At 31.0% G+C, this 72089-nt stretch overlaps 1 protein-coding gene and 1 long non-coding RNA gene across 2 annotated transcripts; one reads left to right on the forward strand and one right to left on the reverse strand.

The window, feature by feature from the left end:
- The first annotated feature begins 17433 nt into the window (after nt 1-17433).
- Nucleotides 17434-24617, forward strand: LOC143047300 (uncharacterized). Its single transcript, XR_012969487.1, has 3 exons — nt 17434-17496; nt 21062-21217; nt 21843-24617. It is a non-coding gene; the product is annotated as an uncharacterized LOC143047300 (long non-coding RNA).
- Nucleotides 24618-26779: 2162 nt separating this feature from the next.
- On the reverse strand, nt 26780-38327 carry LOC143047302 (uncharacterized). The gene is made up of 9 exons (XM_076220339.1): nt 38275-38327; nt 38019-38086; nt 36997-37122; nt 34030-34161; nt 32868-32993; nt 31604-31729; nt 29711-29836; nt 28314-28442; nt 26780-26974 (listed from the first exon to the last, which is right to left on the reverse strand). The coding sequence occupies exons 2-9, from the start codon at nt 38077-38079 to the stop codon at nt 26937-26939; spliced, it is 864 nt and encodes a 287-aa protein (XP_076076454.1). The 5' UTR covers nt 38080-38086; nt 38275-38327; the 3' UTR covers nt 26780-26936.
- Nucleotides 38328-72089: the final 33762 nt, after the last annotated feature.

A 72089-nucleotide genomic window follows, 5' to 3' on the forward strand; every position in this document is an offset into this window, starting at 1 on the left:
TTTAACCGTACATGTTTTACCAAATTCATGCAATTGATAAAACTAAATGCTGAAACCCAATTTAATCAAATTATGTGTAATAATAATTCTATTGATTAATACTGTATGAGCTAATTCAACATGGTTTACTTGTTTGAAAACACTAATAGAAAAAAGGGAAGGCTCTTCAATTCTAATAACTAGTTTGTGTAACATATTTAGGCATCCAGTGAACATATATATATATATATATTTGGTCTATTTTCTACTGTCACAATGTTGATTGTACTATGAGTTAAAATAAATTAAAGTCCTCTAAAGTTTATAGGCTGATAGTATAGTTAAATACACTCATATATCTGAAAGCGAGACGTGTATCTGTTATAATATATATAAGAAAAAGATGTGGTATGATTGCCAAAGAGACAACTCTCAACAAGACACTTAAATGACACAGACATTAACAACTATAGGCCAACGTACGTCCTTCAACAATGACCAAAGCCCATAACGCATAGTCATCTATAAATGTCCCCGAAATGACAATGTAAAACAATTTAAACGAAAAAACTAACGGCCTGATTTATGTACAAAAAATGAACGAAAAAAAAAAAGGTAAAACATAATCACACGAGAACCACTCAATTACATGCTCCTGACTTGGAACAGGCACATACATACAGAATGTGGCGGGGTTTAACATCTCAGCAAGATCCCCCCTTATCTGGGACAGTTTAACATTAGAACGAACTATAAACATCAGTTGAAAAAGGCTTAACTCATCAGATGGATAAAATTATAAGTCGACGTGGATAGGTACTTGTACAACAAAATGACACCAAAAAAACCAGATCTGAGGTACTAATTTTACCTTAAAGTCAAAATGCGATCATTTTTTACTCTTAAGAGAGGTACAAAAAAATCAATATTAAATTAAATATGCATGTTTTCTAAAATGAAACAAAATAAACAATGTAAAAACAAATACGAAAAAAAAACAATGTGATGTCAACACCTCTGACGCAAGAAAAAAAGCAAGTTACCATTACAGATACCACAAACAAGATCTAAATATTCAGATATGAAAATACCAAAACATTTAAAACGCGATTTACTAAATCATTATTCAAACTAGATGTGCCGAAACCACACGAATGGCCCCGTCTCAAAAAGTAGAAAAATCTGAACTTCTAACAACACACGTGGACACAAACATGAAGGTAGTCTCACAAATCAAAATCGTACTAGAAAAAATGTCAGTATAATTGTGATTGTCAACAATTTTCAAAGTTTTAAACCATTTTGTCAAACATCAGCGGAGCGGAACGAAACTTAAATTGTATCCATAACTCATCATGGTTAACTCACAAACCAAAGATAAGCCCAATATCTCAAGGTGTTTAGAAAAAGAAACTCCGTATAACTGTGATTTTCAACAATTCATCAAAGTGCAAAGCCCGTAATTTCGGCAAAAATTAGCGAAGCAGAGAGGAAATTTAACTTGATCTTTAACTCATAATGCTGAACTCACACACCAAAAATCCTACCATTATTTCAAGGCGTTTAATGATTTGTTGCGGGATGACGGAATGACAGAAATATAGATTCCACAACTGCAACTGCAACAAGTGTTTTACGTTATTTCTCCACTCGAGACAGTCAATTTAATATTTAAAGTCTGAGGCTTGCCAAGCTTTTTAAATAATTAAAATTTAACTGTTGAGAGTGGAGATATATCGTAATACACTAGTTACAGTGGTGGAATCTGTTTCTCTTATGATTTTATCCTTCCTTTTCAAAGATTTGAGGAAAGTTGTGTACTTTCGATGTGATGTCATCATGCATGGTCGTCACAATAAGAAAATTCAGAAGAAACCAAGAAAATTTAACGTCACAATTATATTTCAACCAATCATTTGCCGAGAACAGATTATCACTAGTAAGGAGAAATATTTTTCTCACACCGGTCAGGAAATGTGAAAATACCGCAAAAATTAGAGAAGTACAGATCTCTGACAAGGGTAAAACTATTTTGTCCCGACAACTTAGCGGGGCCATAAAAAGTATTAACAATACAGTACTTGTATAATAAAGCATATTGTCGAAAAACACTTAAACAATTGCCTTTAATTACATTCCAATCAGTTCCCAAAACATCTGATTCAAACAATTTAATCTTGCTGTTTCCAGTAAATCAAAATGGTTATAATGATATATCCTTGAATAAATACCCCAGAAAATTTTTAGGGGTGTTACTTGCGCACAAGGAAGAAGGAAGCAATAGACAATGAATTTTGATTGGCTTGCTACGAAACCTTTTTTCAAACAAGGAAGAACGTTCTGCGCAGTTAGACACGTTTTAAACAAACACCAAGATGAAAAAAGAAATATTTAAGCAACAGATGTCAATTTTATTTACTAGATAAAAAAAATCGTGTATGTATTATTCATCTATTTATAATCAATGATGAACATGAGTATATGTACTTTTAATGTATTAAAAGTTAAGCATTCGCAAAACAAGAATTGCTTCTATCAAAGTAACAAAATCACAACATATTAACGATAAAACTGCGACATAAAAAAATGGTAAGGCATGGACTTATTGGATACATGTTATCTGTTGGAAGTTTATACAAGAAAATTTCGGAATTAATTGTTATGCTATAAAAATTTGAGTGTACGGGGAAGACTTTCGTATGTTTTTGATTAAAAGACCTCAAAGGAAAAGAAAACTAAAAGAATGACTTGGTAAAACCATTGAGAACAGGAAAAAAATGATTCAATTGAAGATATTGTTTGGAAAGCTTGTAAAGTTGTATATGTTTTACAGTTGATAATACAAATCTGGATATCATACCATGATCCCATGGAGTGGCTATTTTGTGTATGTCTGTTCGCCAGTCTGTTCAATACCTTTTACGCTTATCAACTTGATCATGTTAATATTTGCTAAATACCTGAAAATATACTACTAAAAAAAGACCATTATTGAATTGTCTTCGCATTATTCTGAGAAACTACGTAAAGGTTTTGTAAAATTTTTCCTCATGTATGTATGCTAATTTGAAAATCCAGAAAAGTGGGCTACATTTGTGCCTCAACTTCTGGTCTATCGAAGTCTACGAACCGTTTATTCGGTTATCTGAATATTGATCTTGTTAAATATCAGCTGAGAGTGCTAATATGAAGCTTTTTATATAGTGAATAAACTCATCATTGATACCAGAATCAAAATTTCATATTTACGTCAGACGGGCGTTTCGTATAAAAAAAATCTCATCAGTGAAGCTCGAATCAAAAAATGTTTAAAATACCAAATAGAGTACAAAGTTGAAGAGCATTGAGAACCAAATATTCCTAAACCTTTGCCAAATACAGCTAACGTAATCTATTCCTGAGGTAAAAAAGCTTTAGTATTTCAAAATTCAAAGTTTTGTTAACAGTTAATTTATAATTATGAACATATCAATGATAACTCAAGTCAACACAGAAGTGCTGACTACTGGGCTGGTGATACACTCGGGGAAATAAATCTCCATCAGCACATCGAATGAGTTCATAAAGACTTTATATTGTGTCCGGCATCTGATATTTTACAATAAAAATATGCTGACAACCAGGTAATTGATTTATTGGGTTATATAAACGGATTTTACAGCATAGAAACAAGTGTTTTCTTTGTTTCGCCAGAAAACCGAAAGATGATCTGATAATTTTTGGTTAACTTACAAATGTCAGTTTATATACTAGTAGTATGCCGTCGCCGATATATCCGGATCAAAGTTATGAAGACCGGATGACATATTTGACGTCACAAAAAGCTGTGATATGGATATTTTTAAAAGCAGTCTTAGACCGCAAACAATGAATATCATCAAATCAAAATGACTTTATATATTGAATATGACGGCGAACAATGCGACTAAACATGAGAGCTTTTGTCAAATGGTGTAGAAGCAGATTCGATTTTTAAAAAAGGCAATGTTGTACAATAGTAGAAAAAACACACAGTCATTTCCTGGAATTCCGGTAAAAATCATAAAATTTAGAAAGAAAAAAACTGTATGATATGATCAACTGCACGTGATAAATAAAAACCAATTTTGAGAGATTTCTATTAAAGTGTCCTACGAATTGCATTTCAAGAAAAAAGTAAAAACACAAAAATACTGAACTCCGAGGAAAATTCAAAAAGGAAAATCAAAAATCAAAAGGCAAAATCAAAAGTCCAAGCACATCAAACGAATGGATAACAACTGTCATATTCCTGACTTGGTACAGGCATTTTCTAATGTAGAAAATGGTGGATTGAACCTGGTTTTATAGCTAGCTAAACCTCTCACTTGTATGACAGTCGCATCAAATTCCATTACATTGTCAACGATGCATGAACAAAACAAACATACTCAAAGAGTAAAAATGTCTAAAATAGGGGTACAACAGTCAATATTGTGTTATCATCTTAATATCACTACATAAACAACAAATGTAACAAAGTAGCACAAAAAGGCATACATCAAATTCAACATTCTCATTTTGCTTTTCCTATACGGCTGAATTTATCTATGTAAAGTCTACCCATAAATGAAAGAAGGTTTTCATTACTGGTGTAAAATTGCGCGTTTGAAATTCGCACAGGTAGACATAAAAATAATTTTGTCGTATGACGGCATACATAAATGCAGACTCACGTAAAGTAGATATAACAAAAAACAGACTTACAGTAAAAATAATAAATAAAATAATGGTGTGGTTCAAAGTATGACGGGATACATAAGTACAGTTTCACGTCAAATACGGCTGAATTAATCTATGTAAAGTCTACCCACGTCAAGGTGTCATTGTAGTTTGATAATCACATAACTTCCATTAATGACCAACAGAATGACAATATCACTTGGTTTATCATACATAATGGCAAACAACATGAACTATCTGATTGAATGGGAGCTATATGAGTTATTACATTTTTTTTCCTTGAATGTCCGGTACCAACTCAGTAATAAGGCAGTTGTAATCAAATATTCAGTTTATTTGTTTGTTTTCGTTTGTTTTCGTTGCACTTTACGTTTCTGCTGTTCCATTGTTTTCCTCATATAGTTGATGTGATTTTAGTTTGTTACCCAGTTTTATTTGCTCTCAATCGATTTATGACCTTTGAACAGCAACTTCTTCATCAGGTTGATAATTATGTTATATTCAAGGGACAACTGAATGCTGCCGTGGCCTTTTTTTATAATCTTTTTAAAGAATGGTAAAAATCCTATTAGCTCAATAATATAACATAATGAACCTGATAAAGTACTATGATCATGTTCCAAGCAAATAATCCAGACATGTATGTAGGCTTTCTGTCGTGCGGTTTGTGATAATTGATATTTTCGGAAGGACGGCTTTAAAGAGATACATACGGTATAGCATCCCCAGATGTTGAAAAGCGACGGGGGTTGTCGCAGAAGATTTTTTAAATACCTCAATATATCAGCAACAAAACGACATTAATAGTCAACAGACATATAAAGGTCCCCTATCAGGTAAATTGTGTACAAAATAGTATCCCGTTGATGGTCTAACAGTTAAAGTTGATATTATTATTTTTCCTACCTAGTCCATGGTTCTCTTTTGATTATCCTGTTTACTCTGCAAATAATTCAAGGTCGCAACCAAATAGCCTTTTAATGATTAAAAGGGGTTGATACCTAAAGGGCATTCACAACATACATGACGACTAGAAACGGACAATGTTAAAACCAAACAAAAACAAAACAATCAGCAAGTGTACTAAAACGCTATCAAAAACCCCGAAGACTGATCAATCCATACCCAGCAAAGAACCAGAGGTTTACCAAAAGTAAATATACGATTAATCAAAGGTCACTGGCGTCAACGTGATGATCGTAACTGCAATTACGATCATCCCCATATGGCGGACACAAATATAGGGATATTTTATAAGGCTGATTTCTCCACTTTAACAGCGTATTTTCAGATTTGTTTTATATCAAGAAACATCTTTATAAGCATTGCCATTGACTGTGTTCTTCATAAATTATAGAAAAACAACCAGAAGAACGAAAATCGAGATTCAAACATCACGATGATGATCGTAACTTCGTCTATAGATGATCGTAACTTTGACTTGTTATTATATAAAGATGATCGTAACCCAAAATTTATAAACGTTTTTTCCCTAATGGGGATCCTATTTAGCAGTCACGATAAAAAAAATATTATGATTTTTAAATTAAACAAAAAATAATTGAAAACCGTTATTCTAAAATGAAATGACAGAAGGGGATTAGCAGGCTTATATGCAAATGTCCTCAATATTATTTTCTAATGAGTAATTTAGTTAACATTCAAAATGGATTTACGTTGATATGAAGTTGATATAAATATCATTCTCATGATGCACTTTAAGAATACAGGCCAAAACTTTCACTGAATAAAGTAAAGGAAGACATGAAGTGTCATTATTTTTATGACTTTCTATCGGTTTTAAATTGTTGCCTGGCCTTTTTATTTCTTAATAAAACTATGACTATTAAACATTGGTAGACTCCAGAGGCTGACTTAGAGGGAGGGTCAAGGTGCTCGCATCACCTTTTTGTGAGGGAAATTTGGTTGATTGTATAGGGAACCAATGAAGCATGACTGTAGCGGGCCTACTCTTAGGCAACCAGTCCCCCATCCCTTCATGAAAATATCTGGATACGCCCCTGGACTACTGTTACCTATATTTACCATGGTTTGTATTTATGTAAAGAAGGAAAAGTTAAAATAGATGGTATACACGTTCATATTAGATTTTTCAAGCTACAAATCCTTACATTTCTACAGTATATGACATGTATTATTGAAGTTAGTCGAAGAAGTTGTTTTAAGCCAAACATATCGAAAAGAGATCTACCATTTGATTTTTATAAGGGGGATGAAATTTGAAACAAGGCAGGACAGGAGATTTGAGTAGAAAAAGGCCGGATTAACATCTTGGTCAATCAAAAAGGCAGGATGACAATTTATGTAATAATTACACGGCTTATGTAAGAATCCTGGGTTTTGATTGGTTGATAGCCAGTGTATTGTTCATCAATTTACTGTTATAAAATGAATATCGTCCATTTTTTAAAACCGCCGAGGTATTTGCCAAAAGGCTATGCCTTTTTTATCCTCTCTGTCGTGGTATTTGCCAAAAAATACTCTATCCGACTGGTCGCTTGTAACGTCACGATCATCAATGCGTTTTTTAACATTAACATTCGGTGTAATTAAACAGATATAGCATGTTCTTGAGGGGTATTTGCGAAAAATACCAGTCTTGAGAATGAATTTCCCTCGCCTTACGGCTCGCGAAATTTAACATTCTCTCGACTGGTATTTTTCGCAAATACCCCTCCTTAACATGATATATCTGTTTAAAAAATCAGGATGAAAAAAAGCAGGACCGAATAGAGTAAAAAAAAACACAAGATAGAGATTTCAACATAAAAAATGCAGGACAAACTTATTCATCCTAGCCCCTCCCCCAAATAAAAATCAAATAGTAGCTCCCTTTATTGACGGTTTCATTAATGTTTTTTCATTCAACAGATATGATTACACTTCTTAATGCTTTATTTTTTCAACCTCTCCTTTAAAAATCGTAAATCTGTTAATAAAAGAAACTATAAAGTCTGAATTCCCCAAAAATACCAGATCCTCGAAAGGTACTATTGTCCCTATAAAGTGTAGAGGGGGGAGGGGAATTAAAAAAAATGTCCAATTTTAACAAACTGGTCATTAATATAAACTGTCCAATACTTTATTTATATAAAACATATGAAATTAGTATAAAGTTGTTAACCGCCAATGCATTTTAATATTGAACTAGAAAAAACAATAAATACGAAATCTCGCGAAGTCATAACTATTTGTGCACTTACCAATAGGACGTTAGTGATCGTTCCTCATTATTATCACAATATCAGCTGATAACGTACACTTTTTCGCATACTAGACAGCTTTATTTGTCCTTATTTATCAGAAAATGCTTCGTTGGAACAGACAGTTACGATCATCTCAAGTAAAAGTTACGATCATCGTTGATAAAAATAAATAAAAGTTACGATCATCATCGTGATATGTTGTAGCTCGATTTTCATTCTTCTTGTTGCTTTTCCATCCGGTCCGAAAAAATATTTTAATGGCAATGCTTATAAAGATGTTTCTTGATATAATACAAATCTGAAAATAAGCTGTTAAAGTGGAGAAATCAGCCTTATAAAATATCCCTATATTTGTGTACGCCATATTGGGATGATCGTAATTGCAGTTACGATCATCACGTTGACGCCAGTGAAAGATGTGCCATTCGCACAAGTCAACAAAAATATCATAACATTAAAATGTGGCAAAAGACGGCCTGGACCAGGTATAAGAACATAAAGAAGTTTTTATGTGAGTCTAAACAGTATATTTTTACTTTCGATCAGGTAATTTTGAATAAGATACGAAGTCTTCATAATAATGCCACTGCTGGTGGACGCTTCGTCCCTGAGGGTATCACCAGCCAAGTAGTCAACATTTTGGTGTTGACATGAATATCAATCATGTATAAAAAAAAAAAAGAAGATGTGGTATGATTGCCAATGAGACAACTGTCCACAAGAGACCAAAATGACACAGACATTGACAACTATAGGTCACCGTACGGCCTTCAACAATGAGCAAAGCCCATACCGCATAGTCAGCTATAAAAGTCCCTGATAAGACAATGTAAAACAATTCAAACGGGAAAAACTAACGGCCTTTTTTATAACCAAAAAGAACGATGAAAAACAAATATGTAAAACATAAACAAACGACAACCACTGAATTATAGGTCATTTTTATAAATTTTCTGTTTGCAAAACTTTGAATTTTTCGAAAAAACAAAGGATTTTCTTATTCTAGGCATAGATTACCTTAGCCGTATTTGGCACAACTTTTTTGAATTTTGAATCATCAATACTCTTCAACTTTGTACTTGTTTTGCATTATAAATATTTCGATTTGAGCTTCACTGATGAGTCTTGTGTAGACGAAACGCGCGTCTGGCGTATTAAATTATAATCCTGGTACTTTTTATAACTATCACGAATGTAACAAATAAAAGCAATGAAAAAAAATAACTTTAAGGGATTGAAAATATCAAAGTTCGTGGCATTATTTTAAAGTCATCAAATTAGTGTTAGCTATTTAAAAGGTTTAAGATTGTTTCTAATTTCACATTACTGTTAAAGCTCTCATAATATTAATAAATACTGGTACAACAATTCAGTTTAAACATTTATTTTAGAAATGTTATGATAGATATATAGTTTATTTTCATAAAACCATGCAGCTACAAAGGTTAGAGAGAAGTTAAAAAATAATATTACATAAAATAAAAAAATAAAAAATGCATGAAGTTTAAAATTGTGTATGTATGTTTGTCTTTTACTAATACATCTTTACTTTTTCTTTACAAAAATTCCCCCAACCTTCCCACTTAAAAAAACAATTATATTGTTTGCATGGTGTGTCCCTACTTCTCGAAAACCATCAGGACGTAATAAGGTGTAGCATTTTTTTCAGTTTCAAATTTCAAGATTGATATTTTTGTTTGTGGTATAGGAGTCTTCCGCTTTCTTGGATTGTAAAAACATAAAAATCTAAAGTCCAGATTTTTTATCAAGTTAGCAAAATTTTATGCAGGAATGCAGATATCTAATGTGAATTTTCATTAAAAAGAACCAGTTTTGACGAATAGAATTTATAAATATTAATATATATTTACATGTGAAGATTATTTTTGGATGTTTCGGTGACCCTGTTTTTTCTTTTGATATTCTGAAAACATTGTCGAGAAGCTATCTTTTCTTATTTATTTTACTATTCTATCATTTTGTTTATTTTCTTATCACAAAATGGTGTTTTTTTTCTGTATAACCCATACAAATTAATTCATTTCGTCTCAATCTGTAGCTTGAGAAAATGCGCTGTTACTTATTATTTTTTTTATTTTTTGGAACATATTAATAGATACTACGGTTTGGCAAAAAATGAACAAATTCTATCATTTTTATTTAAGACTCCCATATCACTTTAATATATAAAAGAATTATATTCGAAGCTTTGCGTTGTTTTCAGCATGTTAAGGTTGCCAAATTTTGAATTCAATACAGCAATGTTTTCTTAAGCTAAATGAACGAAACAGTTCATTTGAGTAATTATTTCGTTAATTAATTCAATTCTATAAGACAAATATGGTGGCACTGTCTTCATCAACAAGGTGACGTCATGTATATACTGCCGGCGTCAAATGTAAACACATTGTGTTTTCAGACTTTTTGTGCTCCTCAGGATGTAATAAAATTAAACAAAAGAATTAATTAAGGTTCCATAAGTTAGTTTGCCTATTTATCATATGGCAGAAATAACATATTAATTCATTTGAGAATTCAAAAATATATACAGCCAGTTAGATAGGGGATGTTTACCAAATAGAACCGTTGATACAATTTATGGCTTTATAAAAGTGTACTAATCTGTGTACTAATTTGTACTGTTAAAAAATTGTCATACTCAAATTCTCTCTCCTTCCATCTGAAAAGCATCAGAATATCATGAAATAATTAGTCATACAGCACGGAAAATTCTCATGTTATGTTAACGTATAATTTCGCCATTGCGAATTATTTTGTCTGTCGTTTTTATTTCATTGTATTTTAATTGGGTTAGTTTTTTTGTTTCAATTTAGTATTAATATTGATACATATTGCGTTTCCCACACTATCAGCATATAAATGTGCACAAACTATGCTTTTCTTTTAACGGCTTCAAATTAGAATTGAAGGAAGCTTGTATTAACCTTAAACAAATATGTATTTAATTCATTAACTAATTCATGGCTAATATGTTAGCGTATATATACCTTTTGAAACCTCAAATATATGGTATCACACATGACAATCTCCTCCAATTACAATTCATTACATTAATGCAATGACGAACAATTTTAAACTTGAACTTTAAGACAAGGACAAAATCAAAGTCCTTATAGTGCACTCTCCCGCATTTGTAGTTCCATTCCAACATTAATTTCTAAAGGTATAAATATCTATAAGTCGTTATAAGAATGCAAACATTACATGTTATGCCATGATTTTTTCTTGATAGAAGACTCTGTTATAAAAATGATAAATGACGAGGTGTTCCAAAAGTAGAGTTAATCAACCCATTCGACTTTTATAGATCGAAATAACGATAACGATTGTGATATTACCGAATGAGACTGATAACGCATTTCCAAGTCAGAAAAACGGCAGTTATGTTGCATTATCGTGTTTTTTGTTGTTGTTGCACTCAGTGTTTCTGTTGTTTTCCTCTTATAAATAATGTTTTTCCCTCGGTTTTAGTTTTTAACTAGGATTAGTTTTCTCTCTATCGAGTTATGACTTTTGGCAAAGGTATACTATCATGACTATTGTTTCTTTTATTTTATTGATCATCAACAACTTTACCAATGGAGGAAGAACTGCTATCCTTACTCGTCACATTCGGTCGTGCTGTATTTAAGATTCATATAAATTTGTATTGTACATTCGGTTTTATCCTCTGCATACAATTTATTCTTAAAAAATCATTGGATAAATTATGTTTTACTTGTTCGTATTTCAAATTCCTCTTAAGTAGCTAATGCAACAGATAAAGGAGTAATGTTTGTACCATCATTAAATTACTATGGTGAAATTGCAACTTAAAGCGTCTATGATTCACATTGCTATTTGCGTAAATTCGTTATGCTAAACAATTATCTCATATTACATACCTTTGCATAAAACCTTGTCTTTGATTTGTCATAACAGCCATTATGTCTAACACACAAGGGTAAAGGATAATCGCTGATGCACTGTCCATTTTTACATTGTATGTGCCCTGCCTCACATTCTATGAATATTAAAATCAAGGTACTATTTCTTCTTCATTTATGTATATGTCATTACAGAAAAGAAGTATCCTAAGGCTTTCGGTTTAATGTTCTCTTGAACAATTTTCGTATTTCATGCGTTTTTTCGCAGCTGTTTATTTCATTGGTTTAAAGTTTTTTTAAGGGGTAAGTCTTTTTTTTTTTAAATTCTGACTGTATTGGATGAAAATAAGTTACTCTAAATGACTCAATATCTTTATTGAGCTTCATCATATGCGGTCCTCGATATCTAATTAGTTGTCTGGGTACCTCAACTACTATACTGCAAGCCGGCTGTAATCACTGAGGTTTTGAGTCCCTCTTGGTGAAGGTGCGTTCGACTCCAATCTTACTTGACTAGTATAGTAAGTCTTCATAACGATTTTCAGTGTTTTTCACCGGGTACTCCCGAATTCTGAATCAATTGAAAATGGCTATCTCATTTTCAAAAAGGCAAACAGTGTAAAACACTAATTAATTGAATCAATTAGTATTGTATATCATGGAAATTCTGTCACTGCCATGCTCATTATTTCTAAATCAAATGACTGCACTGCATATTCATATGTTTTAGTGGCTTTATTTTAATATGACATTATTCGATAAAAAGCAAATCATAGCAGTATGATGAATACACCCTTGAAAATATTCGTTCTATCATAGAGTGAAATAACGTTTACACCGGCTGTATTTTGCATTTGTCCTTAGTTATCAGTAATCTGTTCTACATCATTTGTTGATGTTGTTCATAAGTGTTTCTCGTTTTTCATTCTTTGATATAGATAAGACTGATGGTTTTCCTTTTTAAATTATTTCACACTAATCACTAGAGGATCTTTGTATCTTGTTCAGTGTGAGCGAATCCTCCGTGTTAAGGGCGTGTTTCGACCTACACTTCATATGCACTTGTATACTTGGATACTCTGCCCTCATTTTCCTAATTACATTCATTTTTTTTTTCATCACATAGTTAAAATAAACAATTGTCTTCACCTTTTCAAAATTCTGTGTTCTCCTCCGACCAGACATTAATATGTATTTTTTCATCACACAAGTTGATCTTTCTTATTACTTGTTCTCCGTTACCACACTTCATCAAGACACTCAAAATCTAAAATCAAAAATAAGAGAGTTTGTAAAATTAAAAGATTGATCTTCACCAATGCCTAATCGACATATTGGTAAAAACCCAACATTCCAACAAGTAGTACCATAAAGATATTAATAAATTTTATATTTTTAGTATGACACCATGTTGTCATATTTTCATCGACTTATTATTATTCAAATTAACAAATATTGGATTCCCAGACAAAAAAATACTTCATTAGTTAATGTCGAGGTATTTGTAACATAGGATCGTGTCACTTAAATTTATATTGCGTTAAAAAGATAATGTTTTTTTAAAGATACATTCGCCTGTTGTCTGCTCTATGGTCGGGTTGTTGCTTTGACACATTCCCCATTTCCTTTCTCAATTTTATTAGGAGTATATTTTTGTTTTGTCTTTGAAAGTTCAAAAAGTAAACACAATTAGTATGTATACACAATCAAATGTGTATCATTTTCATTTAATAAAATTAGAATGTGTTTATATCTCAACACATGCTTTGTTTTAAATTTATGATTCAACAGTTATTCAAACAATCAATTAAGTCTTTTACTTAAAAGCCAAATGTGTTGTATTGTTATTGTAATTTTTTTTACCCAAATGATATCCTCTATGCTCTTCACTTTTTACTTGTTTGGCTTAATAAATATTTTATGAGCGTCACTGATGAGTCTTATAATAGACGAAGTAGACGAAATGCGCGTCTGGAGTACTGCATTATAATTCTGGTACCTTTGATAACTATTTACACCACTAGGTCGATGCCACTGCTGTTGGACGTTTCGTCCCCGAGGGTATCACCAGCCCAGTAGTCAACACTTCGGTATTGACATGAATATCAATAATGTGGTAATTTTTACAAATTTCCTGTTTACAAAACTTTGAATTTTTCGAAAAACTAAGGAGTTTCTTATCCAAGGCATCCTTAATGCTCTTCACCTTTTTACTTGTTTGGTCTAATAAATATTTTGATATGAGCGTCACTGATGAGTCTTATGTAGACGAACTGCGCGTCTGGCGTACTAAATTATAATCCTGGTACCTTTTATAACTATTTACACCACTGGCATGGGTCTATGTCACTGCTGGTGGACGTTTCGTCCCCGAGGGTATCACAAGCCCAGTAGTCAACACTTCGGTATTGACATGAATATCAATAATGTGGTCATTTTTACAAATTCTCGAATTTTGGTAAATACAATTTTATGAGCTTATGAAGTCGTTTGTGAAAAGCAAAATGGGTGTTATTGGACAATATATTTTAACTTCTATCGTAGGAAAAAAACCAAGAAATCCGGACATTTGATAAAAATTACAAACCCTATCTTAGAACATCCTTACAAGGCCAAATCAAATACAAAATGTAAGACTATTGAGAACCCAAAAAATTGAAAGGGTTTGTTAAATAAATATGTATGTTTTTTTCTTTCTAAAATGATACCTTGGAAAGGGAGTACTAGTTTTTTTTTAGAATTATCTTTAATTTTAGATACACAACTTCACACTTTTTTTACTTCAGTTGAACGTACAGCAAAACAGTTCATAATAATAGTACTAGATTACTGAGGTATACCACTCGTACTTCAAATCCTTAATACAAACCTGGTACATGTGCTGTAACATAATACCTTTTTACTGCCTTTTATATGTTTATTTTCACTACTGATTATTTTACTTTGATTTATTTATAATACTTATCAGAAGCGCATAACGTAGATGTGTAACGTGCTACTGTCTTCAACAAGATAATAGAAAAATACCGAGTTCAATGTTCTTAATGATAATGTGTTAAAGTTACACGAAATAAAATTTCGTTTCTTAACGTAGATTTTTTTGTAATTATGAAATAGAAGATGTGGTATGATTGCCATTTTCACCAAATGAAGACCAAATGGCACAGAATAAACAACTAAAGGTCACAATACGGCCTTTAACAATGAGCAAAGCTCATACCGCACATTCAGCTAGAAAATGCCGCGAATTGACAAACATAAAACAATTCAAACGAAAAAATTGACGGCTAAATAAGATTAGTTAGATAAGTTACTGCTTTGTACAGTGATTGTGAAATTTTATATATGTATAACAAATGGTAAAAAAAATCCCAACTCCAAAGAAAATTCAAGGCGGAAAGCCCTTATTAAAAGACCAAATCAAACACCATACGAATATTATACAACTGTCTTATTCTTTACTTGGTTCAGGTATTTTCATGTATAGAAAACGGTGGATTAATCATAGAGTAATTCATCGAAGAACTCAATAAGAGAAAAATAGTCAACGTGTGACCTAACAACACATTAATTCGCGAATACGCGAAGCGCATGTGTTGATTATCCTTGTTTTTCGGTCAAGAATTTTTCAATATTTGATATTTTGAATACTTATTCTTATTATAACATTGCCAATACGATTTTAGTGGAAATAAAGTATAAAAAACAAGGAATTATTCGTATCACAATTGTTTTGATTTGACGTCACCGACAACGTTTTCACAACACCTATTGTTTTATGAGGTTAGAGGTAAAACAACTGAATTTATTTCACATAAAATCGGTTTAAATTTCACAGGAAAATCACGAAAGTTCATTGAAAGCAATGTAATAAACCAGTTTAGTCTTGCTTCGTTTTACCAAAATACTTAAATCATATTTCGTTTTGCTTTTTTCCCCTCCTAGTAAACGCTATACTCCATAGTTATAAGTTTGTTGGTACAACGTAGCAATGAAATATATACATCAATGGGAAACTTTGAGAAAATATTTTATAATTAAGTTTTGATCCTGAGCATGGTATATTTTCGTCTGATTATCGATGAGTTCATTTAGGCTCTATTAAATATAGATTAAGAAGATGCTTGTCCACATGTTGACCAACAGTGCAAACGATATGATTCTAGATATCTACAACAATTATCAAAGGTACCAGGATTATAATTTAGTACGCCAGACGCGCGTTTCGTCTACATAAGACTCATCAGTGACGCTCATATCGAAATATTTATAAAGCCAAACAAGTACAAAGTTGATGAGCATTGAAGATCCAAAATTCCAAACAAGTTGTGCAAAATACGGCTAAGGAAATCTATGCCTGGAATAAGAAAATCCTTTGTTTTTCAAAAAATTCAAATTTTTGTAAACAGGAAATTAAAAAAAATAATGACCACATTATTGATATTTATGTCAGCACCGAAATGTTGACTACTTGGCCGGTGATACCCTCGGGGACGAAACGTCCACTAGCAGTGACATCGACCCAGTGGTGTAAATAGTTATCAAAGGTACCAGGATTATAATTTAGTACGCCAGACGCGCGTTTCGTCTACATAAGACTCATTAGTGACGCTCATATCGAAATATATATAAAGCCAAACAAGTACGAAGTTGAAGAGCATTGAAGATCCAAAATTCCAAAAAGTTGTGCCAAATACGGCTAAGGTCATCTATTCCTGGGATAAGAAAATCCTTAGTATTTCGAAAATTCAAAGTTTTATATTCAGGAAATTTATAAAAATGACCACATAATTGATATTCATGTCAACACCGAAGTGCTGACTACTGGGCTGGTGATACCCTCGGGGACGAAACGTCCACCAGCAGTGGCATCGACCCAGTGGTTCAAACAGTTATCAAAGGTACCAGGATTATAATTTAGTACGCCAGACGCGCGTTTCGTCTACATAAGACTCATTAGTGACGCTCATATCGAAATATGTATAAAGCCAAACAAGTACAAAGTTGAAGAGCATTGAGGATCCAAATTCCAAAAAGTTGTGCCAAATACGGCTAAGGTGCAATACCCAGCAAATATTGTTTTTCTATTTTTTCACAGTATGAGAATTTTAATATTTGTATTCAAACAACTGGTATTGTATATCTATCGTTTATTGACACACTGACGTCTGGCAGATATAATGTGGCATAATCAAATCAAAAGACAAACATTAAATTTGATTCATGTCCCTTTGTGCAATTATATGAATAATGATAAAAGATATGTGTTAATGATAATATATGTCAAGATCTCGACATGTTTAACCTTATATCGCTGTACTTTGAATTAATTAAGTTATCTTTTTGTCATGTGAATTTCACATGAGTATTTTGAGCAACATGAAAAACGCACGAATAGTTTTCAATACTCTCTATTTTGCGGTCTATAGGTGAGATTCAGATTATAGAAATCATGACTACGTTAACTTCTAAAACTTTTGCTTTATAATCATATGTGTATGGTCAAGTAAATCTTTTTTTTTTATATTTCAATCTTTTCATTACAATGAAATTATTCATTTTCCTCATCAGTATATTTCATTATCTGTCTATAGAAGTCTATAAAATGAACCAACCAGAAAATTTAATATAGTGATAATCATATTTATAGTGGAAGGATCACATGAATAACAAACACATTTGATAGTACTATCATCTGCATCGTAAGTAAACAATGTTTTATTTTAGAAAGACAAGTGAGTATGTCATCTCTTTGGTAACTTAGTGCACTACAATTCAATGGAACCAAAGTACAACATAAATTTTTAAATGAAGACTAAGTGTTTGGTGTTTTGAAAAGAAAAAGCAGAATTTGCTTAAAATTTGCAAACCGAATTAACTTTCTTTTTTATTAATTTATTTCATTTGAATGAAGTTTATTTAATTTAATAATTTTCAGTTTAAAGTTATTATATGAGGAGGGTGGTTTTGTTTATATACCGTTTTGATTATAAGAATACCGAACATGACTTGAAAAATACAAACTATAACTCGGAGTTCAGTATTTTTGTGATTTTACTTTTAACATCATTGTACACAGAGTTCACTTTAATATTCTAGTCATTGTTTGAAAATACACAAAATAATACTTTTTCAAACATAAGCATAATGTCATTATACGTAAGCCGATTAGGGCCATTCGACAAAAAAGTTATTTCGACATAACATGTCGTAATAATGACATCCTTATGTCGTAATAACGAAATCGCTATATATAAAAAAAAAAAAACAAAAAATGTAGTATTATTGCCAAGGAACTAAATTGACACATAAATTAACAACTATAGGTCATTAGAATGCATTCAACAATGCTAAAGCCCCCGTGTAGTCAGCTATAAAAGGCTCGAACTGACAAATGTTAAACAATTTTTTTTTCAAACGAGAAAACTAACGGCTTTATTAATGTACAAAAAAAGAACGAAAAACATATATGTAACACAGCAACAAACAACAACCACTTTATTGCACGACGCCCAATAGATCGGGATCCTCTGACCTACGCCTATCTGGAAGTTTTGTCTTGTACCCGCAGTGGTATGCGAGTGAATGCTATGATCGCTCGTCGTCCGATGTCGTCTGTCGTAAGATTGTTTTCTCCTTTAAAACGAATGTGCAAAGTTCTTTGAAAGTTACTTTGATTTTACCTTCACAAAATAGAACATATTGGGTACACATTAGTTTTTTGATAATATTTTGAAAACTGTTACATTCATTATGACAAAATGGATACGCCGAACATTTCAAAATGATCAGTTTTAACCATATATGAGTTGTGTCCTCTAAAACAAAACATTTTTAGGGGATATCTACATGTATTGAAATCACTTGGTGTCCGTCGATTATGACCTGCAACCAACTACATAGACCCTAATATTAAATAAAAACAACAGTAGTATACCGGTGTTCAATGGTCATAAATCGATTGAGAGAAAACAAACCAGTGTAAAACTAAAACACGGGAAACACAACAACAGTTAGAGGAAAATACACGAACAACAGGAACACTGAAGTGAAAAAAATAAGCCTTTAATATACATAGAACGGACTGTCCTGTGATATAGCGATGTCGTTCTTTCCACATAATATGTCGCTTTTATGACATATCGATTATCGTTATTTTCACATAATATGTCATTATTACGAAATAGCGATGTAGTTACATGTATTTCTACATAACATGTCGTTATTACGACATAGCGATGTCGTTTTTTCAACATAATATGTCATTATTACGAAATAGCGATGTAGTCACATGTATTTCTACATAACATGTCGTTATTACGACATAGCGATGTCGTTTTTTAACATAATATGTCTTTATTACGACATAGCAATTTTGTTATTACGAATTACGTCTGGCGTATTAAATTATGATACCGGTACCTTTGATAACTATTACGACATAAATTATTTTTTTCGAATGACCCTTGTTGGCTTCCGTATCATTATGTACTGTCATGAATTCATAGGAGGTGTCATTTGATAGTCTGTGGTTTATATGTCGCAATGTACTAACTTATCATTTATTAATGTATTTCTTTGTCCTGAGTGTTATTGCATAATTTTTATTGTTAATCTTGTTATATAAGCAAGAGGTTTGAAATTGATAATTTTTTTTATTGATTTAGCGTTTAACTTCGATAACTTAATCATGGTGTCATTGTGTACTGTCGTTAATTCGTAGGAGGTGTCCGCTGTTATTCTGTGGTTTACGTGTAGTAATGTACTTTACTATCATGTATTTATGTATTTCTTTGTCCTGAGTGTAATTGCGTTATTTGTACAAAAATTGAGAAAGGAAATAGAGAATGTGTCAAAGCGACAACAACCCGACCATAGAGCAGACATCAAAGGTCACAAATGGGTCTTCAATGTAGCGAGAAACTCCCGCACCCGGAGGCGTCTTTCAGCTGGCCCCTTAAAAAATGTGTATACTAGTACAGTGATTATGGATGTCATACTAAACTCCGTCACGACGTGTTGTCAATTTAGCTGTATTTTGAACCTTGTCATATAAACAGAAGGTTTGGTTAGCCATAGAACCATATTCAACCTATCATCTTTGTTTTTGATTTAGCGTTTAACTTCGATAACGTGACTCTGTACTTTAAAAGATCAGTATGATATTGTTCTATTATATGTTATTTTGATATATTTCTATTATGAATTAGAAAATACGTTGAACCACAAACGTCAAAATTATTTAATCGCGTAGTAGAATGAACTACTTGTGGATTCATACAAATTATATACAACTTTTGGACTATTTTAAGTTTAGGTCTATTTCTGAAATAAGTTCTTACATACTTTTGATTTTTTTAACCCTGTATGCTAACATTGCCCATATGAATTTTTTGAAATTGTTGCATACCATGTATACCTTAAACGACAAATATCTGTGACGTATAAAATTTCCTGACGTCAGACACGCGTATCAATGAATGTGTTTGTAGATAGATGTTTTTGTGTTCTGTTAAACTGTTCCTTTTAAAAATTTTAAACGATGATGACTGCTGTACCCATATGTTGACTATTTTATTTGTTATGTCTGTTTAGTTTACGCATCATTGTAAATATAACGGAATTTGACGAGACTGTAATCAAAGTGAGAGGGTTAGCGCTATAAAACTAGGTTTAATCCAAAATTTTCTACATTTAAGAATGTCTGTACCACGTCAGGAATATGACAGTTCTTGTCCATTCGTTTTTACGTGTTTTGTCATTTGATTTTTCCATCTGTTTATGGACTTTCCGATTGGATTTTCCTCTGAGATCAGTATTTTTGTGATTTTTTTTTTACATGTAGCAATGAACTATCTTATAATTTATTTATGTATTTCTTTGTCCGGAGTGTTCTTGCGTTATTTGTACTGTATTTCTGTCAATTTGGGTATGTCTAACCTCATCATATAAACAGGAAGGTTGGTTAGCCATATAACCATATCTAACCTATCATTTTCCTTTATTGATTTAGTTTTTAACTTAGACAATTGTCTTGTATAATGCCTAAAAGGACGCTTTAGTTGACGCAAATAGATGTTTACTGTCTCGACAAACGGTTACTGATTAGATCTTAAAGGTATCAATTATCAAAAGAAAACAGAATGTGTTGATTGGAATATAAACACTTCAAATCTAAGGAACTCCACTAGTCACTTTTTAAAAACATATTCATAATTTATTGATTAGTATTTAAAATACGGTTTTTATGTCTTAATCGTTTACTAGATAATCTGTAAAAAGAAAATGGCAGAATGTTCGACAGCTATCAATGTACCTCAAACAAATTATGGCAGCATTACAACATCGTTATCAGACGAGAGTGTCACACAAGAAGATATAAATGCACCGACACAAGACGGTAGGGTTACAACACAAGATCGAGTAAGTAAAATTGGAATGTTTGATATGTTATGTTTGATTTACCTATAACGTATTGCTGCAATATTTTCTTTCTGTTTAACATGCTTAAAGACCTGTTAGTTGTGTTTTAATTTATTTCTGTCTCTCAAGTATCATGAAAGAAGAATTTGTAATCTCACCTGGCCTGAAAAATTCCTAAAGATATACAATGAAATATATTAATACCTAATCACTGAACACCGTGCTGATGATTTCTTTATGCACTTAAAGCCCAAGAAATAATACGGAAATCCTCAGTTTTGGTATGAGATGAAACATCAATGAATCAGGAAGACTCTTTTCTTTTACTAAAATTGAAGCAAAATGATAAAGAAACAAACAAATATCTAATGTGCATTGGAAAAAGAGATAATTATTTAGGTTACTCATGTACATGTGATAGTAGTTAGTTATCAAAGGTACCAGGATTATAATTTAATACGCCAGACGAGCGTTTCGTCTACATAAGACTCATCAGTGACGCTCAGATCAAAACTATCAATGTTATATTATTTGATTCAGTAATTATTTTTAGTTATGCCAAACAAGGCTCCATTTGTTGTGACATAATAAATAATTATGATAATACAAAACTTATATTCAACAGAACCAAGCCATAGAAAGTTTTTCTGCATTTTTGAAGTTTATAAAAGATCCGAAAAGACCAGTTTTCGTACATTTTAAAGTTAAAAGAAAAAAGTGTTCATCATGCTGCAGCTACTATCATCACTTTTTACTTATTGAAGTCGTACAACAAGAAGACATTCAAATTGAAGTCATTGTTGCTCATTACACATCATCGAGAGAAATATTCACAAATAACAGCCGATTTGGAATTGGAAAATTCATTTGTGAAACAATTGTCATCACAAGGGATGAAAACAATAATCTGTTTGATTTCAATTCAGGTGTTTATAGTGTCGTGCACAGCCAATCGTCAGATACACCTGAAGTACGACAAAGATTTTATAAGCGATTAGGAGAGAAAATTTACGATTTCGGAGCCAACAATTGTGAACACGCAATTAATCACATATTAACTGGGATTTCCTTTAGTGATGAAACAAAATCAAAGCAAAAGTGTGCAGATTTATGTTCTGTTGTAATTGGAGAATTCAAAGAAGTTGGACTAAAAGTAGCATTGATAATAGCACTTGTCAGTTCGGTAGCAGGTTCTCTAACACGGTTTTCTTACGTAAGCTTAATGATTGCAGGTGTAGCCGCCCGCATTTCAAATATCGGAAGCAATGACACATGTGCGAGTTCTAATCGTCTCGGCAAAAATATCATAAGTGAAGCTATTGACGTATTAGACAGGCACAATAAAATTGAAGATTTTGCGGAAATTCCTGCAGGAGAACAAATTATAAATGAAATAAAAGACTCATTTAATAATCCATTGATATGCAAAATTTCTGAAAAGCTTGCTCGGAGCGCTATCGATAAGACACTTAAATTTTCATTGTGTACATCAATGTCAGTTGAAACAATATTTGTCATAACAAAAATGGTCTTTGTATATGTACCACTGTCTAAAATAACCTCTAAACAGAACCTTGTGAGAATGATTTTTGTAAGGTTAGTAGCAGGGTATCTCTCAATTCCTATTGGTGTTTTTTGTGGATCAGCAGGCCAAGCCGTCTGGTCTCCCCCAGCTTTATATTTTTGTCTTATAACTTTTTTCGTAAGCATTTTCACAAGGTATCTACTTACATTAGTTGCAAGTGTAATTTTTGATTGTTTTTACTGTTGTTTTTGCGAATGTTGCTGCAAGAGTTGTTACAATAGTTGTTATAAAAGTTGTCAAAACAACTGTTGTAAATGTTTTAAGGATAACTGCTGTTTACATACTGATCAATATAAAACAAACGACGTAGAAAGTAATTGCTGTAGTTGCAAAGAATGTATATGCTTCTTTATTGTTACTTTTTTTTACTTAGCATCTCTTGTAGGAATAATTTTACCACTTGTATTTTACTTAGACTGAGTTTTCATGCGTATGCAATTGAATTATTCCCTGAACAGGCATCTACACATACATTTTTGTTCATTGTGTGAAATGTTGATAAAAAACATCATAACATCAGTAAATGGAATTTTGAATTTACTTTAGCAAGTTCGTTTTTCTGTTTTCTATATGATGTGATTTATTTCCATAGATAAATTATCCGAGGCAAATAAAATGCAGAATATATGAATCCTAGTAGTTATGATATGTGACGTAAAAATATGAGAATCAATAGAAAGTTTTTATGAATGAAAATTTGCAAATCATTTAAATCGATGGATGCAGACAAAACGATGGTAAAAACGCTTTTTGACTATTGAATGAAACAAAGAGATAGAAGGTTAAATTCATGACTAATAGATATAAAAAAAAAATTATACCATCTTACATGTAGATGTTCATGTACTAGATTTATTTATCTGAACGAAATCGTTCTTTGTCTGTTAACATGAAATAGTTTTTATATTAAGAATGAAAGTAATTTTTTTTTCTATTAGTATTGATTGAAATGTTCAGAATATACCCGTAAATTATGTATGCGCAGTAGAAATGGTACATCATGATTCAAATATAGGTGTAGTTTCCTTTGAACTAGCTTTCATTAAAAGCTGATGTGCGTATTCTGTGATGCGTATTAGGTGTCCCACGTCTTAATTTGATTGTATGTGATTTGTGTCATGTGATTGGATTTAACCTTTTTCAGGACATTCTTATTTATTTTTTCTGTGTTCTGCTGTTACACAACTCTCAAAGGATAATAAATGGTTAAAAAGAGGCAATTATATATTATCCCCTTTATTCTGTGTGTGGCACTGCCGGGTAATTATCTCTTCCTTTAGTTGTTGTGGTTTGTTACTGTGTGTTGTTTTGGGTTGTTTTTTTCGGACATTGTTTTATTCATTAATCAGGGCTAAAGTTTTTTCTTTTGAATTATTCTAAATTTGTCAAGTTTATGTATTATATAGCTTCCTATCCGGTATAAGAACTGCGCCTTGTAGAAGGCCATTTGGTGACGTTTATTTGATATTTTTTGGCGTCATTGACTTTTGCAGGGAACTTTTATTTATTTATAGCTTAATCTATTTTGCATATCTGTTTCAATCAATTTTTTAATCTCTCTTCGTTATTGCCAGCGTATAAGGACTACAAATGTGTCAAAAGTTCGGGCAATATCATTTTATACAAAGGAAAATGGTAAAAATGACGTAAACTACATGTTCTCACTGTGTTATAGGAATATTAAGACAATATCTCTTTTTAAAACAAAATGCCGGTTAATAAATCTCAAGATATTGTTATTTCGTATTATTGAATAGCATTTTATATTGTATCTGTGATTTATTAAAAAAAATAATAAATGCTTAAAAGTAATAATTTTCATAAAACATACTTTGATAATCACAATGAATGTGATTGTTACGTTATTGTTGATATTTATTTCTTTACGTTTGATATCTGATACGGTTTACAGTCAAACCTTTCTAAGTTCGTACTTTACGTTTCTGGTCCAAACATCTAGAAGGAATTGTATACAAGCTTGATATTTCATGTTTTCTTGTTTATAAAAAGATGGGGTACATGTTGTAAGCGATTTTAAAGAGAATGGTTACTTAAGTACTGTTAGAGGGATGTTTTAGACTAAAGGTCGTCAATCTTCTGAATTGTTCGAGCCTTCCTTACTTTGAAATTGGATTAGTCCCATTCGGCAATCCTCGAAAGAATCCGCTACTCTCCTTTAATCTATTAGATGAAGATACAGAATCAGTCGAGTTGTGATGAATGGTGACAGTCCATGCTTCTGAATATTGTTTTGAAAACATTTTTCTTGTTGGACCGAGATTAAACGAAAAAAATAATTTAATGCGATGCTGTTTTTGTCTAGAATGACTCTGGACCCATGTGCATGGAATAATGAGGTAAATGGTCTAGCCTAACAAAGTCGATGGATACTAGTGGGTACATTCAATTGATCTCGAAAGGTGGGACGCCACAAACTTGATGGTAGTTGGTTTTTATTAAGGACTAAGGTAAAGTTCTTTATATTTTGAGTCATCAATCATGTTTAACTTTTAGAGAGTGAATCTATTTTTTTAATCGATTGAATAGCACATAGGCCAAATACTTTCCTTATAATTGGTTAAATAGGTAAGGCAATTTTTTTCACTGCAAATGTACCCCCCCCCCCCCCGTAGTCTCCTAAGAAAGAGGGGCGAAAGATACAAGAGTGTACAAGAGTAGCATTCAAAGTCATAAATTAAAAATAAACTGACAACGCAATGGCTAAAGAAGAAGAAAAGGGACACAAAAAAAGGTGTGAACTAACAGGGTTTAAAAAGCAGATGATTTGTTAAATACCTTAATAAATCATCAACAAAACGACATTAATAGTCAACAGACATATAAAGGTCACAAAACACTTTTCCTATATGGACAAGTTTTGTACAAAATATTATGATATTGGTGGTCTCGTTTAGATCGTTAGTTTTCCTGCCGAGGACATGGTTCTCTCATGATAATCCAGTTTTCTCTGCAAATAACAACAAGTCGCTACCAAATAGCATTTTAATGATTAAAATGACTGATACCTAACTGGCATTCACAACATACATGTTGGATAAAAACGGAAAGTGCAAAACCGAAAAAAAAACGAGCAAGTGTACAAAAACACTATAAAAAAGTCGAAGACTGATTAACCCTTACCCACCAAAGAACCAGGGGTAAAAAAATCTTTTAACTTTCAATTATGCAATTTTAAATAAGATACGAAGTCTACATAATAATTACAAAATGTAACAAATCAAAGCAAATTAAATAACAAACTAGCATCTTAACAACTAAAAGGAATTGAAAAACAAAATCGTACCATTTAATTTAAAGTCAGCAAATTATCAGCAGCTATTTAAAAGGCATAAGAATTTTCTAATTTCACAGTGTAAGCTCTCAAAATATTAATATATACTGGTACACCAATTCAGTTCCAACCTTTATGTTATAATTGCTATGTATGTTTGTCTTTTACTTATGTACATTATATTTTTTTTTTACAAAAATACCTCCAATCATACAACTTAAAAACCATAATATATTGTTTGCATTTTGTGTCCTTACTTCTCGAAAACCATCAGGACTTACCAAGGTATAGCAATTTTTCAAGATTTTGAATTGGTTTTTTTTTCGGGTTTTTGTTCTTTACTTACTACTCTCATTAGGGAATTAAGGATAAAATAATTATATTCAAAGCTTTGCTTTGTTTTAAGCATGTTTATGTAGCCAAATCTTAAATACAATACTGTATATTTTTGTTCTAATGCTAAATAAACGGAACAGTCCATTTGAGTCATTATTGTGTTGTTTAATTTTATTAGAAGAATATTCCGCAAACTGGTGTCATTGTCTTTATCAACTTAACAAAGGTGACGTCATGTGCATACTTCCTGAGTCAAATGTAAATACAGGCCGTTTTCAGACTTTTTGTAATCCTCGGGATGTAATAAAATTAAACGAAAGAAACAATTAATGTAACAAAAGTTAGTTTTCTTATTTATTATGGCAGAAATAACATATTAATACATTCTTGAATTCAAAAATATATGCAGCCAGTTAGATAGAGGATTTTTACGCTTGTCGCATCCAATCAGAACCATTGATAAAAATTAGTGAATTATAATAGTGTATTATAATTGATTTGTACTGTTACAAAATTGTCATACTCAAATTCCCTCTCCTTCCATCTGAAAAGAATAAGAATGTCATGAAATACTAAGTCATACAGTATGGACAATTCTCATGTTATGTTAACGTATGATTTTTCCATTGTAAAATGGTTTGACTGTCGTTTTTATTTCATTGTACTTTAATTGGGTTAGTTTTTTGTTTCAATTTAGTGTATATCGTGATACATGTATATGCTGCGTTTCACACACAATTAGCATATCTATGAGCACAATATACGCTTTTCTCTTAACGACTTCAAATTAAAATTGAAGGAAGCTTGTATTAACCCTAAACAATTACAGTATTTCATTCATTAATTAATTTATAGTATGGCTAAATATTTAGCGCATTTACCTTTGCAAACCTCAAATATATGGTACTTCACATGAGAATCATATTACTACTTACAACTCATTACATTAATGCATTGATGGACAATCTAAAATTTGAACTTTTAGACAAGGAAAAATCAAATTCAACATTCTCGCATTTGTAGCTCCATTCCAAAATTGCTTTCTAATAGAATAAATATATATAAGTCGTGATAAGAATAATGACCTTACATTTCCTGTCATGATTTTCTTGACAGAAGGCTACTTCTTATAAATCGGTTATGCCACGAGGTGTTCCAAAGGTTAAGTTTAATCACACCTTCGGATTTTATAGACATTATCAAAAATGATGATAACGATACTCAATTCTTAGTGAGATTTCATGAATATTTTACAATTATCAAAACGAGGTCAAAGTCGTATTCCTAGCAACATGACCGATGAAGTATTGTGACATTACCGAAAGCGACTTATCACGAGTGTTTATTTGCAATCGGTTACACGGGTTGCACTAATAGAGCATGAACAGCATACCCTCATTTGGCAGAAAATAGCATCCCATTTTTTAGGATTTCATGACAGAAAATGCAGTATAGACTTTTCTCATTGTTGAAGGCTGTTCGGTTACCTATAGTTTTTAATGTCACAGTCATGTTGTCTCTTGTGAAGAGTTGTCTCATTGACAATCATACCACTTCTTATATTTTAGAAAAAAGTCAAATCACAAAAATACTAAACTCCGAGGAAAATTTAAAACGGAAAGTCCATTAGAAGTAATCTTTATTGTACGTTTGTTTATATACTCTGCATACAATTATTTTTTTATTACCAAAAAATCATTTGCTAACTTATTTCTTACAAGTTCATGTTTCAAATTTCTCTTCAGTTGTTAATGCTACATATAAACTAATAATGTTTTTACCGTCATCACATTCCTATGGTGAAATTGCAACTTATAGCATCTATTATTCACATTGTTATTTGCGTAAATTCGTTATTCAAACAATTACCTCATATAACTAACCTTTGCATAAAAACTTGTCTTCGTCTGATTTGTCATAGCAGTCATTATGTCTGTCACACAGGGGCAAAGGATAATCATTGATACACTGTCCATTTTTACATTTTATTTGGTCTGCCTCACATTCTATGGCTATTAAAATCAATGCACTATTTATGCGACATTTATGAATATGTTAGGTGAGAATCGAAGTTTAGTTTTGGTTTAATGACTTCTAGAGTTATTCTCATTATTCAGTGGTTTTTTTTTTTTTTGTCATAGTTGTTAATCTTCTAAGTTAAAAAGATTGTATAAGGAACAAATCTCTTCTCATGTCATTACTAAGGTTGTGAGTTCGAGTCCCGAACGATAAAGGTGCGTCCGACTTCTTACTTGACCATGATAGTTAGTTTTCCTACCGATTTTCTGTATTTCTTTCCGGGTAATCCGAATTTCTTAACAATTGAAACCGGCCATCTCACCTAATTTTAGGCACATCACTATCTACTCGCCTCGGAATTTGCAAATAAACATTTGTTGGTAGACCGTTATGGAATAACCGTTTCACAGATGATATCGGATATGTTTCTTATGTCGTAACTACAATTTCCTTCCCTTTCATGAATGTTACCTTCCGAATTAGACTATTTACCAGATTTGTTATAACATGAACAAACGAAGAGTGTCATATGTGGAGCAAGATCTGCCTACTCTTCCAGACCATCTGAGATCACCCCTATTTTTTGTAGGGTTTGTGTTGCTTATTCTTTAGTTTTCTTTGTTGTGTCATGTGTACTATTATTAGTCCGTTCGTCTTTTTCATTTTTAGCCATGGCGTTGTCAGTTTATGTTCGATTGATGAGTTTGACTGTCCCTCTGGTATCTTTCGTCTCTCTTTTGTAAAATTATGTACTTAAACAGATGAATCATACTACATTATAAAAAAGTGGAAACATACTTTGTAGGTGCATTTCAGAGACAGATTAAAGAAGCCTTGATTTCATAAAGAAAAGAATCCAAGGTTAATTAATAGGCTGACGTCACGACAATGGTTTAATAAAATTTTAAGGTCGGCACCTGTTAAAACGTTTACAACCGCTTTTTGCAATTGTCGTAAGTTATCAGGAGCCTGTACTACAGTGGTTGTCGATTGTTGGTGTGGTTCTAAGATTTTGTTCGTTTTTGATCTTTTTATATAGAATAAACCGTTCGTTTTCCGGTTTGATTTGTTTAACACTATTAATTTTGGTGCCCTTTGCAGCTTGTTGATCATTTTGAGTAAAAGCTCCGTGTTGAAGACCTAGAATTATAAACTGTTTTGATTTGGATAGATATTTTTCGCATTGGTATTCATACCACATCATATTATTCATATATTCTCTTTGTTCTTTAGCACAGAGTCGAAAAAAATATGTTTCTACCTTTACAGAATTCTGTGTTCTCCTCCGACATGTCATTGCAATGCATATATCCATCACATATATCGATCTTTCGTATACATTGTACTCCGTTACCACACTTTGTCCATCCATCAAGACATCCAAAATCTAAAATAAATTCCAAGATAGTATATCATAAAAATTAAAAGAGTAAACTTCACCAATGCTGAATTGTCAGAATGGTAGGACCCGAACAATAATACAAGTAGTACGATAAATATATCGATACAGTTGTTAATCACATTATATTATGATGTAATTTTTTCAACGACATATTACTATTTCAATTTACATTGCACAATATTAGACTACTAGACCAAAAAATGTATTCATAATCAAATGTATATCATTTTTATGTATTATACTTCAAAATTTGTTTATATCTCAGCATACTCAACACGTGTTTAGATTTTTTTTTTAAATTATGCAACTGCCAAATAAACAAACATTTAGGGTTCTTTTTCTCTAAAGTGATTTGCATTGTATATCATTTGTATATTATTTTTAAATCTTAATTGAGAGAACATTTAAATTTGTGCATTGATACCTTTGAAGTACATTAAGTGTTAACCCTTTTTGGAAATATCTCCTTAACATTAATAATACCAGGTTAATACTTTTGTACGTCAGACGAGTGTTCTTAGAACAAAAGTTGAAAGCAGAGCGAAACAATCTTATAATCTGATACCTTCATAATTCTACACTATCGAGATATCGAGATATAAAACTGATACTTCAAATTTATGGTACACACATAGTACATGTGCTGTATTATAATGGTGCTAAAATAGTACATCGGTATACCCAACTACTGCATTATATACCTCTGTATGTAAATGTTCATTACTGTATATTTTATTTTTTTATATTAATTTTTTTGTTTATTGATAATATTGAAGTGCAAATCAAAGGTAGCTGCGTATCATGCTACTGTCTCATAACGAAAATATACCGGGTTCAATGTTCCGAATGTAATGGGTTGAAATAACACGCAACAAATTTTGATTTTGTGTGGTATACATTTTTTGTAAGATTACTATCTTCTATGTACAACGTGTACAATGATTGACTATTGAAAATTGTTTTGTATCTTCACATACATTTTCTAATTAGCAAGTATAACACATCTTTTTTATACTGGTATAAGTATTTCCCTTTTAGGTCTAGTTATTTGCCCTAATCTGCTATTTTTGAGACAGATTTGCAACTTAATGGTTAGACTGTTTGTTTATATTTGGAAAACTTGGTGATCTATTGTATTAACCAAAATATTTGAACAAATATCATTTTCTTTTGTTTTTTTTCAAATGAGCCATTTAAGGGGAGATAACTCTTTTAGTAAAAAAATTATACTGGACTAATAGGGAAAATGTTTATTTTTACTTGTTGTAAAAAAACAAGTTCGGTGACCCCCTTTTTTCTTTTTATTTTCTTAAAACATGTAATAAAACCTCTCTTCTCACAATTTATTCCAAAATTCTATCTCATAGAATTTTTTTTAGGCATACAAATGTGTTTTTTCATGTACAATCTAACCAAACAATTTTCAACGACTCATAGCTTGAAAAATAGCACGGTGACCCATACTTTTTATTATATTTTTGAAAAAAGCATAGTAAAATCTTCATTTTGGCAGATTATAAGAAAATTCTGTCTCAAAAAGTATATACTTATGATCTACCTTAAAAAAAACGGTGGGTTAAAAGATAAAATATTATTTTGTTTTATATGTCCCTGTAATATTTGTTTTGATTGCACGAAATTTTAATTCACCATAATTTGACCTAAACTTTGGTGTAGAGTTGCCTCGTTGGTATTCAAACCACATCTGCTTATATCTATGAAAATCAATGAAAATAATGTAGATTCCTTTACCTTTACAAAAGTCAATATCTTCATCTGAATCGTCATTGCAATCTCTATTACGGTCACACTGAACGCGAGCAGGAATACACTGTAGTCCATCGGCACATTTTATGTCATTTTCTTTACATTTATAATCTGTATATTAAAAATGTATTCTTATAATATTTAGTAAATATAACGGATAGTACAAAAAATATCGTTAAAATGAAAGGCTTGCACTTATGCATTTTTTGAGTTAGTATCTATCGTCGTCTTGATACGACTGTATCATGTAGAACAGAATATGCTTACACTTCCGTAACACTTGAAATCATACTTGTTTTTTGGATACGCGTTGCTCAGTCTTTATGTCATTATCAGAGGAAAGATGACACTCTCCACACGGCACGCAAACTTGTTATTATCAACCAATCGCGGTGATAACGTGTCATTTATAACAAGCCGTTCGTGGCGCGTTAACAGCACTTGGAGAGTCTACTGACATTAAATATAGACAGTTATATACAAGCGGTTTTTGTGCAATTACTAAGACACGTTTTTATCGTGTTAAGTGTCGTTCTATACAGCAACATATGGAGACTTAATAAAACATTTTAACTGTTAGGATATAAGATAAATATTCTTTAATTCCTATAAATTGTAATAATTGCTACTAGCGAAATAACGAAATAATAATAAAAACTCGTGCCTTGTTTTTATAGGCATCAAATAAAGTTCCCGCCATAACGGAATATACTCTTCCAATATACATTTTATCAAAAAGTATACAAAATATGTAAAAGTTTTTTTCGATCATCAAGAAATATTTCTATGTGAAAACTTGCTATATTTCCCATAAATGCAGTAGGGTGCGTTTGATTTTAAAACACGTACAACCAATCTTTTGCAATATTTGAAATTGTGAAACGGAACCACGTGACATGAACAGTTTTGCACACGGCACCTAGGCTGTCGTCTATATGATCTTTTTTTTTATGTTGCTGGCTTTTTTGTGTTTGGTTTTTATTTTCTTATTTTGCTATGGCATTGTCAATTCGATTTTGACTGAATTTGAATATCCGTTTTCGTATCCCCTGTCTCTTTTAAATGAAAATGCGTAATCTCAATATTCAATTAGATTGAGCCAATTAGAACGTTCTTCGGATGCAAGAAAATTATGAAATGGGAGCGTTAATCTTTAAACTATATGTTATACGAATAATTATCATTTGTGTAATAATGATACATATCAAAATTCTCAAATCAAAAGTATCTAAAATAATGCATTCCGTACCAAGGCCCATTTCCAGTGACTCGTCCGATCCATCCTCACAATGCTGATGACCATCACACATATACTTTTCATCTATACACTGTAATCCATCTTGACATTTTCGCATGTCTACTCCACAGTCATAATCTGTGCATTGTAATAATTGTCAATTATAACCTATTGTAAAAACACATAAATATTCATAAATATACAATACAGGCATGCCAGAACGTGAAACATATCATATGGTTTATCAGCGTGAACAACAAAAATGTAACTGTCATCGTTAATGATTAAACTACTGACAAAGAGTAAAATTGAGAATGAAAATGGGGAATGCGTCAAAGAGACAACAACCCGACCAATTAAAAAACAACAGCAGAAGGTCACCAACAGGTCTTCAATGTAGCGAGAAATTCAGTGTTTACATCGCATCTAAATTGCGACATGTTTTTGCAGTCTGATACCTTCATGACTGTAAAACCGATGTTATATCTTACTGAATACTATAATATAATACTTATGTTATGTTCATGTTTTTGAAGTATTTCATATCAACTATAACCAAGGAATAGTAGTTTAAAATGTAAAAATTTTACAGTTCAAATATATGAAAAGATGTTGAAATGAAACTAAAAAAAAAGATAAGCACAAAACAGCAAAAGTAGAATTGTCTAAATTGACAAAACAAGTAGAAGTACGAAAATACAAAATGCACTACATTGAAAAAAATAGGTATTATCATAACGAATAGCCAACCCCTCTTAAAAAAACAAACACTGAATTTGAGCTCGTGTGCATCTTAAATTAATAGAACCTGCTCCACATGTGGCACTTGTCATGTGAATGATGGTAAGAACAAATTAAATTTGACATTTGGTGCTATTTAGTTGAAATTAACAAAAAAGGCGAAGAAATGTTTAAAGCAATATAAACAATCATTAGTCATCACATAAATTCCACACGATCAATTAACTCATGATTTCGTCCGTAAAACTTCTCTCCAAACGTTATCATCTTTAGTTCCTTTCCTGTGAATAGCAACATTTCTATCAATGATAATATGACCGAAGCCCTAGAATATTGTATTAGCCGTAAGATGTTTTAGCCCTATCAGTATTTTTTTAAAGATGTGTGACATATCTTCAAAATGAAAATAAAACTCTAAACTTATGCATTATACTTAGACACATTTCCAATGGCATTGACTCGTCCGATTCATCTTTACAATCGTGTTGTCCATCACACATATGCCTTACATCTATACACTGTAAACCATCTTTACATTTTCTCATGTCCAACTCGCAGTTATAATCTGCGGATTTTAATGATTGGTAGGGATTATTGTTAAACGGAGGAATATTCATCAACGTACAATAAAGACATGCCAAAAAGAAACGTGAACCCTATCAGCAGGTTGGTAATAAAAAAAAACTCGAATAAGAAGGTTGGAGAGTCGCTACTTATCAATGAATGAAATTGTATATATGTTACAGTGAATTTGTATAATCAGTGATTATGTAGAATCCCTGAAAATTTCAGGGATTATGTAGAATCACTGACCAGTTTAGGGATTATATATACTGTAAATTCAGAAATTATTGCGTTCATATATTACTGCGATTTTGTCATTTTAAATTAAATGCGATTTTAATTATTACGATTTTGAGAAAAGCCATCCATAATTCAGTTTAGATATTACAAAATGCGAGTTTTAATTAGTGCGTTTACAACTCTGTCGCATTATTCGCAATAATAAAAACCTCGCAATAATTTCTGAATTTACAGTAATCACTAAAATTTTCAGGGATTATGTATAATCACTAGAAAAAACGTCAGGAATTATACATAATAACTAAAATGAAGAAATAGTTTTATTTATAAAGAAAATGAATAAAAGTCAAATAATGTATGCTATAAAATCATATTAAAACAGCATTACACTGTCTAAACATAAATTGTAAAATGTTAAGCACAAAATATCAAAATTATAACTATTTATTTTTTAAATGTTAGGCACAATATATATCAAAATGTTAAAAACAATATATTAAAATAATATGCTTTACATCTGTTTTTACCACAATATCCACATATTTTAGAAAACATTTACCTTCACATATCGAATCAGATTTTATGACCCGCCTAAGAGAAATAAAGTTTTCAGTAAAAACATCTGTAGGTACTCCCCAAAAAAGAGAATTAGCAACCTCGAAATGGTTCTTGCAAGACCCAATGTTTTTTTGGCCAGGCGATATCCTTTTTTTTGGGTGAACAATTACAATTATGTTTTTTGGGATTCCCATTCCTTTTTTACCGTGTGGAATTGCTATGAGAATATTACACCAAATTCCAGCTTCCTCTGCAATTTTGTTCTAATTGTCAATCCTTAGTTTTTCTATACATTTAGATGCGTAAGTTCTCTCTGTTTGAATTTCTTGTTCATTTGAGAAAAACAACCCAAAAAAACACCAAAATACAGATGTTCCATGATCTTCTTCACCATTTGTTTTACATGTACCACAAATAACATGATCTGTAGATTTACAAATAGAACATGAATATCCATTTGACGCTGGCTTTTAAAAACAAACAATATATGTAAAGCTATCGCTATAAAGGGAATCTTGATATTATTATTTTTGAAGTCCAACTTTATCTCGAAACCCTGTATGGTTATATCTTTAAGACCATCCTCTGTGTTTAAAAGCAAAATTATTTCATCTGGCAAGGTATATGAAAGTAAAAAAAAATGATAATTTGATAGATATAGGAAGATGTGGTATGAGTGCCAATGAGACAACTCTCAATTCAAATAACAATTTATAAAAGTAAACCATTATCGGTCAATGTACGGCCTTCAACACGGAGCCTTCCTTGGCTCACACCGAACAACAAGCTATAAAGGGCTCCAAAATTACTAGACGTGTAAAACCATTCAGACGGGAAAACCAACGGTCTAATCTAAATAAAAAAACGAGAAACATGTATAAATTACATAAACAAATGACAACTACTGTACATCAGATTCCTGACTTAGGACAGGTGCAAACATTTGCAGCGGGATTAAACGTTTTAATGGTACCAAACCTTCTCCCTTTTTCTGAAACAATAGTATAACATCACAACATAGAAAAACACACGATAATATATCAATTGGAAGGCTTAACTCAATAAAAAAAAAAACGTAAATTAACACACTATGAACGAATTAATTTGTTCTGTCTATATTTAAAAAAAAAAATTTTATCAAACAAAGAATCCTTACATTATTCATAATCCCTGAAATTATATTAGGGAATTTGTAGAATAATTATTCAAATGTTCAGTGATTATGTAAAATCACTGGTCATTTTCAGGGATTATATATAATTACTAATGATTTTAGTGAATCTACATATTCCCTGAAAAATCAGGGATTCTACATAATACCTGATTATACAAATTCACTGTAACATATACACCGACAGAAATCTGAATGTTATTTATTTTGGCTGTCACTGGTTTTAACTTAATAACGATTTTTATAGGGACTTTCATTATTGTACGATTAAAACAAGAAATTTCACCAGAGTTTTACTTTCTAATCTTTATTGGCACAACATTCAATTGGCACTTTTATCTATCTATATATATGTATGTATATATCATTTTATTTATAGAGCAACCTGATATAACATTTTTACATACATTGATACAAAGTCAATCAGCCAGCCTTTAAAGGTTGACGAAGCACTGTCAATTTATATCTATAATTAGCGCTAATATATATATAACAGGTATGTATCTATCTATTCCAAGTGGTAAAATGTCTTATTCATTATTTATGGAGTTTACCATTCAGTAAGTCTTCAGAGGTTCCTAAATAAATTCGTCAAGATAGATTGATTTTTTTTGTTTTTACACCAGACGTGCGTTTCGTCTACCAAAGTCTCATCAGTGACGCTCGGTTAAAAAAAAATAAAAAGGCAAAATAAAGTACGTAGTTAAAGAGCACTAAGGACCAAAAATTCCTTAAAGGTTACCAAATACAGCTAAGGTTACCTTATCCTGAGGTAGAAAAGACTTATTATTTAAAAAAAAGAAAATGTTGTTAACACATTATTCATAATTATGACCATATAAATGCTAATGATAAAGCCTTACATACCAAGACACATTTCCGGTGATTCATCAGATCCATCTTCACAATCCGGAATACCATCACAAATATACGTAGGTTCTATGCACAGTGACATTCCTGGACATTTTTTCATATCCCTTACACATCCATAATCTGCACGTACATGTTTGTTATTGATTATTAATTTTTAAACATTTCAATATTCATAAACTTGAAATATAGAATATCGCGAACTCTATGCTCGGGGTTGGCAAGAAAAAAAGGAATAAAGATAAAGCCAGCTGATGAAGACTTGTCAATACATTAAATTGCGTTTACACCAACTTTTGCACCAACAAAATTGAATCATGTGTTTTTAATGAAATTGTTTATTAAACTATATAGCTATGTAACAAGTGATCATAAGGACTACACATCTTCAGACAGACATAGCATAATTAACACCAAGTTTGTACACTCATAAATTGATATATAGAAGAGGTATATATCATCTTGAAGTGATAACATACCCTCTACATTATTGTTCGACATTTACCAGTTAGTATCTCATTTACTCTCTTGCATATCAAAATTATTCAGACTTGCAGAATAGGGGAAAGCTTCTTAAAGAAACATTATCAATTAGTATGTATCTCTGTAATGAAAACTTTGATTCAGTTTGGACTCACATTACTTCTAATTCTTCTTTTTTTTTTGTATACTCAAAATAAATTCACGAATTCGAACATAAATACACTTATGTTGCCTTAATTGATTTTCATAAAAATTTTGACAATAGAACTGTAGATTGTTGTTTACTACAATTTACAATATCTAAGTCTGTCTTTTCATCATTATTCCGTCGTCTTTAACATTGTGTGTCCTGATGCGGTTTTCGTCTTTTTTTATTTCCTGTTAGTTTCTTTTACAATATTAACTTCTCATTAGGCATGTAAGGTACCATTATAAACCTCATCGTATCTTACATTTGTACAATTTAAGCTTTGCTGACATAGTATATATGTCTTATATTACACAGATATGAAATAAAATTGATAGTTATGCCATACCTGCTTTAGTAAACCTTCTGAGGAAAATGAAGACTATAATTCTCAGAGAAAAAAGATTCATTCTTAATCTGAAACAATGGAAAAATGTTTAAAAAATATCTGTTACTTAGCATGATTAATAAATGTAAGAATTCTTAAAATGTTAACAATGAGTTTGATCTTTTTGTGAAATATTCTTATTTTAAATTAAATCACTTAAAATGGACAACAGAGTGGTTTTCTTTTTTCCAAAGTGATAATGAAGCAAAAGACTTACCGTCGTTAACTGTGTGTTTACTATGGACTTTTCAGAGAAAATTCAACTTAATTTTTTTAATGTTGAATTTAAAATATGACATATAAAGATCATGATTCAAATTAACGCAGCTTTAATCATATTTTGTATTGATTATTCCTATGACATTTTAAACGTCTGCATTTAATTGGTAAATTCGTCAAATTAAAATAATTATCGTCACGATAATTTTACATTAGAAAAAGCATTTTTCATGTTTATCAAGCATTAAGCAGGCCTCAAGATTTTTCTTATGTAAGTGTTCACCCTAAGAACCGGTTTGGCCACAACATAACAATTTCAAGTATTTTGTATTTGAGATTATGGGGGGAAAATGGATAATTAATGCTTTAAACTGTACATTTCATTTGTTGGTATTATCACAACTTGAAGTTACAGATTTCTTGTATCATACTTTGTCAATTTTGACGCAGTGTATATTATTTGATATAATGTCACCGTATGAGACTCGAATTAAAGTTATATCATTGATTAACCCTTCCTTGTTTTTGTGTACAATACTTCATAGTATCTTTTTGTAATTACAAATCTTACATGTTGAAATAATAAGTGCAAAAAGTTATTTAACTTCTACAGCACTATTTGCATGCAACATGTTTTGTGTTGTTTTTATTTTACCAAAAAACGTACTTAAACAACCAGATATATTTTAACCTAATCTGCAATGTATACCAGTCAACAAAAGAAACGATACAAGGCAATGTTTTCCCATATATAATGAAATTAGATACTGTACCAAGGTCAATAATTGCTTAATTGGTCTAATATTTACAGAGTGTTATTTGTTATCAAAACCATTGATTTAAGGCGAATACGCGATTTTTATTTTATTTTTTTATTTCAAAAGTCGTATTTTACCCTCAAAAATTAAAGAAAAGATATCAGAAATTGAAAACCTGAACTTTAAAATCGTCTGCTTACAATTATAAATGCTTTTAAAAATATTTCATATTAAAATGTCATATCCGAAATAAAGTTCCGGCTTTTGTCATCATTTTCTGTAAAACAAATTTGAAACATGTGTTCAATAACACGGTTTTGCTTTTAACTTTCCGATTTTGTCAGCTTCTTTTAAACATATGCATTTGCATCTGAGATCACCTCTAGTTTTTGGTGGGGTTCGTGTTGTTTATTCTTTAGTTTTCTATGTTGTGTCGTGTGTACTATTGTTTTTCTGTTTGTCTTTTTTATTTTTAGCCATGGCGTTGTCAGTTTGTTTTAGATTTATGAGTTTGACTGTCCCTTTGGTATCTTTCGTCCCTCTTTTGCAAAGCAAATTGATGATTTTCATTGGATAATTTAACGGGTTTCCCTCCTCGTTTTATAACTTATGATAAATTAAAGTTCTACATGTGTATCGTTACTTTTGTTGACTAGTATATATCAAACATTTAATAACTGTGTAGCGAAAATAATTTCTCATATATGCAATACATCACAAAAATGTATTCATCCAATGATTCAGTTTCTTAACTGCGAAAACATAATTTTAATGCTAGAAATTGAAAGAGACTCATAAGTATTCATCCTTTTTTACCTGCTGTTATGTAGATTAGGATTGGTGTTAAACAAATCTTGAACATCCTAACGTTTCTGGAATACATGTGGGTACATAGTTGTTACATCACTTTGTAGTTGTATAATTTTAAAACCGAACATTTACATTCCGTTATGTTATTAGAAATTTATCATTTCTTGTCAAACAGGATTATATGTATCTGTGGTAATGCTAAGTAGATGAAAACATTATCACGTGGCTCATTTTATACAATTTAAGGCGCACATCGGACAATTCTGACTCATTTAATTTCCCACTTTTGACCAGAATTGTTATTAAAAGAGGTAAGTAAGAAATTTAGTTGCACATTTATTTACTAAAGGATATTATTCTACTGTAGTTTGCAACTTAACCATTTATTTCAGAAAGAATGTAAGTTAAAATTTATAGCTTATTCTGATTGCTTCAAAGATTCTTGCTAAAACGATGACAAAACTTTTCAAAAAGATACTTACGTCATACGACAGGAATGTTATTCAGCTGCTTCAAAAATGAAATCAAAGATCAAAGACATATAAAACTTTTCCAGTGTTGGAAAACAAATTTGATTATAGTAATCAAATATTTACATTTCTACATTTTTTAGCGTTGGAAAAGATTTTTTGCTAAAAGAGACAGTTGAAAAAATCCCAAATAAATTGTTAAATGGGAGGGTTAGGAATATAATATCAAAGACAAACGTGTCGCTCTAGACAAACAACCTTTAATGGCACCAAAAAAAAGCCATTTCCTGCTTCCTGTAAAAAGAATACACAGGTATATAACAAAAACATTTCCTGTTACTGTTGTGCAATTCACCAGATGATATTGTTCGTGCATGTCGGTACTATACAACAATTCAATTTTATTTGTGTAACAGAAAACACAGAAATTGCTCAATGGTTGTTTACTGTTGATGAAGAAGATTTGCAAATTTAAATTTGACATTTAGATTGGCTTCAGCGTTTTTTGTATGTGGTCTACTTTTCAAAATTAACAGGGTGCCATTGAAGGTTTTTGTCTTAACATTACATGTATCTCAAGTAAACAAAAAACACATGCTTTTGGCAGGATCAAACACACTTACACAGTACCGGGAATCTGAAGGCTAATTGGTTTGTCTGTCTGTTTCTCTTTGTAGACAAGTAGATATTGTAATTCATTCGGTATATGCTTCTGTTTAAGGAGTATAGTTACAATACTACCTGTGAAATTCTATGATCAATGGCGGCCATCAAAACTTTGTCCGCCATGTTGACACATTTGTTCATCATTGTACTCCCTTATTTAATACACAGCGTATCACTCAAAAGCTTGTCAATGGTAAAGGAAACAATTATTACAATTAAGCGATAAAATTAAACAGCTTACAGGAAAAGTGTTCCAGATACATTGTAAATGTTCATTTATATGGTTTATATCAGGTAAACAATATTTGTTTGTCAAATTCAATTACTGTGACAATAACTAAAACATTACAAAAAATAAATAAATGATAAAACAAGTTAAAAATAGAACATGTTTAGGAAAAAAACTGTCTGATGACATCATGTTTTATATGCAGCGTATACTGTCATAACTGTTGTTTGTTCAGTTATACCTTTCAAATAATTCTCTTAATTTAACTTATTTCATACATGTATTACTTTTTTTTTTGGTAAATGAAATAAAAGAATAAATAAATCTCATCTTTTAATAAATGACACACTTGCGCATGTTTTTCAACTTTTATTTTTTAATTCAATTTTTTGAGATGTAAAGATATTCAATTCAACATTGAATAATAACTGTTTAAGAGTATCTAAGGACGTTATTTGAATAATATTAAGGCAACTCATTCTTCCTCTGTTGACATTTTTAAATATTCATTTCAACAAAATTATCTCTTGTATGAAAGAAAACTGTTTTTAAGTTTACGTGTTGAGCGTACAATTGTATATACCTGCCTGTGCTCAAATATCACAAAAACGGTTTACAAGTATCTAATTTGAGATGTAAATTATATATATCATGTTGATCGTTTTGTTTTTGTCTATGGCGTTGTCAGTTTATTTCGACTTATAAGTTAGAACGTCCCTTTTTGTATCTTTTTTAACCATTAAAGTAATAGATTATCTTTCCAGAATGTGTTATGGCAAGATAGATGAAAAAGTTTGAACACCAGATTGTCATGCATTACTGAAGCATTTTTTAAACATTTTAAAATTAATACGAAAAAAAAACAATAAAAGAATTTTGATCAAATGTTATCCAATTTTTATCAATAGTATCACTGACATGTTGTTATGTATGAACACTTTATTTATTGAATATTTGATATCGCTAAAATAAACACTTATGAAGAATCATAACTTGCCAGCACGGGGAAGTAGTGAGGGAAAACGCATGCCAAACATGTGTTGGGTCATGGAAAGGGCCACTGAAGTATCTCGTTAAGGAAGGTAATATAGACACAGAAGACACATACACAGATAGGTTTTTAAATATAAGGTTTCTGGAGCGAAATAGGGACAAATAAAAAAAATCTAAAGACTACTAGTAGTAGGTCATTACTAAACATAGGTACATAAGAAATTCATTGGTATTTGCAATCATTGCTATTTAATTTTAAGTTAACCTTATAGGAATTATTAAACTTTATTTTGAAAAATGCTAAATTCCGAACTAAAAATTTGACCCGATCAAAACGAAATATTATGCAAAGTCGGTACAATTTCTAACTAACTAGAAAGTAAGCTAATACAGTGTCTGATTCAGAATAAATGTGTTGAGTAAATTCATTCCTCATAGAAATATTTGATATAAAAGAAAATACAAGTATTTTACTTGAACTCATAACTATGTACATGCAGATGTGTAATTAAACAAGATAATGTAAAAGATTATTCTGCAAGGTTACTAATCTTACACTGTTATTATGCCTTTGGACATTATTTTATTGGTAAATATATTGAATTTGTTCTCAATAAACTATTACCATACTAAATGTTATGGTTATACACATACTCACATTGTTAACTTACATGTTGGCTTTTCGAATAGGCAGTGTGTTTCTCTGACTGTTCTTTCAGTCTTTACGCTAAATTCAGTGAATTTTGGATCTGCCTTTGATATTGCAGTCTTACATGATTTGTTTATTATTTGACATTGGCGTTGAACTAATTATTAGTAACTGATAGACTAGTACTCTCATATATGTTTAATATGTGTAACCTCGTCAGATGCCTTTCAAGTTTGGTGTCTATAGTTCAGCCGCTGTTGTCAGTAATATTAATTTGTTTTTCGTAAATTATTTTGTTATAAATCGTTAATTTCTCACTACTTCCCCGTGCTGTCAAGTTATGATTCTTCATGAGTTTTATCTAAAATTCAAATGCGGTCAATGACGAATTTCTTTACACTTATTATTGATTGAAACTTTAAAAAAAATTGGCAACGAAAAACTATCAGACGAATATAATTTTGCAGTAAAATATAGTTTGCATTTTTATCAAGGAAAATAATTACCTCACACAGGTCATTATTTTATGCCTTGGGGCATAAGTCATTGAACCATTGTATTGTCCCGGGTTATTTTTCTAAAGAATGACTATCTTTCTAAAAGAAAATAACTCCATATAGGTATAATATAACATATTGTTCATACGAAGACTTTTATAGCCGATTTGTACAGTATGTGTTTTCTCAATTTTGAATGATGTACGATTGCATGTAAGTGCTTACATTCACTCCATTTGAACTTTGGTACATAGTTGTCTCAGTTCATACATGTTACCACATAGGCAATCATACCACGTTCCCTGTTTTCATGTTATAACATTGTATTTGTAAAAATCAGGAATTAAACTATAAATACTATAGGTAATAAACATATGTCAACAAATTGGTGTTTTTGGCTGGAGGGATGAATGTCAAAATATTGTGGGAATCGAAGATATTGTATTAGCCAAGAAAGAAATTTTACGTAGTATTCTAATTAATAAATACTTTGATTAATACCAACTTTCAAATTTTATGTTAAATCTTTTTATACGACTTTTACCAAAAATGATGAGTATGTTCATTATTCGTACCTGTCGTTAATTTGATGTGTTAAGAACATTGAGTGATTGATCATGAGTTTAGAAAAAGTATAATCTGTTTAATCAAGTCTTCGATTTTTAATTAAAAGACTGTATAATAACAAATACAGAAAAAGATATCGACGACTCTTCTAGTATGTGATTGTAAACTCTGTTTTCTGTTATATAGTCTTTTATAAAATACAAATACAGATATTATCCGACAGCGGTCATATTGTATGTTCAAAATGAACGAAACTAGCTGACATCAACACATACTCTACTTAAACTTAATGGATAAGTATCAATGGCTTCTATTAAGAAATATAATAAATAACAATATTCACATTTCATTTATAATAGATAGGGGTCCAGGTTTTTATCAGAAAATACAAGAACTGTACAAGAAATTCCCGAAATATTTTGTTTGAGAAGGAAACTATATAAAGTCAATACATGAATGTTTAATATTGACACATTCAAGGCACTTGTTATTTTAAACTGACATTTCCCTGCTGCTTCTGAGATAATGTTGAGGAAATATTTTTCTATTGTTATCACATGAAGTCATTTAAGTATTATCATGAACATATTCACGATATGATGGTTATTAGAGTAATTTTAATGGCATGAATGATGATAACTTTGAATGTTTTGTGCAAAAGTAAATCATTTAATGCATTTCTGAATCATTTTCAAAAATTATCAGTTTGATATATTGCAATAACTTGTCAACTTAAAAAAAATCTTTTCCTCTTACTCTTTAATGTCAATTGCAGCCAACTGAGGTAAACGGTTACCAATCAAACATATTGCTTTTTGTTATCAGAAAACTTAAATTATATCAAACTAAAAATCTTTTTTATAAACATATGAATAGGCATGACTCTACAATCTGTCGATACTATTCTTTTCTTTAACACAACTCAGGCCGTTAGTTTTCTCAATTCAAATGTTTAACATTTGCCTTTTTGGTTCCTGTTATAGCTGATTGGGCTGTATGGTTTTCTCATTGTTTATGGCTTTTTAGCAACCTATTGTTGCTAATTTCTGTGTCATTTGTTCTCTTGTTGAAAGTTGTCTCATAAGAATCCTACCATATCTTATTTTTATGTTCGATTGTTAAAATAATGCATGATACACTTGGTCTACAAACATCGTAATCATCGTTTTATATCTAACATAACTTCAAGGTTAACGTGCCGTTACAAATTTATCATTTTGTTAATTAAGATTTAAATTTTGACATATGTTTGCTACATGTATCTTTTTCAGGCCAATGACATTTAACAAAACATTTTAATTTGTCGGTAAAATATTGAACAAAAATGCTTATTTAAAAAAAACTAACATTGTCATCAAAATGTATAACGTAGATAGGTTAGTAGCTGTCTGCCCCCAAACGGGCCTTCGACAATCAACAAAACCCATACCAAATGACCAGCCATTATATGCCATGAAATTGACACTGAGAAACGATTAATGAATACAACAATAATGAAAAACAATTACAAAATCCCACAAGAAACAACAAGAACAAACAACCGCTAAATATAAGTTCTGGTTCAGCAAAGACATTTTTGGGGTTTAAAACATGATTGTGAACGACCCACAGCCCGTAACCTGAAACAGTGGTGTAGCAGCATAGGTAGTGTTTACTTTTTATCTTTTTTTACTTGATAATTTTTGTAGGGATTTTTTGGTAAAATCACTTTTTTTGTTGGTTAATACTCTTTTTTTTTTTTTGGTAAAATAACTACTGGTGTACTGGATCATTTTGTGGATGTCTGTGAGTCGTCGTCGTAAGGATCACCAAACAAAATCCGAAAACTGTTCTCTGATGTAAACGTTTTTTACGAGAGGAAAGTTAAAAAAAAAAGCTTTCACTTTGATTGATTCATTCTAAATCAAAATTTACAGAGTCTATATAATAAAAAAAAATCAAAATTTTATCTTTTTTTTCAACAATCTCATATTCAATGAGAACACAAACATTTCTTAATTTACTAATATTGATGCCATCAACAATCAAGGATACCGTGTTCATGTTTGTCTTTTCTTTAGATAATTTGCTTTATATTATCTTTATCTCATTGCGGCCTTTATACCTTTAATAAACGAAATGTGTACGGTAATCTTGGTATCGTATATTTTATTTTAGAATGGTAAAATGATTATTTCTTAAGACTTAATACGTACAGTCATTGGCTAAAGTGTGATGTTTAGCAGCGTTACTGGTGGAGAGAAGTTTTATGGGAAATCATTCCAAATATGCTTACTTTTATAAATGTAAACTCGATACTCTACACAAATAACTTCGGTTTGAAAATTTATTATGCACTGTAAAAAAAGGATAAACTAGCAACAAATGATCTTTGGTTTCTGTTTACTGAGTTGTTAATTTGAATGATAAATAGAGAGTCTGGATGATAATTTTTTTATCATGCTATATAGAAGAAAAACCTTCGTATGTTGATCTAAAGACAATTACCTGAGTTCGTGGATGAAAAAGTATTTTTTTTTATGTAAAATTTTCTTTTAAAGGTTAAGTTTCAAATATTTATTATGATGGGCGTAGTAAGAAAAAGTGACAATATAAAAATCTGCTTGTTAAATGTATTAATAGTATCACTTTCCTGTTCAATGGTCGTTAATGTCAATAAAAATATTTTTCAAACAGGGTTAAATGAGATATGCATTGGCTTTTCAATGTACTAATCTGACCATTAATTTTACAATGTTTCATACAATGAAGAACAGTTATTTATGTCTGTAAGTTGCTATATCCGTAATGAACTCTTTATATCATCATTCGGTATCAATGAGAAAGAATCTACAGCCTAATGCAATTTAAAACGTAGCAACAAAACCTGCTGTGCTACAATGAAAAGCCTTTGCCAATGCCATGGCGTTATGAGTATATTTAGAATGATGTGTTTGAATGTCCCTTTGTCATCTTTCGTCTGTCTTTTAAAGAACTGTGCTGTACACAATCCAAAGCTAGACACTATAAAATGCTTTACGGTGTCGTCTAAACAGAGCTCGTGATTTTGCTTTGTTAAACATCAGTTTAGTCATAGTCGATGATAATTGTCTCTGTGATTCGATCTTCTAATGTAAAACCTTTCAAAATTGAAATTAAAATATAATTTGTAAAGAATCGTAGTTGTTCCCTATTAATAGTTATCAAAAGTACCAGGATTATAATTTAGTACGCCAGACGCGCGTTTCGTCTACATAAGACTCATCAGTGACGCTCATATCAAAATAGTTATAAAGCCAAACAAGTACAAACTTATAATGTTGAAGTATGTATGATGGACTCGTACCTACCATTCATAAGAGCAAAATAACAGAAATAACTTTTAAACATTTTATAACACATTGTAACATAAATGGTCAGATTAGTACAGTGCAAATTATAGGAACAAAATTGTTGATCCATTTTCTTATTTTTTTTTTTATGGATAGATCACCGTTTGAAAACGTTCATTTATCGTTCTGCAAATATATATTGGGTGTTAGAAAATGCTCAAAAAATTTGATAACTCGTCTTGAGTTGGAAGGTTACCAATAAAAAACTTTATTAAAGTCCAGTCTCTACTTTATTTGTCTATGCTACACACCAAAGATATTAATCCTATTTCAAAGGAATCATTTGAAATTTGTAAGATGTTAGATTCTCAAAATGTATACTCCTGGTATACATATGCCAAAGATATTATCCCTAAAGAGATAGATGATCCCAAAAAGTTTTTTTCATTTAAAAATATAAAGGAAGTCAAATCTCTAAAAAATGTTATCAAAGGAGGAATTTCTCATAAATATAAAAGCCTCTATAAAACTTATATTGAAAATTTATGTTTACATAATAAACTTTTTCTCTACAAAGATCTCAAAACAGATACTGAGACAGAATTTTACTTGTCACATGCAAACTTGAATTTCATAAACTTTCTACTAAATTTAGAATATTTGATCATAATTCTTATATGATTTGCATATCTATAAATACTTGAATTGGATTGGTCAATTAGAATTTTTCTCTAAGTTTACACTTCGATAAACCATGTTTCCGAAACTACTTTTGTAATCTATTCATGTGCGATACACAAGCTTGCAGTGATCCCGGGATTTTCAGCAAATTGAGATTAAAAAACAATTGCATAACAGTTGTGACTATTCTAGTGCATATATAACAAAAAAAAAGAAAGAAATTTATTGCACTAAAGCTTCGAAAATGTACAAAAAATAAATTTAATAAAACTCCGCCAAATTTAATGAAGGATTTGGCGAATTTACGTCATGGCAAAACACGAAGTCATACGAATGGAAATTTTCAAGGGAAAGATTATTTCGTTACATGTACGCTTCAAATTCGGATAACATTTAATTAAAATGAAGTTTTTGAGGTAGTTGCTATTTCATTTAAGATTCCGTTGTATTTATCGGACTTTTATGGTTTTTAGAAAGTCAAGATGGCGGCGTACTCCTTAGTTACGACTTACCATTGTGCTTTTGATTGTAAATATATATAGTAGCCATCAACAAAAAAAATGTTTGGCTGAAGAATTATAAGGATTAAACACATTTTTTCTAGAGGTTATTGATGTGTAAACCGGGGCTCTTACTCACAAACTCAACATAAAAATCATTCGGACTTTTATTCAGTTTGTGAGTTAATCGCCCCGGTTTACACATCAATAACCTTTAGAAAAAATATGTGTTTAATCCTATAATAGTCTGGAACTTGAATTAGGTAGATATAAAAAAAAGTTCCACGCAATCTTAGATTATGTAATGTTTTCCCTATTTAAGTTATAGATGATGAATTTAACTTCTTTTTTCATTGCGAAATAAATAAATTATTAAGAAATAATTACTTCTCCGAAATTGCTTCTCAAAATTCCGACTCTATGAGTTGCACTAATAAAAAAGCTGCAATATATACTCAATCCATCAACTGTTCAACAGGTATATATGCATATGTTTTTTTTTTAAACTAAATGGATAGTTTTCATTATACAACTTATGTACATATACTTTTTTCTGAGAAAAATTCTTTAATTTGTCCACATTTAGAAGAAGTTTACTTATTTTTAATTGCTTGCTGCCAGGAAGCAATTCGCCGACATATTTTCCGTATGCAAAGTGACCTAAGCGTGACCCTCCTCGTAAAAATACGGTGATAGCAATACACATGAATCTGTCATTAAAATAAACAATTACCTGATTGTATATGTTAAACACGTGCTAAACCCATGCTTTTTGTTGATTATTTACTATAAGGTGACAATCGGTAAACTTTGCTTCAAAACACGGCATTTGATGAGTAGCCATATTTGTTAAATCATAACAGAACAGTCTGATAGAAAACAAATTGACGATTATACGATATATTTGCGTAAAATGATAAAATCGTGCACAGAGGACTAAGTTTATGTTTATGATATATACATGCATTGGTTCAAGAATTGGATGAACATTATGTTTCACCAGTCACTCGTTTCTAATGACTTTAAACCTTCCTCCTAAAATAACAATGTTAAAATACGTCATTGGACACCTGCAAATTGGTTAATTGATTGAAGAACTCTCTTGGTAAACACATAACAATTATGAATTGAAATTAAAATATGAACGCAATTCTTTTAACTTCTAGCAATATCATCATGATAATGGTACAACAGTTAGATTTAACATGTGAAAACCTAATTGAGCTCATTGTTTTAGTGAAGTTATCGATGATAATTTTTTGGGGGTAGGGGGATTCTTTTTTTGCCCCATTTATGGTCATTATGTTTTCTGGTATGCGCGTCCGTTTGTCCGTTCTTCTGTCCGTTCGTCCGTTTGTTTGTCCGTTTTCCGTTCGTCCGTCCGTCTGTTCCGCTTCAGGTTAAAGTTTTGGTCAAGGTAGTTTTTGATGAAGTTGAAGTCCTATCAACTGGAAACTTAGTACACATGTTCCTTATGAGATCTTTCTAATTGTAATGCCAAATTAGAGTTTTGAATCCATGTTCACGGTCCATTGATCATAGAAAATGATAGTGGGGTTGGGGCATCCGTATATAATGGACTCTTTTTTTCTGTTCAAATCATTTTTTGTACAAAAATGATGCCGTTAGTTTCTCGTTTGAATTGTTTTTCATTTGTCATTTCGGGGCTATCACACCACATCTTTTTTTTTATATTTTAATGTCACAATCACTGTAAATTTTTGATAACATTTATTTTTGAATTGACAAAAAAAATATTTTTTAGAAAAAAGTGTTTTTATCAAGTGAATAATTATAAATGTTATTCATTCTGCCTTTGTGTATGTTGTGTTTGAATTGAAGTTTAAGCAATATTGTTAATTAAAACAACCTGTTATACTATTATCCATTTAAATGAAAAAGGGTTTCAATTCTATTTATCGAAGTTTGACTAAGTGAATTTATTTTGATTGTAGATTTATCGGATACACAAATATGTCTGATCAGACACTTATTCAAAATGATTCTGACATAGAGGATGAGAACGAAGGAAGCATTGACTCTTTTGTAAATATATCTATATCAGACTATAAAGTAAGTGGAACATTTAGAATTAGTCAGATTTTGCTCATTTTATCTAACACCTTCTATCTATTTGAAACAATAAGAAAAATATATAATAAAAGTACGAATCTGCTCAAATAGGGAAACAAATCACAAGATACACATATGAACAAATCAGTTTTGAATTTGAAACACTTTTTAATATTCAAGAATAATATTCTAAAATAATATGTCAGTAGTAGTTATTTATGCATCATGCAATTGGTAACCTTTATATTTTGTGAAAATTCAAAGCTTGTTAGGCTTTTAATATAATTTAGAGAAATCAGCTTTGTTTTTGGAAACTATAATTTTTTATATCTTAAAGAACAAGATATTATATAAATAATTAATATTGGTATTTTACCTTAATCTTCACACTATATTATTCATTTAGTCAGAATGATTAGTAAAAATTAATACTGTCTTAGTCTCCTGTATATTCTGTACTTATTCAGCTAATGCTGATTTGCTAGTTCTTCAGGGAATGTCTTGTTTGTGCCAAAACTTGTGAAAATTATATATGTAACATCTTTCAAGAGAGCGTATTCATTAGAATTGACTGTCGTCGAAATATTACTTGGAACATGACATTTAGGAGTGATTATAATATTGGAGCCTGAAGCTCGAGAAGATGTAAAAATTTACCCACCTAGTTTGGAGGGTATTGGTTGTCCATCCTAATTGTTGTTGCAGAGACAGACTTTGAATATTATTGGTAAATGTAACATCCGTGGTATTTATAGCAAGGTAAAGCTACACTAAAAAAATAACAATACTTAGGAATTCTTAGTAAAGTAGAAATAAGTAATAAAAACAAGTTATCCCATATTACTAGAAGATATACACAGGTTTGAAGATACTTGATATGACTTGCTCTGGGAAATATCTTTTACTTACTTATTACTTATAATAAGTAATTTGTTAACTCATTTTAAGAAATGCCAGGCAATTTATTTTTTGGGTTGAACGTCATACACATAAATACAGATTTTGTCCTCTTTTAACTGAGATGCCTCGTTGCCCACTGGGTAATGAATATTATGTTACACTATATGTTACATTTACTCGAGTCTTATGTTTGTTTCAACAAATTCAAAGTGAAAGTGTCGAATGCCTTTTGAATATTTAAATTTTAATTTGTTAGAGTTACCTTAATTAAGAACATTAAACAAATTCAAAATTTTAGGACTACATGTGTAATTGAATACACTTATAGCATAATGGGAGACAGAATGCGAGATAGAATAGAGAATGGGGAAATAGCAACACTAAAGACTCCTTTTTTGCAAGTTCCGGACTTGTGACAGGCGATAATCTTCGGCAGGGTTGAACATGTTGAATGATATCTTGAATTCCTTAAGCAAATGTGGAATATACAAATACAAAGCAAAACCCATGGTAACTTTTAGTTTAAAAAAAAGACCAAGTCTTGTATTGAAAAAGGTGCAAAAGAAAAATGACAATAATAAACATAAATTTTACAAAGAACGACAAGCAGTTACTTACATGTCAGCTCCAGACCACATTTAAACTGATTAAAAGAATACGATGTTTGTCTTCATCTCATAAAAATAAACCATAACCACTTATATTAATTGTTTAATATCATTTAATCATAAATCATACGAGAAGAACATAACCCGACTAATACTAACAATTCCTTTTAGAATAAGAATGTTCATTTTCGATTCCATGACCATATGAGTGAATCAATATTAATTCTTTAAAGAATGAGTCTTTAATGAAAGATGGACGAAAGATACCAGAGGGACAGTCAAACTCATAAATCGAAAATAAACTAACAACGCCATGGCTAAAAATGAAAAGGACAAACAGACAAACAATAGTACATATGACACAACATAGAAAACTATAGAATAAACAACACGAACCCCATCAAAAACTAGGGGTGGTCTCAGGTGCTCCGAAAGGGTAAGCAGATAATGACCTGATAATAGTATGGTAACTATATCCCTTGTCAAAAGGTCTGTTCAAAGGTAGGTTGGCTTTTTGTGTGAATAACGCTTTTTTTTGCTTTGTAGAGATTATTACCCAAATAAAGATGAAATGTGAAATACCTAAATGCATTATATGTCTGCACGTTTATCTATATTAACAAATGATGTCTATGCAGCGATAAGAAAATTGAATACACGTTTTGAAATGTTTGTGGTGTCAAAAACCCTGGCGTAATAATTTTCAGTTATACAGAGATTTTTTCCCCTTAAAATCAAATACCTTAACTTAAATACACTAGCGAATCAAACAAATTGTTATTTATAAAACCCATATGATGATGACAGGTGCTAATGTGTTAATACAGTATTGCCTAAAATCTTGAAAGGAATAAATGTGATGCGTCCAAAAAGCTTTCCTGGATTTACCTTATTTGAAAAAACTCGTTTCTCCAAAATTGAAGGAAACCGAAAAATGGAAAAAATAAATAAGACACCTGCACTCTTAATTTAAACAGGAATTATGGTGTCTCAGGTATATTTCAGTATTGAATAAATCTATGCAAAAACGTAGCTATGTTTGAAATGAGTAAGTTATTTTACGTGAGTATACCAAAGAAAGACCAGTTAGTTTTGATATTTTAAAAATTATATATTAAAATAATACTTATACCATACTTATGTTTATCAACAGGACCAAGCCATAAGGGATTTCACAGCATTTTCGGATATTATTAGAAATACAGATAGAACGAAATATGTACATCTAAAAGTTGAAAGAAAAGGACCCGCGTTATGCTGCAGTTATCATTATCACTTTATACTGATTGAAATTGCCCATTAAGACAATAATAAAATTAAAGTCATAGTTGCTCATTATACATCATCGGCAGAAATTATAACGAATAACAGTAGATTTGGAATAGGAAAATTTATTAGTGAAACAGTAGTTATTAAGAGAGATGAAAGAAATGAACTGTTTGATTTCAATTCAGGACTTTTTCTTGTCGCACATCACCAAATCCCTCTAAACACATTTGAAATACGACAGAGATTTTATCAGCGATTAGGAGAAAGAATTTACGATTTCAGAGCTAACAATTGTGAACACGCAGTTAATCAAATATTAACTGGAAATGCTTTAAGTAATGAAGCAAATTCAAGACAAAGTTGTGCCGATATGTGTACATTTGTATTAGGAGAATGTAAAGAAGTTGGACTAAAAGTAGCATTAATAATCGCGCTTGTCACTTCAATGGAAGGTTCACTTATGAGATACTCTTATGTCAGGTTAATGATTGCAGGTGTAGCCGCCCGAATTTCCAACATCGGAGGAAATGGAACATGTTCTAATTTGTTAGGAAACAATATTATACGCGAAGCAGACAATGTGTTGGACAAGTACAAGGACATTCCAAGTTTTTCAGAAATTCCTTCAGGAGAACAGATTATAAGTGAAATAAAAGCATCATTGAATAATCCCTTGATATGCAGAATTTCTTAAAAACTTGCTTGGGAAGCTCTTTTTAAGACATTTTTAGTTTCGTTGATTGTATCATGGTCAGTTGAAACAATTTTTGTCATTACAAAATTATTCTTTGTATATCCATCACTGTATACGTACAATATTTTACCCACAAGGACAATGATTTTTGTGAGGTTAGTAGCAGGATATATATCAATACCACTTAGCATTGTTTTAGGATCATTAGGACAAGCTTTTCTATCTCCACCAGCTTTATATTTCTCTTTTTTTACTTTTATCGGCAGTCTTCTTTTTAGATATTTTATTTCATTAGTAGCTGGTATCATATTTGATGTGTGTTGTCGTTGTTCTTGTCGTTGCAACAGCTGTAGATGCTGTTGTTGCACAACATCAAAATGTTGTATTTTTGCATTATTTTTGTACTCATTGTGTATTGTGGGTATAGTTTTACCACTTGTTTTTTATCTAGACTGATACTAAGGATAGACACCTCTGAGGAGCCAAAAATGTCTAGAATTAAACTTTTTTTCTAAATTTGATTTTTGGGTTTATATGACTGTAAAAAAACAATTGATGAAGAAACAATGATATGGTGGAGCGCTTATTTTTTTGCCCTCTGAAAGTACCCAATTGTTCATTAATTTTTACCTATTTTCTGGCTATTATCGTGAAAAAAATCACAGTTCCAAAATTAAACTTTTTTTCATACTCTCAATAAAGATCAATCTGAATAAATTCAACCAAAAAAATATAGGTAGGTGTTAATATAAGAAAGTTTTATCATTTTAGATGCTTTTTCGTATCAAATTTACCATGTTGTCAATTTTGGCAATTTGTAATTTTTCTCTGTTTAAAGAACAAAATGCATATAACATGTATAATTTCAACTTCCTTGTTATAAATGATTGAAAAAAATACATATCTAAGAAATTTGAAAAGAAAAAGTTATATGGGATGTTTATATTTCTGGCAAAATCATTTTTAGTACCCCTCAGCCATTTTTCTCAAAATTTCATTAAAAATCGATTGACTTAATAAGTAATAAAATTTGAAAATTTCATTACTCAAAAACTACTTATTGAAAATACACAATTCTTTCGCAGAGTTTAGTTTGATTATGTTAATTATCAAATTCATTGCTATTTTCCACTTGTATCACATGTTTTGGAAATAATTCCAGAATGAGATTTCAACGATACTGAATTAGACTGAAATGTTAGACGAATACATCATTAAATGAACCTTCAAATGAAAAAAAAAATAATGTTTTTTTTTTTATCTTAATTTTAAATTTTATAGTGTGTAATTTTCATAAAAACAATTTTTAAAACATAAGTACTTTTCAAGTTTTGCATTTACGTGAGCAAGTAAGCAAGTTTTTTTTAATGGTTTCATCGTGTGATTGAGAAAAACAATCTACAGCATTATAGGATGCGCACATCATATGTATAGTTATTACAAGTGACATACTCATCTATGAAATTGACATGTAGCAAGCAAATAATCACGTTTATATATAATTTTGAAGTTAGCGATGCCAGAAAACGAACATATTATGCGCCATGCTTTTAAGAACTTTCCGACCAAGTACAGAAATGAAATTAACGCATTTAAAAAAAATTCTATATAATGTATGTACATGCTGTTAATATATATACCGTTCGTCTACCAAAGAAATTTCTAAATGATGATTTACCTTGTTGTAATTAAGTTTATATATGTACTCCACTTTTGTATTGGTTTTACTAAACTAGTTATCATTTTCATGCTGTTTTATTTAACTCAAAAATGTATTGTAGTTCGTTTTAGTTGTTATGCTTTGAGTTTCGAACTACTGGAAGTCAAATTTGCATAAAAGTACAGAGATAGTGTACGAGGTTACGAAGTATTTTAGATTTGAATCAATAAGCAAATTGTTTTTATTGAATAATTAACATCAGTTTGTTTTTTAAAATTGTTACGCGATGATGACTGCTGTACCCATATTTTGACTATTTTATTTATTATGTCTGTTTAGTTCACACATCATTGTAATTATAACGGAATTCGATGAGACTGTCATCAAAGTGAGAGGGTTAGCGCTATAAAACCAGGTTTAATCAACCATTTTCTACATTTGAAAATGCATGTTCCAAGTCAGGAATATGACAGTTCTTGTCCATTCGTTTTTTATGTGCTTTGTTATTTGATTTTGCCATGTGATTATGGACTTTCCTATTAGATTTTCCTCTAAGTTTAGGATTTTTGTGATTTTATTTTTGCAAAATATGTCGTTGGCAACATATCATTTTTTTTTCTAATGGTTACATATGAACAACGAATTTCATTGTAATGAGTTCTTCAGATTTCGTTTTTATAAGCACACATATTAATTTTGGTATTTGTATATATAACTTACTTGAATTTTGGCATTGTACAATGTCATATGTTCTCTTACTTTGTATCACAGTCTTACACGTAATCCATAGTATATGCACTGTTTGATACAAAAGTCTAGAATACAGGATGTTGTGTTAGATGCTATTGGCTTTGACTAGCTTTTAGTACTAGTACTCTATGATCGGTTTATGTGTCGAAAGTCGTTATGTCAGTTGTTGTTTTGTGAGCTTTTCCTCGATCTGTGAAGTCAAGCGTTTTTCAATTGAATTTTATAGTTAGTTCTTATGTCATATAGTATCCAAACACTGTCCTAAATTCGAAGAAGATTAAGGACATAGAAATATATTTTACCAATCCGAATTTTTGTATGTGCCTGTACTTAGTCAAAAGCTTTTAATCTAGCAGACCTGACTTTTTTTGTGATTCGACTATTCCTACAATAGATCTTTTACTTAGTACTATCATTCTTTCCCAAAAAAGTTAACAAAATAACAGGAAGTAAACTCCTCGGAAAGGTTTCCCATTTTGCTACCGTACCAACCGTAGTACGAACTGGGAGCCGTCATTGAACTTTTGAAATCAATTCATATATGCCTTTAATGTCAATGTTTGTCTTATGAATCCTTATTTTGCCATTTCATTAGGTACTTCCCGATTTGAATTATACTAGGAGTTCAGTATTTTTGTGATTTTACTTTTTATATAAAGTATTTGGGATGACAGTAGTGCGATCGATAATTGACGTTATATCTGATGCTTGTAGGGAAGTTACATGTACCATTTTTTGGTTAATAAAATAAATTAGAGAAAAACCATTGCTGGCGATTATGAGAAACAAAGGATATGCATAATACCACAGAAATACGAAAATGAGAAAAAAAAATGAGTCCCAAATGCACAAATATAGCATAAAATGGAATATGAATTTAAAATCTAATTTATATTAAAGATGAATCTGTATTGATTTTGAAATTAAAGCGTGATTCTTTAATGCGAACTCCTGCCAAAAGGAAAATTATCAATGCTGGCCACTTTGAGTTTTATTTGTAAAACTATGCATTTTCAGACAAACCGAAATCGGTTACCAAATTCCAAACAGTAAATTGACTTCACCAATAATAAACTTCAACGCTTGAAACGTTCTTTGAAATCGCCGAAATCGCCTCATCATGTGGAACGTCGTGTAACGCTTTATTAGTACCAACACCGTGCGCATCGTCATGTAAGATGGTGGTATGAACGTAGTATGATCATAGTATGGTCGTTGTAAGAGCGTGCTATAATCGTAGTAGAAGTGTGGTAAGATCGTGTTGAAGTCGGGTATACCGTGGTATGGTCGTAGTGAGGACGTGATGAGCGTAGAAAAATCGTGATAATCGTAGTGAGGACGTGATGAGCGTAGAAAGATCGTGATAATCGTAGTGAGGTCGCAGAATAAGAGTGGTATAATCGTAGCGGGATCGTTGAAGAAGCGCATTTAGGACGTAGTAACCACGTGATTGAAACGAAAATTTACATTTTCATGCCGCTCATACCGCCACCTCACCAAGATCTGAATTTATTTTAGATCGCGGTGGGTGAGCGTCATGCGATCGTGGTCTAGTGGGACTGGGGTTTAAGTAAAAGCCAAAAACAATTGATCATAAAAGATCATGCATCAGAGACTAAAATCAACTAAAACCCATCTAAGGAATTTAGTGTTTTAACGTCATGGACAGTCAAAGGCAACATGATGTGAACAATGCCAGAAATAAAAAAAACCGACAGGATTTGTTTATTTTAGCATCTTATGCACAAACTTTTAGATGATACATGTGATAACAGGTTGATATTTAAATGCGCATGAAAAAAAAAATCAATAAAAAATCTTCAAATGAATAAACTTGAAATGACCCAACATGAGTTTGCAAATCTTTTTTTCCTTCATCTTTCTTACGCCTTAAGGGGGTTCGCGGGTCTAAATCATTTATATAGGATTTCTCTATATTTTTCTATAAAAGAACTTTATGTTATAGTTAATAGAAAAATAAAATAAAAAAGTGGGGTCACCGTTCATTTGCGCTCACAATGTGCCTTCGAAAGAAGCATACATTTTTGTAAAGGTGGTTTTTTTCTGTTGAAGTAATAGGAGAAATAAAGGTAATATCGAAATAAAAAAAGAAATTTATTACAGAAATCGCTAAAATTTTACAATAATTTAGTTTAAGTACAGCTTATACGGAAATTATATTTAAAAAGATATGTCACCGATGAGTTGGAAAAGATATTTCAATTTTAGAGCCAAAAAATGGCATTTTTACACCAAAGGGAGATAATTTGGAACTTTTTCAATGATGTATACATTTTGAAAGTCATCTGGGGCCAACACGAATTGATTGTTTTGAATGATTTTTGTACCATATGATAAAGTAACAACTACAAAAGGAAATAAATAAAATTTGTAATGAAAAACAAATGTTTGATTTTTTTCTGAAATTGTTATACCCTCGAGCCTCCTTAACCTTGAACGACTGAAACAATTTGAATCAAACGCATAAAGATTATTGCTTATTTTGACCGTCTTTTCATGTCTCAAATGCATGCAGTCACTATCAATCAAACCGGGACTGAAAATGAAAAAAAAAATCTTTTAAAATCATTTAATGTATTTTTCTTGATGAAAATTCTGGCGATAACAACTTGTACCGTTTCAGACCGAAATCTAGGTACAAGTGAAAGGTTTAGCGCTATAAAACCAGGTTTAATCCACCGTTTTCTTCATTTGCAAATGCCTGTACCAAGTCAGAAATATGACAGGAATATGACAGTTCTTGTCCATTCGTTTTTGATGTGTTTTGTCATTTCATTTTGGCATGTGATTATGGATTTTCCGATTGGATTTTCCTCTGAGTTCAGTATTTTTGTGATTTTACTTTTTACACAAATCAAACATACATGTTTTTTTTAACCTCATCTGAAACCGATCGAGAATTAGCATTAACATGAAATTAAAACTGATTGCATGTAGAAGGTGACGGTATTTTGACACATCTCAAATGGATGACTGTTTCCGAATAGTGGCATTAATTACATTTTCAATTGCTGTCAAATATTTGTTGCCATTTACATCGTTACAATGAATGTTAGTAACCAATAAATATTCGGTTCCACAGCCTGAACTGTTCTCAAATAACATTAAGAATTGTATTCTATTATATTTTTTTAAAAGCTGTGTGATTTAGCTCTTAGATGTGTTTGAATGGGCATTAATGTACTTTACTCAACGGTACGAAATTATCAATGTTGCTTTCAATGATGCCAGATTCTATAAATATGTAAAACCATTCACCAAAACATGGCTAATGTAAAGTTAAATTAATTACGTTGTAACAAAAAAATTCACAACATATTGAAACATTTTTACTCAATGTTGGCTATATCAAATACTTTTTTTTTTTAGATTAAGAGGCATGTTCATATTGTTGTAAATAGTCGTGAATAGCACGTGCAGTAATACATGTTATAGTTGGATGTTATATTTGATTTTTGCATCGAACCTTAATTTCAAACACCATATGATTGTTTTATGTCAATCACAAATATAATAAAATCTTTCTAAAGCATTTATTGAAGGCAATAAGCTGTGTTGTACATATTAAAATCCACCAATAAAAAGTTACATCGTTAGAATACATGTTTAATTAAAAATGTTTATTACAAAAATAGAACAATAAGCATAACGAGCTACATTGAACTTTGAAAATCATTTGTCAAATGGCAAATTTAAAACTCATACACAAACAACTAATGGAAAACAACAGTCATACTCCTGAATTGGTACAGTCATTTCCTTATATTGAAAAAAATGAACCCTGGTTTTATAGTTAAATTCATCACTCACTTGTATGCAAGTTCCCTAGATTACACTATACTGACAACAATTTGTGAAGGGAAGTATAGACATTTTGGGTAAAATGTCCCCATAAAAAGGGTACAGAAGTAAACCTTTCTAATAAATATATTGATTACGTTTTGCTGGTATTGAAGTTCCTCAATCTACATACATATAGCGCATGAAAAGATTTCATCAAAAACGATAACTTGAAACAAATGTCTAAAACTGTGATACAGCAGCCAACATTGTGTCATAATCTTAATCACTATAAAAACAAAAAAACTATTTCAACGAAGAAAACAGAATGGCATATATACACACTTTTGACAATGAAAATAAACCAAAATGAAAGACATAAGTAGAAAATGACAATAGCAAATGCCGAAATGGCGGGATGTATTAGTATGATGCCGCCTCAAAAGTATGTTACTAAAAATGAAAGAACAGTAAATTTTAAAAATAAACAAAGACATATAATAAGAAAAATATAACTAGTAAGTAAGATAATAAACAACTTATAGTCTATACTTATATTATTGTCATTTTGTTTCTTTTCTTTGGTTACATCTTCTGACATCAGACTCGGACTTCTCTTGAACTGAATTTTAATGTGCGTATTGTTTTGCGTTTACTTTTCTACATTGGCTAGAGGTATAGGGGGAGGGTTGAGATCTCACAAACATGTTTAACCCCGCCGCATTTTTGCGCCTGTCCCAAGTCAGGAGCCTCTGGCCTTTGTTAGTCTTGTATTATTTTAATTTTAGTTTCTTGTGTACAATTTGGAAATTAGTATGGCGTTCATTATCACTGAACTAGTATATATTTGTTTAGGGGCCAGTTGAAGGACGCCTCCGGGTGCGGGAATTTCTCGCTACATTGAAGACCTGTTGGTGACCTTCTGCTGTTGTTTTTTTCTATGGTCGGGTTGTTGTCTCTTTGGCACATTCCCCATTTCCATTCTCAATTTTATTATATACTACCATGAACTATTTGTTTAGTAAATATGGAAAAAGGTCTTGGTATCTTCCGACAAACATTTTTTCAATAGACTCCATACCTACAATATACACTGACCAATCCATGAATAATTGTTCAAGTTTCTCTTAGATCTGATATGTAATCAATTGTTTTATACTCTAAATTGTTTCAACACATTATAACAAAAAGCTATTAACATGAATAAACAGTCATTATGAAGTCAACATACAGTTATCAATTATATACTTATGTTTAGAATTATAACAGGTTACCAATAGGCTAGATTGTCGAAACCAGGCAGAATTGAAGGTAAACAAAACGTAGATGTACTTTAACCTTATTGTTATAATAAAATACTTCGCTGAAAATAAACCAGCATGACTATAAATCATTACAAACACGACATAAATATCTTTTCATCATCAACTTTTCATACATATAGATGGCGTCTTTTGAATAAGTGTAATTTCTACTTGACAAGGTAAATAATTCAAGAAACAATTACCAACTATATTGTTCACATATTTTTTCTTTCGTTTATTTTTTTGTCAATTGTTAGGATTTTACAATAGTATTGCAATCACCACCTGACTACTCTTTGGAGTAAATATTGATTAATATTAATTTTACAATTCTATACATTTGATTAACAAGAATATTACAACTGAAATAAACACTTCTAACAACCAATCATTGCAATCTTATCACAGAATAATTCAAAATATACTGAATGATATAATATCACAAATATAGTGTGTTCAGTGTGGACCAGAACACATTTGGACAAGATTGTTTTGTTTGATATATGAAACTCTTTAGATTGGTATTGTTTTCTTCTGTATTATTATACCATTACATTATGAGCTATATTTCTAAACATAGAACTGAATATGCAATTTTAAGCTTTAATAATACACAAATTAATAAACAAACTCTTATTGATAAAATCTCTTTCTTACTGATGCTGAATTAATAATCATGTAATTTGATTTTCTCTGGATATAACAACTAAAATGTGTTAATGACATAGGACTCATATGACAAAAGTTATCCTTGTGTCCTCTTTACTATGAAGAAGGTAGATAAATTTGTATTTTTTGCTAAGTGCTTCATGAAATGTTTTTGTAGATAAAACAATGTAATGTTAGAATAAGAAAATACTTAGACCTTTTAAGATTTCAAAAATTGCCACTTTCTTCAATTTAGAAAAAAAGGAATGCACATTCCATCTATAAGATCGCGGTACACAATTTCATTTTCCAAGATTTTTTTTAGAAAATGTAGAAAAAAATAAAAACTTTCTTATTTCAAATTAAAAATACATTTATAAATATAGATATAATTTGTAATGTAGAACATCAGCATAATTTCGAAATTACGTTTTTATCTTACCGATTGATAATCTGTAATGTCTTAAAAAGTGTATTCAATTACAAAATAATTAATTTAGCAACTTTTTTTATAATTTTATTATGCTGTTACATATTTAAACTGACATGGAATGGTACATTTGCATGAGAGTGAAATACAATCTGTATAGTTTGAAATTATTTTCTAATTCAACTTGAGGTTAGTAGAAGGTCAAAGTAAAGGATGTTCGCTCCTCTTTTTATTGAATTTTTGCCAATATTAAATATATAAAAAAAAATCAACAGCGAATCATATTTTTTTCTGCTTTTTTTAATTCCTTTGTTCATAAACCATCAATTTATAACAGTTATAAAAAAAAAGCTGGTTATTTTGTTGCGAATATTCTCATATTAGATATTCTAGATTTTGACCCTAGCCAAAAGATTCATATTATACATTCCAAAGCTATGGGGGTCTTTTGCATCAGGATGGTAGAACTATAACCGGAAGTAACAACATATCTTTCTTACTAAATACAAATGTTTATAAAAACTTTATATTTTGAGAATCAGCATAAAGAAACATATAATTTGACTCTAGACTTGGATTTAACAGGGAGTCGCAAATAGCAAAGTCATAGCCAAAGCACATCAAACGAATGAAAAACCTTTAGAAAAAAAAAAGCTTTTATTTTTAAATGTTTTTCAATATTAGACTTTCTGTAAAAAGATTGACAATTTCCATGCAGTTCGAGGTACGAACAATATCTAATGGTGTGAGACCACTTTTATTACACATTCTCACATCTGCATTCCTTGCAATTAATAGTTTAACAACGTCAATGCAGTCTTTATATTTCTTTTCATACGTATCTTCATCCGATCCAAACTCATCGAAAGGGTCAATTATGCAAGCCGCATGTAAGGGCGACTGTCCTCCTGGTTGTTCACATTGAGATACATCAGCATTCTTCTGAAGTAACAGTTTAACTATATTTGGATATCCACCTTCACAGGCCACATACAACGGAGATTCTGACCAATGGTCAGACTGAGAAACATCAGCTTTGTTATCAAGTAAAACTTCAACTATATCTGTATGTCCTCTTCTACAGGCCACATACAATGGAGACTCTAACTATTGATTACACTTATTGACATCGGCATGGTTCATTATTAACAGTTGAACTGTATCCTTGTATCCTCCTTTACAGGCTATATACAATGGGGACATTTCCCAGGTATCACACTGATGGACATCAGCATTTTTTGTCAGTATTTGTTCTACTATATCGATATATCCTCCTGCGCATGCCATGCATAGAGGGGACTGCAAGTCACGATTAGACTGAGAGACACCGGCATCTTTCTGCAGTAAAAGTTTCACTGGATCTGTGTGTCCTCCTCTACAAGCCGCATACAAAGGAGACTCTGACCAATTGTTATTCTGAAACAAATCAGCTTTGTTTTGCAGTAACAATTCCACTGTTTCTGTATGACCTTTTGCGCAAGCCAAATACAACGGGGAAATTCCATTTAGGTCGGACTTAGATACATTAGCATTGTTAAGCAACAGCACGTTCACTATATCTATATGCCCACCTGCACATGCCAAATACAATGGCGACTTTCCATCACGGTTACATTGTGAGACATCGGCCTTCTAATGCAGTAAAAAGTAAGACTGTGTCTTTGTGTCCCTGTAAACAGGCCACACCCAATGCACACTGTCCGGTACTATTATACTGAGAAAGATCAGCATGATTTTCCAGTAAGAGTTCCACTGTTTCTGTGTGGCTATATCTACAGGCGACATATAATGGAAAGTCTCCATTTCGTCTACTCTACAAGACAGCAGCATTGTTCTGCAGTAGTCGTTCCACTATAACTGTATGCCCTCCTTAACACGCAGTATACACTGGCGACTCTCCCCTACTCGTACAACAAGAGACACTGGAATTGTTTTGTAGTAGCACATTCACTGTTTTTGTGTGTCCAAGTCTACTGGCTACATACAATGGAGACTCTCCAAATATATTACATTGAGAGGCATTAACATTGCTTTTCAGTAACAACTGCACTGTATCAGTATGTCCTCCTCTACAGGCCACGTGCAATGAAATCTGTCCACTTCTGTTACATTGAGAAACACAAGCGTTGTTCTGTAGTAGCATATTCACTAAATCCTTGTATCCTCCTGCACAGGCCAGATATAAAAGTGACTCTCCGTCATGGTTACACTGAGAGAAGTCAGCCCTGGTCTGCAATAACACTCTAACTGTTTCTATATGTCCTTCTCCATAAGCAACGTAAAGTAGAGACTCTCCATTTTTGCTAAATTGAGCGTCAGTTATTTTTTCTCTTTTGCTTCTTCTTGCAGCTGACCATAATCTATAAATAAATAAATATGTCAACCATCGACAACGACTGAATTACAAACTTAGTACAGGCACATTTAGAATATGGTTGTGTCAAACATGTTTGTGAACTCTATACCAACCACATAACCTTGGATAAAGGGTTGTTTATTCTTTAGTTTTCTATGTTGTGTCGTATGTGCTGTTGTTTGTCCTTTTCATTTTTAGTCATGGCGTCGTCAGTTTGTTTTAGATTTATGAGTTTGACTGTCCCTTTGGTATCTTTCTTCCCTCTTTTATGAGAAAAAACCGTGGAAATCAGTTTGTAATCGCTTCATTCATCATATCAACACAAAACAAAACACTACTTACATAAAGACAAATTACACAAAATACCAATCAAAGGGTACTTAATGTAATAAAAATGTAAAAAAAATACATAAATCATGTTTGTTTATAATCTGCACATTGCAAGTTATAGTTATCTGCTAAGTTTATCTTTAAGTTAGCCGTTTTTAGATAATGACAGTTACACGAAAGGGATCAGTGTAAAAAAAAATCGGAAATTGTTACAGCATTCAGTTCAATGTTTTAAAATCACACAACTACATTCATGATAATTCTTTTGCACTGTTTCAGGACATAATTCCTTGCAAATTGAGTGACAATATCAAGGGGAGAATGATAAGTATAAAAAAGAAACCCAGAAAAACAATTATGCGAACATGTAACTGTTTGAAAAAATCAAAAGGAATTCAAGTCGATGAACAGAAGTCTATTTTAGTCGGTAGATAAATGCTTCCAATAAGTATAGCTGACTATGAGGTATGGGCTTTGCTCATTTTTGAAGGCCGTACGGTGATCATAGCTGTTAATTTCTGAGTCATTTGGTCGTTTGTGGAGAGTTGTCTCATTACAAACGTACCACATCTTCATTTTTATATATACATTAAGTAAGTACAAATTTGTAATAAAAAATGAACACCTGAACTTATTGAAGGCCGAAAAGGAACCTATTGTTTTTAACTTTATGTCCTTTGGACTCTACTAAAGAGTTGTTTAATAGGCAATCTCATCACATCGTTGTATTTTATACTGAGTAAAAACACAAATGATATTACATGTATTTTCTTATTTACCTATTTCTCCGATATATAAAAAAAAACCAGACAGAACCATGGAAAGGTCAACCAAATTGGCCTGGATGAGTTATATACATGTACTGTTTTGTATACAACCCGGTAAGGAATAAAGAAAAATAAGCTGAAAGCCAGACGTTATTTCACCACATTTAAACATATGAGTGTGAATGAAACCTAATATCTTAAACATGAACTTACATGTAGATAAAAATGTATATAAAACCATAGACGCATTAAATGTAAGTCAGAATAATTTAAAGGTGGAAGAGTTTTACTTCTGGGATACCTCCTCTTATGTAATTGTATGATTGTTGGTCATTACCTGTGAGCTGTTACTTAGTATCCAAATATGGAAAAAGGATATGAAACACGATCTTTTTTTTTAATTACACCTTATATAAGAATGCTGAATTTTAATTGATTGTAAGCCAGTGTATTTTTCGCATATTCTAACATTTTTTCCTCATATGAAACGAATTTGCCTGTTTTTCACCACTGCCGGTGAATTCGCCTCAAATTCCCCTCTCTGCCGTGGTATTTGCCTTTTTTGATATTCATTTTTTACCATCCATCGCAAGCTTCTTCCCGACAACATTATTCGGAATTTCTTACTTTATCCCGATTATTTAGATAACATGGTTAAGCACTATTGATTGAGTTAAACCGAAAACTGTAAACAACGGCTTGGGAAATTTCACAGTCCCTTGACTGGTATTTTTCGCAAATATCCCTCCATAAAATGATATATCTGTTCAAAATTCTCTCTTTAATTATTTATTATGTTAATATCATTTTGGCTTTCTCGTTTAACTGGCTTTGACTTCAGTCATGTAGGGGTGTTTAATAATTTACTTTACGACATGGATTGCCAATTGTTGACGGCGCACGGGACACTTGACTTGCTTAATTCAATTTTGGAAATAATGATATCTAAATACTAGTATCATATAAAAAAAAATAATATTCACATTCTATTAATATATACTATATTACAATCGTAAAGTGTTGCTTCACGGTTATAATGGATAATGAAAAAAAAAACAATCAAAGTCTTCAAAATAAATCTTCAGTGAAATTCATCTTTAACTTAAAATATTTGTACCTCGAATATCATTTAGAATTAGTTGTTAATCTTGGGTGTATATCTCTAGATCTGTCTCCGGTTTTTCTACAATTAAAACAAGATATTTAATAATTGTAATATCTATAATACTAAAATTACGAGGTCCAATTTGTTAGCCGTCATCACGTAAAAACGACGAATCAAAGAATTCAACTTTATATACAACTAATATAGTACAAAGGTGTAGATTAAAAATTACACCACTCCAGGCCCTATTGTTTTCCACGTAATTAATATTGCCAATAATTAGGAAGTTCCGGATCGAGTCCGATACCGATACCAATAGTATAATCACCTGTTACCTATTACCTTATCTGTACGTTCCGCATCTGACAGGGGCACCACCAAACGGTGTATTCAGGATTAATATGCTATATACACGGGTCATAATCACAGGGTTGACACTACTAAATTGTCAAATTGTTACCTATTGTAGTGTTTTAATCCGTAAGACTTTCTAAGATAACAATACGAATACTAAAAATCTGGACTAAAAATAAGTTTCAATTTGTTAGCGAGCATGACGTAAAACGGCGAATTAAAGAATTTAACTTTATTTATAACTAATATAGGACAATGCTGTTGATTAAAAAATACTCCATTCCAGGACCTTTTGTTTACCAAATAATTAGAATTACCAATAATTGATAAGTTCCAGTTCAACGGGTTCAAACAGAAAAATTTGAAAGCAGAGAAAATTGTGTATCTTATAATCGGCATGACTTTATCAGATGACAGTACTAATACTAAAATAAGGCTTGCGCATAGTTATATACTTTAATTCAGTCACGGACCCGCGATATCACGGGTGTGTTCTAGTACAAATAACGTTTTTCATTGATTTATTAGTTTCAAATGTCAATTTCACTCTAGGAATTTCTCTATTTAACCTCAAAAAGATAAAATGATAAACATGTTTTTGTTCTAACTGTAACGTAAATGACACATTGTATTATAAAGATGATTTAGGGTAACTTAGAAGAATGCAAATACATGGAGGTATTGCATGTGCATTAAAATTCCAATATTAATTGTCTTGTTTACATAAATCTTTAAAATGACTGAATTCATTAATGATAGTATTGCAATCCATTTTATGTCGTGATTCATGGATATTATACATCATTTATAGAAACAAATCCTATCAAAAAATTAGTATCAATATCTTTCAAATATACTGTTTTGAGTTATACACATGTATAGTTGGCATGCTATTTCCCCATTTCCATTCTCAATTCGCCTTTTCAGAATCTAATGCATACTGGGTAATATTTTCAAAAGCGTACACCAAAGCGTTTTGATTGTTTTAAAACGTTATAAACAATGGAAATTCAACCAATGACGTAACGTTATTTTCATTTTGGGGTACGAACAATGAAATTACCCAGAATGCATTAGATTCTGAAACGGCGAATTGTATGCTACAAAGTAAAATGTATGTCTCTAGCTAACAAACACTTTTTTCAGTGGCAGTTTGAATTACTCTGCCTTTGTCAATGAAACCAACTATGAAGAACATACCTATAAGAATAATGGCTAATCTCTTGTCTTTCTGTTGAAATTTTGTTCATTATACGTTAACTAAACAACACGACATTAATCAAACAAATTCAAAATTTGCATATGGTAAATAAGATAAAAGAGGGACGAAAGATACCAAAGGGACAGTCAAACTTATAAATCTAAAACCTGCAGGATTTTGAAATTTTGGTTTAAGGCATTACAAATTAAAAAGTCTGATAATTCAATGAATATAAATTCTGAACAGTCAATGTAAAATTAAGATTAAAAAAATACAAACAATTACAATCAGCTGTATCTCCGTAATACGTTGTCCAACATAACTAAACTTAACATCAACATATGGTCATCTTTTTACACTAATGAGCAATAAATAAGGTTAATATTTTCCGGTTAGAAGATTACAAGTTCTGAAAAATTTCAGATTTCAGAATGACGGTATGACGGATGAACGGACGGTCGGGACATTGTTAACACGTAAACAAAAGACTACCACTATAGCCAGTCATGCTCCTTTAATTCCCCAGAAAAACCTGGCGTTAAACCATTAAACGAAATATTCTGATAAGAGTATAAATATATTATGCACTTACTACAGCTTGGAAATTGTCGTCGTATATTTATATCAAGATTGTAAAATCCCAAAACCCCCAGACTGGAAAAAAATTACACGTTTTCTATTATCATCTTTACGTGCCATTTTACTTTAGATTGCTACAAATGGGAAAAATCAATTATTTGAAAAGGAATTGATTTTTTTTTTATATAAATATTATTTTATATCTTTATTGTGTTTTCGAAATGCAGTATATTTGTGTAAAATGTACATCTTTATGTTATCGGATGTTCTACAAGCACAATATGAAACTTTTTGGAACGAACAAAAAAGATTCACATTATGCCGAGCGGCTGACATTTTTCAATATTTTGACGCAGAAAAACCGTTTATCTGTAAATTGTTTATCATGGTATCACTCGTCGTTTTCTCCTTTCGAGGACAATTCATGACGAAAATCAGCTTGATAACGTCTCCTCACACACTATAGTTTCGTAGATAAGGTTCCATCAGACAATGTGACGTCGCCGATAAGTTATGCTCACTTCTAAAAGCCGTTCTATGAAAATTAATGTTTGGGGCAACTCGGTAGGATGATAAAGGCAAAGAGACGGATGGTATGATTTATTAACAGAACATGAGAGTTATGCTGATATGCAATTGGTATTATGCTGGATGTAATCAATGGTAAGAAAATAATCATAGTATAGACTTTGAGTAACAAACACAGTTGATCGGTTGAGTGATAAGATTAGACTAGACTCTGAGTGATAAACATAGTTTAAACGTTGAGTGATAAACATAGTTTAAACGTTGAGGGATAAGCATAGTTTAAACGTTGAGTGATAAACATAGTTTAAACGTTGAGTGACAAACATAGTTAAAACGTTGAGTGATAAACATAGTTTAAACGTTGAGGGATAACCATAGTTTAAACTTTGAGGGATACATAGTATAAACGTTGAGGGATAACCATAGTTTAAACGTTGAGGGATAACCATAGTTTAAACGTTGAGTGATAAACATAGTTTAAACGTTGAGGGATAACCATAGTTTAAACGTTGAGGGATAAACATAGTTTAAACGTTGAGGGATAAACATAGTTTAAACGTTGAGGGATAAACATAGTTTAAACGTTGAGGGATAAACATAGTTAAGACTCTGAGTAACAAACACAGTTTAGACTATGAGTGTTTAACATAGTTTAGACTATGAGTGATAAACATTGTTAAGATTTTAAGTGATAAACACAGTTTAGAGTATCAGTGATAAACATAGTTGATACTTTAAGTGATAAACAGGGTTAATAATTTTGGGGGTTTAGTATGACGTCCATTTTAACTGAACTAGTAAACTTTTTTGTTTAGGGACCATCTGAAGAACACCTCCGGGTGCGGAATGTTGAAAACCCATTGGTTGGATTCGGCTGTTTTCTGCTCTTTGGTCGGGTTGTTGTCTCTTTGGCGCATTCCCTATTTCCATTTCTTAATTTTATTTTGACTATAAATATTTTTGTTTATATATTAGATTGCGTATTATAATCGTTATGAATAGACATGAAACTACAAGCAAATTGTTATTCAATTCTTGAATTGATATCAAAGCAATGTTCGTAAGATTTTTTCATATTTGGTAAACACCATACTAATTGGGTTTCGCTAATACTAACATTATCTCCAGATAATATTAAACTTAGTTAAGACTGTTAAAAATGTTAAAATAATGTTAGTTATATGTTGGAAAAAAAATAAGATTGTGTTGAGATGGTTGAAAATGTATTATTTTTTTTAAATAAAAGTAATCAAATAAAGGCACACAATAAACAATACCTGCTTGAAAAGAAACACCATTGGTTTCTTAAACCTACAATCATTTGCAAGACAAGTTGTTGTGAACTTTTTTTTTAAATGATAATACATATACTATGTTAAAAATCAGTAAGTCTTAACACACCGTTACATACACTGTTTTTCAAAATTTCTCTGAATTTTAATGATTGAATTAAGAATAAACGTTATGTTGAATTCGTTCAATGAAACTTTAATTCAAGTGAAACAAATAACGTTTAAGTGATTCTAAATCATATTTGATATACATTTATTCAAATTTACTTACAGAGGGACAATGCAACTATTATTAATATACATACAACTGCTTTGGTACGATAATGTTCTGCAATTATACAAAATACGAAAAAAAAGACAAATGTGTGGTGAACTAGTCTACTTTTAAAAATGAGTTGTAATGGTTGACATAATTTACATATGTTTTCATTTAAATATGTATATATGTATGTGTTTCGATATTCAAATATGTATGTGTTTAGATATTCAAATATGTATGTGTTTAGATATTCAAATATGTAGGTTTTCAAATATTCAAATAGGTATATATTCAAATAAATGCAAACGGTACAGATATCTTATCGATTCATTAACAACCTTAAATAGGCACTAGCTGTATATTCATGTTACCGATTTGACTCAAATTTTCATATTTAATTTATAACAATGTAAAACATTTATGCAAGCTATAAAAAGTCTAAAATAAACAATTAACAGGGCATGGGCACGATAATATGTAGATTCATTTTTTCTGTATTTCAGTCTAGACACCATCTAATTAACGATCGAGTAGACGACCGAATACCTCCGATGGGAATTAAGCTATATAAACATAAAAATAGATTAAAATAGACAGTGAGCTCGTGCGATCGGATTTTTCCATGTCTGTTTAATTTCATGTTATAAAAAAAATATATGTTTATCATCGTTATTACCTGTAAAAGAATGATTTTTTGTGGATCAAATAAGACAATCAATTGATTTACCTTTGTTTCACTTTCAATGTTGACATTCTTTTCCTATAGATAACTTA

The sequence above is a fragment of the Mytilus galloprovincialis genome, chromosome 10, assembly GCF_965363235.1.
Source record: "Mytilus galloprovincialis chromosome 10, xbMytGall1.hap1.1, whole genome shotgun sequence".
NCBI lineage: Eukaryota > Metazoa > Mollusca > Bivalvia > Mytilida > Mytilidae > Mytilus > Mytilus galloprovincialis.

Bases quoted from the DNA above. Each gene is read 5' to 3' on its own strand.
- LOC143047302 (XM_076220339.1), bottom strand. From the start codon at position 38,079: ATGAATCTTTTTTCTCTGAGAATTATAGTCTTCATTTTCCTCAGAAGG. The intron at 29,837-31,603 runs GTAAAGGAATCT...AATTTATTTTAG, and splicing joins AGATATTGACTTTTGTAAAG to ATTTTGGATGTCTTGATGGA. The intron at 28,443-29,710 runs GTAGAAACATAT...TGATTTTAATAG, and splicing joins GAACACAGAATTCTGTAAAG to CCATAGAATGTGAGGCAGAC.